The 72,089-nt window shown below is 45.4% G+C and overlaps 1 protein-coding gene across 1 annotated transcript; it reads right to left on the reverse strand.

The window, feature by feature from the left end:
- Positions 1-19,030: 19,030 nt before the first annotated feature.
- On the reverse strand, positions 19,031-21,641 carry JUND (JunD proto-oncogene, AP-1 transcription factor subunit). The gene has a single exon (XM_040327025.1). It carries the CDS (start codon positions 21,166-21,168, stop codon positions 20,284-20,286), a length of 885 nt encoding a protein of 294 aa, XP_040182959.1. The 5' UTR covers positions 21,169-21,641; the 3' UTR covers positions 19,031-20,283.
- Positions 21,642-72,089: the final 50,448 nt, after the last annotated feature.

The raw sequence follows: 72,089 nt of genomic DNA on the forward strand, positions 1-72,089 counted from the left end.
TGTGCCGGGATCCAAATCTCTTTCCCTAATATTGACTTGATCATACTACTTTCCAATTTAACCCACCTTTTCTCTTTATTTTTTTTTACCCAATCAACCACCTATCCCATATGAATAGCCTTGTAATATGTGTTATTGTTCGGTACCCCCAGACCTCCTTGTGCCTTATCTCTTGTTAATATTGCCATACTTATGCACGGTTTTTTATTCTGCCATATAAACCTACCTAATAGCTTTTTTAAGTTTTGAAGTATGCTTCCGGAAGTGATATCGGTAGCATTTGTATTTTATATAAAATCTTGGGGAGGGTTAGCATTTTAAAACTGTTTATTCTCCCTAGCATAGATCTCTGTCTAGATGTTTTAAGAGTTTTTAATAAATTAGGGAGAGTTATCGTTGGGTTCATTATGTAAAGCAGAATATCATCGGCGTACGCCACAAGTTTGTGTTCCTCTTCTTCTATCTGTATCCCCATGATGTCAGGATTATTTCTAATCCCCGCCAGCAATGGTTCTAGAGATAGGATAAACAGTAAGGGGGACAGGGGACACCCCTGTCGGGTCCCATTAAACATCTCAAATGGCCCTGATACTGTCCCGTTTATTTTAACTCTAGCGGTAGGGTGATTGTAAAGAGCATTTATCCACCCCAACATCTTAGGTCCCACCCTTATAAGCCTCTAATGTGTTATGAAGAAATCCCAAGTCTACTCTGTCTAATGCTTTTTCAGCGTCTATTGACAGAAGTAGACCTGGGGATTTACTTTATTTTATTTTCAGTAGGAGCGTTCTAATGCCATTATCCCTACTTTCCCTGCCTGGGATAAAACCCACTTGATCGGTATGCAACAGATCCTTCATAATTGACTTCATTCTGCCGGCTAATATTTTAGCGAACAGCTTCACGTCAGCGTTCAGTAGGGAGATGGGTCTATAACTGGAACACAGAGAGGGATCCTTGCCTTCCTCGCGGCGAATCTCCCAATTAGTGCCGATACCATTCATATAGGAACACATCTTGGGGACCAAAATATCGCTAAACTTCTTGTAGTATGCAGTCGTCAGCCCATCGGGGCCTGGACTTTTCCCTGTGGGGTACTCCTTTAAATTTTTCCGTAATTCTGCTTCCGTAATGGGGTCTTTTAGGGAACTAAATTTATCCCCAGGTATTTTTTTTAGACCCATTTCTGTTAGTAGTTTTTTAGTATTATCTGACCGCATTTTTACTTTATCTGGAGGGTCACTTTGGGTTATCGAGTACAGCTTCCCATAATATTCTTGGAATACTCTCGCGATTTCAGGGGTTGTGTATACCTTACCAACTTTACCCGTTTGTATACTGTCGATAAAGTTAGCCCTCGATTTTTTTTTTAACATTTTGGATAGGTATTTTCCCGACAAGTCACCCCATTGGTACCTCTCTTAAGTCTATAGAAGGCCGTTCTGTTTTCTTGTTCAATGAGATCTCTTAATTCCTCTCTTTTTAGAATGACAGTACGTTCAACTTCATGATCACCTGTTTGTTTATGACGCTGCTCAAGATCAAAGATTATTTTATGTAACTCATCACATTTCCTCCTGCTTTCCTTTTTTTTTCGCTGTTCCTATTGCAATCAGTGGGCCAGATCCACAAAGAGCCGGCGTAACGTAAACATTCCCATTTAAGTTACACTGCCTTAAAATTTCTACCTAAGTGCCCGATCTACAAAGCACTTACCTAGAAATTTTCGGCTGTGTAACTTAAATTCCGCCGGCGCAAGGCGTTCCTCTTCAAATGGGGGCGATTCCCATTTAAATTAGGCGCGCTCCCGCACCGGCCGTACTGCGCATGCTCGTGACGTCATTTTCCCGACGTGCATAGCGCAAAATTACGTTACGCCGAGCTTTGTGGATCCAAACCCCCAAAAAAACACGTCGCTGGACAGAAGGGTCTGCTTTTACAAGGTGTAAACAGTTTACACTTTGTAAAAGCAGCCCTAATTTTACACATGCAACTTAAAACTTACGGAGAAAAAACGAAGCTGAAAAGCTTTGTGGATCTCTGTAAGTGCTAATTTGCATACCCGAGGCGGCATTTCGACGCGAAATGCCCTCAGCGGCGGATGCGGTACTGCATCCTAAGATCCGGCAGTGTAAGTCTCTTCCAAAGATAGAAACAGGGATACGCCGGCGTATCCCTTTTGAGGATCTGGCCCAGTATTCCCCTAATATAGGCCTTGTGAGCCTCCCATACTAATGATTCTGACATATGTTCTGAGCTGTTTGTTTTAAAATACAGCTGTAGATCCTCTTTAATCCTGTCTGCGACCTCTACATCTTGTATTAGATCTTCATTAAGTCTCCAGATATTATTTCTCTTTTGCACTCCCTCTATTTTTAAGTTAATTGATACAAGGGCATGATCTGACAAGGTAACTTATCAGAACTTGTCACTGCATCCAGTGATCTATGATCCACCAAAAATATGTTGATTCTTGAGTATGTCCCATGTACAGCGGAGTGGAATGTATAGTCACGTATTTTCGGGTGTTGTATTCTCCAAACGTCCATCAATTGATGTTGGTGTCGTTTCTTTTTAAAGCGGAGTTCCACCCAAAATTGGAACTTCCGCTTAACTCACTCCTCGCCCCCTTACATGCCACATTTGGCATGTAATTTTTTTGGGGGGTTAGTGGGGGCTTCAGGAGGAGTGGGACTTTCTGTCCCACTTCTTCCTTCCGCCGAGGGGCAGGTAAGGCGAATAGCTTAATCGCCTACAGTGGCCCCTTTCTGTAGGCGATCGCCTGGGACACATGACAGGTCCCATGTGATCGCCTGTCCAATGAGAGAGCGCCCGGTCGTGAAGCCGAAAGCTGTCACGGCCGGGTGCCCACACTTAGGATGAAGACGCCGGCCGAGAAGGGGGGGAGAGAAGTGGAGCCCCAGCCGGCGCGTCGCTGGAACGTGGAGCAGGTGAGTGTGTGTTTATTAAAAGCCAGCAGCTACACTTTTTGTAGCTGCTGACTTTTAATAAACACAAAAAATGCCTGGAACACCCCTTTAAGTGATTTCCATTGTGCATTCCCAATCCGCTGCACACGTGACGTACAATCGACTTCTGGGTCCAAACAGAGATTTAAATCACCGGCCATAATTACCCCGCCTTTCTTAAAATCCATAAACTTCTCGATTACCCCCTTAAGGAATTTTATTGAGTTTTTGTTTGGTCCATAGATATTCACTATGGAATAGTCAACTTCGTTTATTTTGCCCCTGAGCAAAAGATAGCGCCCTTCTGGGTCTACTATTCTCTCCCCAGGGACAAATCTTACTTCCCTGGCGAAACCTATGGCGACTCCCTTCGCACGTTTAGTCGGAGAGTCCCCATAGTACCATAGCGTGTAGTCGTGTGAGCAGATCTTAAGATTTGAATCCATCACTATTCTTATATAAAATAGAAATCCAAATGAACTGGGCACAGTAAAACAGTAACTCACTGTTAGCCCGCTCTCCTCCTTACACTGGATCGGTGTGTGAGGAGGAGAGCCCAGCAACAGCCGTTACACTGCTGTTTGTATACATTTGTGACCGGCTGTGATTGGACACAGCCGGTCACGTGGTAAAGAGCAACTTCATTGGCTCTTTACCCTGATTGGGGCTGGGCTTTGTCCGAGGGAAAAGCCTCAACCACGATCGGCGCGTATGAGCGCCCTGCTCGCCGCTCTGCATAGTGACCGGCTGTGATTGGATACAGCCGTTCACGCTGCTTTCTAGACTCCGCCACCCAGCCATTACCCTCATCGGGAAACGGCTGTGTCGAGGGGCCCGCAGTAGCGGCGGGAAGCCGAGGACGTCATATGACGCCTGCCCAGGATGGGAGATCACATCTGCAGACGTCATATAACAATGGCTGGGTATTGAAGTGGTTAAAAAGCCACAGATGTGGGAAATTAAAATGTAATTGCTTTAATTCATCATTGCATTGGGAAGGTGGGGCACAGCACCATCTGGAAACAGAAGGACTGTGATGATCTCTTCCTGGAATTTAAAGCGGGAGTTAACCCAAAAAAAATGTTTTACCCTTAGATTGATGCTCATTTTGTCTAGGGGAATCGGCTAGTTGTTTTAAAATCAAAGCTGTACTTACCGTTGTACAGAGCGATCTTCTCCGCCGCTTCCGGGTATGGGTCTTCGGGACTGGGCGTTCCTTCTTGATTGACAGTCTTCCGACAGGCTTCCGACGGTCGCATCCATCACGTTACGAGTAGCCGAAAGAAGCCGATCGTCGGTGCGGCTCTATACTGCGCCTGCGCACCGATGGACGCGACCGTCGCAAGCCTGTCAATCAAAATAGGAACGCCCAGTCCCGCAGCCCATACCCGGAAGCGGCGGAGAAGATCGCTCTCTACAACGGTAAGTACAGCTTTGATTTTAAAACAACTAGCCGATTCCCCTAGACAAAATGAGCAGGAATCTAAGGGTAAAAAATGTTATTTCCGGGTGAACCTCCACTTTAAGGAAGAATCCGGTTCGTCCTGATGCTATGTATAGCACATAAGCGGTCAGCAGAGCCAATTGGAATACAGTATATACAGACACTGTTTTTATACCAACGTCTGGCCTTATGGGCAATTAAGTATGACGCCGACATCTGGTCGTTGACTTTCACCCCTCCCATGTTAAGATTGTATTTGTGGACACAGAGGGGCTTCACAACACCAGTCGCCGTTGGAATTTTGACTGTCATATATGTGTGAAGGGAGGGCAGAACGAAAACATTCCGTGTGTCCCTCCACTTCCCTGCAAGCAAATTATTGCATTTCAAGCAGGCTCTCTCCCCCCATCTAAGTCAGGATTCTACAAGCCATTGGGGGAAGCCCCTGCAATTAGATCCCACAGTGCCACATGCGCCAATTCCACAATCAAAAAAGTGACTAAAAAGTTGCAGGCTTGTGTAATAATTCTCCATGTACAAGTGGTACTCCTTTCCGAATAAGGGTGACACCAATTCCCAAACAATCTTGCCAGCGCTCCCTGTTTAGTCTAGGCAGTTGTGGGGCTCTACGTGACTGCCTCTTCCCTCGTAAACCGTAAAACTATATGTATAGCCTCTTGCCCTGTCACAGAGCTCATACAACTTGACCCCATATCTGGCATGCTTGCTGGGGAGATACTTTTTGAAAGACAAGCGGACAGAAAATGTAATCAGGGACTCATCAACGCAGACAACTCGATCGGGAATAAACAAGGCTGCAAACCGTTTAAGTGGTTTTTACGAGGGGTTGAATTTTGTGGAGCCGATCGTATCCAGGGTCACCAAGAGGACGACAGAGTTCATTATCATTGAAATGCATGAACCGCAAGATCTGCTCATATCGCTTCCTGGTCATGGAAGCAGAAAAACATGGGCATATGGTGTATTGGGTCAGTGAAACAATATGACCGCAATTTACACTTTTTAGTAATGCCCATGAGGTGGGGTAGGCCCAGAAAGGTCTTAAGTTCAGAAACTGTAATAGGTTTCCAATCTTTGGCAAGGGTCAACTGAGGATTAGCAGCGATGAATTGACCAGCATACAAATTGCTTTGGTCCACAATAGATCTATAGAGATCTTTTCCTGAGAAAAACAGTGAATAAAAATCAACTGTTTCCACCTGAATTCCGGGTTGGCCAATGAATGTGGGAAGTATGGGTGCTGCAGAAGTGGTGGGCTCCCAATTAGGATTGGCAAATGCAGTGGGAAGGGCACTATGGGCTCAATGGGCCTGTGTTTGTCTTCTTGGTGGATGCGGGGCACCAGGGCCGGTACTAGGCAGGGGCAGGGCTGGCAGCTGCTCTGGGCGGAATGATTTAGTGCAGGATGAGGGCGCAGTTTGCCGGGTACAATCATGTCCAGCACAAAACAGGCTGGCGAATGTAACACAGTTGACAGAGAGCGGCTTTCTCCCTGCATGTAGGCTAGATCGTAGCGCCCGCCCCCTGTCTGCACCGTGCACTGTACTAGTACCTGAGTGATAGAGTGGAGCAGGCACATCAGCTATCAGTGCTTTCTTAATTGATTCTTGATGCAAATAACTTTCCCTCTCCTGAACAGGTCTTTTCTCCCCCCTCTCCACCACTCTTGCTTTCACTTTCACAATGTCCTGAGGGACATCATCAGCTCTGCCCCCTAACCTCCTGATTTTATCTCTCTCTTGGAGCCTATTCCTTCTCTGTGTAGTGCCCCCTCCTCCTGTGTCATTTTCCTTGAACCCCCTCCTCTCTAGCTGATCGGCCAAGCTAAGTGATGTTCCCTCCTCTGTCTGTGCAGCTGGGCTACCACTATCTATTCAGCTAACAGGTAAAAAACATACTTTCATGCTTCATATCGCTGTTAGAGGGGTTGTAAACACTCATGTTTTTTCACCTTAATGCATCCTATGCATTAAGGTGAAAAACTTCTGTCACTGACCAGCCCCCCATTTTCTGACCTGAGCCCGTTTGTTCCCACGCTGGAGACAAGCAAACCCTCTCTGGCCGAGGTCTCGGCTCTTTATTGGATAGATTGATAGCAGCAGGAGCCAATGACGCCGGCGCCAGGGGTGGGGCCGAGTCTGGCACTCTGTGTTTATGCACCCAAATGCTGGACTCAGGAGCATGCACGCATGGTAACCCCCAGGGTTACTCTGTGCAAAACTAACTGCATAGGTGTTGTGTGTATCCCCATGCCAGTACCCCATTCTTATATACTGGGACATGAGGCTGCATGGACACAGCCTCTGTATCCTAACATGACATACAGATGCGGGTCCCAATAGAAGTGAATGGGACGCTGGCACAGGGATGCACACAATGGCCCGGATTCACAAAGCACTTGCGCCGACGTATCTCCAGATACGCCGCGTAAGTGCAAATATGCGCCGTCGTATCTGTGCGCCGTACCCACAAACTAAGATACGCCTAAAAACAGGCTTAATCCCACCAACGTAACTTGCCTACGCCGGCGTAGGGTGGGCGCACATTTACACTGGCCGCATGGTGGCGCTGCCATTGATTAGCAATTCAAATATGCAAATGAGGAAAATACGGCAATTTACGAACCTGCGCCCGCCCGACGCAGGCTACGAGAGGTGCGCGTAAGTTGTACGTCCGGTGTAAAGTTAAGCCCCATAAAGGAGGTGTAACTCAGCAGCAGACATGTAAAGGTCTGCATCAGGGAACAGAAGCCGGTGTTTTTTACGAAGTTTACGTTGGACGTGTGTCTGGATGGACATAGATTACATTCATGGCGTAGGCAGTGATCCGGCGTATCTTAGGTAGTTGTTCCGACGTGGTTATGAGCATGCGCACGGGGATGGGTCCACGACACAACGCATGTGCGGCAACGTACTTGTCTGGCTCTCAAACCATTGTTTACATGGGGTCACGCCTCATTTGCATGGCTCACGCCCACTTCCACCTACGCCGACTTACGCCTTCGAAACCCAGCGTGGTTTAGGCAGAATTTGTGCATTCCATGCTTGCCTCTCTGCGCTGCGTCGGCGTAGCATACAGGAGATACGCTACGGCGGCATAAATGTGCGCCGCTGTCTGTGAATTCGGGCCAATGCCTGTACATCCCTGTGCTGATAAAAGAGAGCTCTGCACAGGACACACATGTCTGCACCACATGTGAATGAGCCCTAAAGAACTCATATACATGGAGGCTTAGTGAGCTCCCGGCTTCCCAGCCATAAAAAAAACAGGAATTTTATGCAGGAACTAATAAAGCTGGCCATAGATGTAGTATGTAGTACAAAAGCCTGCCTGATTGGATACTAGTTAAATTAATTGTTTAGGTTTGTCCATATATTACAATATTTTGGTAAATCTAACGAAGATTGTGTAGAAATTGTACAATCAGATTGTATAGTGTATGCTCACCTACAGAATAGTGTTCTTGTGCATGAGACAATGACAAATGTTTTCCCTGTTATCTTTATTCTCATCTTTGCAGATTTGTTTGCCTAGGAGCTTTGTCTTTGAGTCCATTAAACACCTGGACACATTGTCTAAAGATGGGTACACACTGGGGTTGCGCCAATATCTGTTTTGTACTGGCAATTACGAGTACCAATACTTCTGCTCAAGTACTCACTGATACCAGTAACTGATACCTTTGTGGTGAGATATGAGCCCATACAAAATGAATGGGTTCATATCACACTGCAAAGAACAGGAATGCAGTGCGATTTCTGTCCAAAGCACATGCAATTTCCTGCACTACTCCTGTGTGAACCCAGGCTGAAGTCACTATGACAAGGCATGTGATTCGGGGCAGGCATTGCACCGTATTCCTGTTCATATCACATGCAATTCTTTGCAGTGGGATATGAGCCCATTCATTATGTATGAGCTCAAATCACACTGCAAAATATTGGTTTTAGGTATCGGAGAATTTGCATGCGTACAAGTACTTGTGCAAATGCTTAGTATCAGCAGCGATAGCAGTATCAGTACAACCCTAGTACACGCTATTTTTTCCAGCAGGCTGAACAGATTCCTGCCTTCACTCAAACAAGATGGATGGAGGAATCCCCCTTCTGTGCTTTTTTACTCTGACAGCAGGACTCCTCCACTGTCAGAATACAATGATCAGCGCTGCCCATACATCGAAAGAGGTTTTTGAGCAGGGCCAAGATCAGGTTTAGTTCGTCCAAGAGCATCATTTATAATCTTCAGCATTAAAGCAAAGAAAATCGGTGTACTTTGTGATCATTGTGATGACCAATCACAAATTTAAATAGGAATAATTGTGCACTCCGCAACCATCACATATATTTTTTATGCTGCAAATGCTGCTTCTAGCTCCACCCCCTGCTCTGCGAGGGGGGGGGCGCATTTTGGCATCCTCGCCCTGGGCACTGAAATACCTTGTCTCTCCACTGTGGGGCACTACTTGTGCTAGCCACCGCACCAGCTTAAAACTGCACTTATGGAACTCGCCACGTCACCACGTTACTGTAGTGCTGGTTTGACTACGACCAGGATGTACTAGGCTGCTGGTGCTTGCCAGTTCACCAGAAGAATGAGTGTCACTAGTACTGGATCTCTGCTCCATACGAGAGCCCTGCGGTTATGCCGCGTACACACAATCATTTTTAGGGGTGTAAAAAACGAAGTTTTTCAGGCTGTAAAAAAAAAATATGTTTTTTTCAACTTGATCATTATTACGGTCTTGCCTACACACGATCGTGAGAAAAAAAACAATGCTCTAGCAAAGCGCGGTGACGTACAACACGTACAACGGCACTATAAAGGGGAAGTTCCATGCAGATGACGTCACCCTTTGCGCTGCTTTTGCTGATTTTGTGTTAGTAAAAGACGATTCGAGCTTTTCTGTCTGTTACAGCGTGATGAATGTGCTTACTCCATTATAAACGGTAGTTTTACCAGAACGAGCGCTCCCGTCTCATAACTTGCTTCTGAGCATGCGCAGATTTTTCACGTCGTTAAAGCCCACACACGACCATTTTTTACAACCCGAAAAACTACAACGTTAAAAACGTCGTGAAAAAATAGAGCATGTTCAAAAAGAATTTGCCCAGTTTTTCAGAACCCGAAAAATGCTCTGAAGCCCACACACAATTGTTTTTAATGACATTAAAAAAAATATATATTTTTTAGAACTCGAAAACAGTCGCGTGTACGCGGCATTAGTGTTCGCAGGGATCAGGCCTGACTGCGAATGCTGCAGTTATGTGTGTTGTGCTTTGTAAGTGACAGTGATCGATTGATACTGCACTTGGGGGAAGGGGCTAAATGCAGGTGCTAGCAGGTGTCTGGACTGATCCCGCTAACGCTGTGTTTTTGGGAACCCTATACTACTGGGGACACTAGTATAGATCTGATCAGATCAAAGATATTGATCTGTTTCAACACTATACTAGTAACTTAGTAGAGATTAGCTCAGACATCCTCAAACTCTGGCTTTTATGTACTCCAATAAGCTGTGAGCTGTGTCATTCCCTGTCCCACCGCTTTGTGACAGTTCATTGGAGTACAAAAAAAAGAAGGGGTTTTGGATTTTAGATATGAGTTAGGACGATGCTCTAGCCACCAGTGATAACTAAGATAGGCCATAGACAGAGCGATTTTTCTTTCCAGCAACCCTTGATTCCCCCATTAACATTGAGTGTGTAAATTCTTCTTGTGGAGCCATTGTGCTTTCTGGCAGGGGAAGCCCTTACTGCTGGAAGAACACAGTGGATAATTGCATGTAAAATCCGCCAAGCTGGTTGTACCTAATCAACTTGAGTACATTCGGCCTGCCCATACATGGTTCCTGCTGAACGGGCCAGAATTCAAGCCAGCTATGGTTGGCTTAAGAGGGAGCTCCCATTGCTTTAAATCAAATTCCTTCTATTCCTTGTCTACATCAGTTTTTCTCAACTCCAGCCCTCAAGGCGTCCGAACAGGTCATGTTTTCAGGATTTCCCTCAGTTTAAACGGCTGTGGTAATTACTAAGACCCCATACACACTTGAGGCCTGGAGTTGAGAAACTCTGGTCTACATGATGGGAAATAAAGGGAAACCTCCCTAATATTACACAGATGGCAAAACAATTTGATAGGGGTTTTAATCAAAACTGGTTATTTTTAAAGTGTAACCTCTATGCACACTGTGGAAGTAATTAAAACCCAACTAGTATTTTACTATTTTTATTTCCTCTAGGTGTAGTGAAAGGGGATAAAAAGCAGTTTTTACCACAATACTTACCTTTTTGAAGTGGTTGTAAACCCTTACAACACACTTTTTGTTACAGGTAAACCTATAATAATCGCCTGTCCACTCTCTCACCTTTTTGTGCCAGCCTCATCTCCTCCTGGCCCAGTCTTTCTTCTATTTTCAGGCCATTCACGTTCACCTTTTCAACCAGTTTCAGAGAAGGTATGGCTTACAACAGCCTCTGGCTACTCTGCCGACCTAAAACAAATGGTCACATCCGAGTTTGTCCATTCCCCATACAATACATAGAGACCGCACTTCCACTGAATCCCTTTTTTTTTCCTATTTTGACATCAAACAGATTGTTGCTCGTACCGCATATTGGGCACTATTCATAACCATGTATTTTACATGCACTTCAGGTGTGATGCATTAAAATAAAAATCAAAAATTCACATTAGCCGGCGATTTGACATGCCAAATCGCACCATAGCTATACCACTGCTCCTACAGGCAAAACTCTTTATAGAAGGAGCTTTTTTTGGGCCCAGTGTGCATGGACCCTAAAATTGCATCATGTTTCTAATCAACACATCAATGCTTTGATTGCAAGAGACGGGGTGCCATTTAGAATAAATTTAAATTTGTTTTTAAAAGACAAATTTACAGGGCAGGTAAGGTAAACTTCTCGTAACAGTGTATTTAGCAGTTTCTCTGAAATTCCACTTTAACCACACTCCCACAATGCATTGACCTGGCACTTCATCACTCCGAAAATTTAACATGTGACACTCCTACAGTGCCTAGATAACCAATTGTCAAGCCAGGGACCTGCAAGAGTGTGTGTGTTTTGAGGGGAGGAAAGGGAAAAATACTTTAAAAAAGTTGCTTTCTGCGTGGATATTCAGATTGCTGAAGCAGTAATCAGAGTGCCATGGGAGTGCAATTAGCTACATGGACACTGTCACTGACAGCTCCAGGTCACAGCTTCCCAGTCTCCTGATCACGTGACCACTTTGAGAGCCAACCAATGGTCAGGTGATCAGAAATCCGCACCACATCCCTGCATTAAGGCACATTTAAATGTAAGTAATACTTTGACTAAATTAATTACAACATTCACATAAAAGGGTACCAGACACATCATGATTGGCATCAGGATAACATGAACCTATTTTTGCAAAGTGTCGTGAGAGAAAATGATGCTGCAGATCATATAAACGAAAGGAACGGTTATGCTATTGGCTGACATAATAAACGGTCAGGTTTTTTTCTGTCCCATGCAATTTAGAACTAGCTCCACCGTTTTCTCTGGTAGTTGAGAATATGTGGCCCCTCTCCAATACTAATTCTACAATGCACTGCTGAGTGCCTGAATTACCAACCAGCAGGCCTGGCCAGTGCCATATGGTGTTATGTATCTATGTATAGTATATGCAAAACTCAGCTTTTAAAGTCATTATTTTAACTTTGTCATTTCAGCAGTTAGCAATGAAAGTGCATATGACTGGTTAGGTTATTTACTCTGAGGGACATTTATCAAATTAGCAACAATATTAGACACATATTATTTAGCAAAGTGTTCGGCTGTAATCCTGAGGAACAGATAATGCACATAAATTCCTGGAGCCTGATTTGGGTGTATTTATTTTCCTGGAAGCCACAAGTGATGCATACAGTTGCCCATAAAAAATCAATGGATGTATGGGGGTAGGCACTGATACTTGTTTAAACCTGTTCATTCATTCAACCCTGGGCGTAGACTCTCATACTTACTACTTAGGCAAGCACCAGCAAATACCTGCGTAAAGACACTGATTTCTATAGGTGACTGTAAAAAGCACCTGTGGATCCCAAGTGGGGAAACACCCTCAACTTTTACATTGTAGGGCCCCAGGTGCCCATTTAATGAGGCCCAAAACAGTTTAGCTGAAGCCTTAAACATGTGTAGTATTGTAGATTATACACATTTTCATTTAAAACATATGCACCAACAAGTGGTAAGGGGCAGGTATGATTTTGTCAGTGCTACTTCCAAGTAGCAGAGGCAAAAATGTATGAATCAAGTAGCAATTTTATAGTTACACTACATCTCGCTATGTTCACACCTCTGCAAGTGGGGAACACTGGCAAAAAATCGCATGCATTCTTGACCCACTGAGAAATTTCTCTGTACTTTAGCACAGGGGTCTCCAAACTACGGCCCGCGGGCCACATCCGGCCCGCCAGGCCATTTCTTCCGGCCCGCAGCTTGAATCCTATCCACCTGTTAGCTGTGGAACCTGCGCTGCATATTCGCCCCAGGCAATAGGCAGCGCAGGTCCCGCAATCCCTTCCGGCGTCTCACTGTGTTGTTGGCTGCTGGGACCACGGCATCCCAGCAGCCAATGAGGTGTAGTGCAGACCCGTAGCCGCCTCCCTGCTCCCGCCTCCCGCCTCGCTGTTAACCAGTAACGAGTGTGTAATACAAGCGGGGCGGGAGTCGGGAGGTGCAGCAGGTCTGCAAAGCCAGTGATGGAGACGCGCTGGACACATGCAAGGAGGGGGGCTGATACACTTGTGTGGGGGTGGGTTAAATGGCTCTGATGGGGACACAAATGTGGGGGGGGGGGCTGAATCTTATGGGGACACAAATGTGGGGGGGGGGGGGGGTTGATAACTCTTATAGGGACACAAATATGTGGGGGCTGATGACTCTGATGGGGACACTCTGGGGGGGGGGGTTGTAGACTGATGGGGACACACATTTTGGGGGGCTGATGAGACTCTGATAGGGACACAAATGTGGGGGGGGGGCTGATGACTCTGATGGGGACATACATGTGGGGGGGGGGTGATGACTCTGATGGGGACACAAATATCTGTGGGGTCTGATGGGGACACAAATGTGGGGGTGCTGGTGGCTCTTATGGGGACACAAACATGTGAGGAGGGGGTCTGATGGCTCTAATGGTGACACAAATATGCGGAAGGGGAGGTGATGGCTCTGAAGGGGACACAAATATGCAGGTGGGGGTGGGCTGTGATGGGGACACAAATGTGCAGGGAGACTCGGATGAATGATGGGGGGGCTCTAATGGGGACACCAATTTGTGGGGATAGCCTGATGAGTGATGGGGACACAGATGTATGGGGAAACAGATGGATGGGGACACAGATGATGGGGACAAAGATGAATGGGAAGACTGATGGGGACACAGATGGATGGGGAAACAGACTGATGGGGACACAGATGGATGGGGACACAGATGGGGAGACTGATGGGGACACAGATGGATGGGGACACAGATGGGTGGGGACACAGATGTATGAGGACACAGATGGATGGGGACACAGATGAATGGGGACACAGATGAATGGGGACACAGATGAATGGGGAGACTGATGGGGACACAGATGGATGGGGACACAGATGATGGGGACACAGATGAATGGGGAGACTGATGGGGACATAGATGGGGACACTGATGGGGACACAGATGGATGGGGACACAGATGATGGGGACACAGATGAATTGGGAGACTGATGGGGACACAGATGATGGGGACACAGATGAATGGGGACACAGATGAATGGGGAGACTGATGGGGACACAGATGAATGGGGAGACTGATGGGGACACAGATGGATGGGGAGACTGATGGGGACACAGATGGATGGGGACACAGATGGGGAGACTGATGGGGACACAGATGAATGGGGAGACTGATGGGGACACAGATTAATGGGGAGACTGATGGGGACACAGATGGATGGGGACACAGATGGATGGGGACACAGATGATGGGGACACAGATGAATGGGGAGACTGATGGGGACACAGATGGGGACACAGATGGGGAGACTGATGGGGACACAGATGGATGGGGACACAGATGATGGGGACACAGATGAATGGGGAGACTGATGGGGACACAGATGATGGGGACACAGATGAATGGGGAGATGGATGGGGAGACTGATGGGGACACAGATGGATGGGGAGACTGATGGGGACACAGATGGGGAGGATGATGGGGACACAGATGAATGGGGAGACTGATGGGGACACAGATTAATGGGAACACAGATGATGGGGACACAGATGAATGGGGAGACTGATGGGGACACAGATGGATGGGGACACAGATGATGGTGACACAGATGAATGGGGAGATGGATGGGTGGGGACACAGATGGATGGGGACACAGATGGGTGGGGACACAGATGGATGGGGACACAGATGGGGAGACTGATGGGGACACAGATGGATGGGGACACAGATGGATGGGGACACAGATGAATGGGGAGACTGATGGGGACACAGATGGGTGGGGACACAGATGGGGAGACTGATGGGGACACAGATGGATGGGGACACAGATGATGGGGACACAGATGGATGGGGACACAGATGATGGGGACACAGATGAATGGGGAGACTGATGGGGACACAGATGGATGGGGACACAGATGGGGAGACTGATGGGGACACAGATGGATGGGGACACAGATGATGGGGACACAGATGAATGGGGAGACTGATGGGGACACAGATGGGTGGGGACACAGATGGGGAGACTGATGGGGACACAGATGGATGGGGACACAGATGATGGGGACACAGATGGATGGGGACACAGATGATGGGGACACAGATGAATGGGGAGACTGATGGGGACACAGATGGATGGGGACACAGATGATGGGGACACAGATGAATGGGGAGATGGATGGGGACACAGATGGGGAGACTGATGGGGACACAGATGGGTGGGGACACAGATGGGGAGACTGATGGGGACACAGATGGATGGGGACACAGATGATGGGGACACAGATGGATGGGGACACAGATGATGGGGACACAGATGAATGGGGAGACTGATGGGGACACAGATGGATGGGGACACAGATGAATGGGGATACAGATGAATGGGGAGATGGATGGGGACACAGATGGGGAGACTGATGGGGACACAGATGGATGGGGACACAGATGGGGAGACTGATGGGGACACAGATGATGGGGACACAGATGAATGGGGATACAGATGAATGGGGAGATGGATGGGGACACAGATGGGGAGACTGATGGGGACACAGATGGATGGGGACACAGATGGGGAGACTGATGGGGACACAGATGATGGGGACACAGATGGATGGGGACACAGATGGGTGGGGACACAGATGGGTGGGGACACAGATGTACTGATGGGGACACAGATGGATGGGGACACAGATGGGGAGACTGATGGGGACACAGATGATGGGGACACAGATGAATGGGGATACAGATGAATGGGGAGATGGATGGGGACACAGATGGGGAGACTGATGGGGACACAGATGGATGGGGACACAGATGGGGAGACTGATGGGGACACAGATGGATGGGGACACAGATGGGTGGGGACACAGATGGGTGGGGACACAGATGTATGGGGACACAGATGTATGGGGACACAGATGATGGGGACACAGATGAATGGGGAGACTGATGGGGACACAGATGGATGGGGACACAGATGGATGGGGACACAGATGAATGGGGAGACTGATGGGGACACAGATGGGTGGGGACACAGATGGGTGGGGACACAGATGTATGGGGACACAGATGTATGGGGACACAGATGATGGGGACACAGATGAATGGGGAGACTGATGGGGACACAGATGGATGGGGACACAGATGGATGGGGACACAGATGAATGGGGAGACTGATGGGGACACAGATGTATGGGGACACAGATGATGGGGACACAGATGAATGGGGAGACTGATGGGGACACAGATGTATGGGGACACAGATGTATGGGGACATGGGTGTAAAGCCTCATGCACGCTGGAAGTTTAGCCCTGCTGCATGATGCTCCAGCGTTTAGGTGCCAGCAAAGAATATAGGAGCACCATCCAGTCCTGCTGTCAGCAGTAAGTCAAATTCTATTCTATTCTTGTTCTACTGTGGATTTATTTATAAATAATTTTTCCGGCCCGCGAATATGTGTAAAATATAGAATGTGGCCCTCGAAGTAAAAAGTTTGGAGACCCCTGCTTTAGCAGATGCACTGGAGTGCCATTAATTCTTAATGGCACCCCCACATATTGGCAGGCGAACTGTGATTTTGTGCATGCTAAACTGCATGGTGTTGCATGTGATGCTGTATGGTGGATTTCACATCTAGTGATTTAGGATCATGGGAGGAATTGCTGCAATTCTGCCCACAATTCCAAATTGCACTGCAATGCTGGCAAAACACAGCACTCGTGTGCTATTTATTTTTAATGGCACCTCAAACGCGGTACTGTTTTGCCGCTATTTCCACGCAGCCAAGCGCATCATGCGAAGCTTGCCCCCCCCCCCCCCCACATTTTTGTCAAGTCTGTCACGTTATAAATTGCGTAGCAAGACCACCCCACATTTGGGTGCCATTAAAAATGAATGGTACACAAACATGCATGCTGTGTTGTGCCAGCATTGCAATTCGGACTTGCAGCGATTCCACCCACGATCACAAATCAGTATATGTGAACAGGGCCTCAATAGAGTCAGGGACTTATTTCCCTGCATTGAAATGAATGAGCTGCCGTACCTATGTTGTTCAAACAAAGCCTAAATCTCTCTCATTGCTCCAATTTAGCTTCTCACTGCTCTAAGAATCTTGTAAACAAAGGCAATATACAAGTAATTGCACTTGGCAGTATTAAACAGAATTTATAAATATCCTCCTCTGAAGTGCCCACAGGTGTAATTTACATTGAAGCTCGTGTCAATAAAGAGGGGGATGAAGCTGCAGAATGGCAGCTCTAGGAGCTGCTTATTTGTAAGGCAGGGCTCGACAAATCCCGGGCGCCAGGTCGCCATGGCGACTAGAAATAGGGCCCTGGCGACTTGGCTTGGAAGGGGGGGCAAAAAAAAAAAAAAAAAAAAAAATTTTTTTTTTTTTTTTGAGCTGGGGCCATCTGGTGGTGAGCCGTTGGTATTACAAGTTATTACCACCAGATGTGAGCTGGCGCCATCTGGTGGTGGCCGTTGGTATTACAAGTTAAGCATTACAAGTTAAACAGCAATTCTAATGTTGTTTTTCACTATTTTCACTGCCATCTTCTTCCCTCTAATTAGAACCCCCAAACATTATATATATTTTTTATCCTAACACCCTAGAGAATAAAATGGCAAACGTTGCAATACTTTCTGTCATGCCGTATTTGCGCAGCGGTCTTACAAGCGCACTTTTTTGGTGAAAAAATTACACTTTTTTTAATTAAAAAATAAGACAATAGTAAAGTTATCCCCATTTTTTTTTTTTATATTATGAAAGATAATGTTACGCCGAGTAAATTCATACCCAACATGTCACGCTTCAAAATTGCGTCCGCTCGTGGAATGCCGACAAACTTTTACCCTTTAAAATCTTCATAGGCGGCGTTTAAAAAAAATCTACAGGTTGCATGTTTTGAGTTACAGAGGAGGTCTAGGGCTAGAATTATTGCTCTCGCTCTACCAATCGCGGGGGATACCTCACATGTCTGGTTTGAACACCGTTTACATATGCGGGCGCTGCTCACGTATGTGTTCGCTTTCTGCGCGCAAGCTCGTCGGGACGGGGCGCGTTTTCTGGCTCCTAACTTTTTTACCTGGCTCCTAGTTTTCAAGCAAATTTGTCAACCCCTGTTGTAAGGAATTGTAGTGATCTGACCACCCTGCCTGATCTGATCATTTTACAGGAAATAAAAATGATCAGAGGTGTGTGTGTGACCGTATCAGATACGATATGCTGTAATGATCATCGCATTTACATTTTGGCAAAAATTAAGAAATATTTTTGTTGTATAATACAAATGAAATTAATTTCACAGTATCGATTTACTGAAACTGGAGAGTGCAAAATCTGTTACAGCACCGCATTAGAGCCAAATCAGCTTCTAACGTCAGCTTGTTCAATAAAGCTTTGACAAAAAAAAAAAAAAAAGTGATTGGTTTCTATGCAGAGCTACAGCAGATTTTGCACTCTCCAGGCAAACTGTTTTCTAGCATCTCAGAATATGACCAACAGATGTCCATCCACCAAAACACATAACGGGGTCAATTTATGTGCAAGTTCACGGACACTGAAAAGACCAAAACTGCAGCAAGCTACAAAGCTAACAACATTAAACAGTGCAAGTTGAATTGTTAATCTACTGGTGCTGGCAGGGAACAGGTTAAGCATTATTAAAACTCATCCATAGTGCATTATGTAGATAAAACATTTTCCCAAAATGTTCCTATAAATTTATATTTGATATAAACAAGAAAATATTTTACCCTTAGATTAAATATTTGCATACAAGCACATCAGGTATGCATTCAATACCTTGTGGCTACTTAAAAAATAATTTTCATAATATAGCTTTTACTACAAATACACACAAAACAAGTCTACATCATCAGGCACACTGGCACGTTTCATCATTCGGACAATATTTTATTGTGCATAAGGGCACTAAAATACTGGATATACTGGAATGTATTGTAAAAAAAAAGAAAAAAGAAAAATTAAAAAATATTGTTCCCAGTATAACATAAATATAGCAAACTGACCACTTCAAACAAAACGAGATCTGTAAAATATAACATTTACATTATTTTACAAATGACATCCAATGTGTGCAATTATAACACAGTCCTACTTACTACTCCAATACAGGAGTGATCAGCAATGTTACAAAGCCTTCAGTGATAAAAGGGATTACTACCGGACCCCCCCACCCCCTCCCCTTAGCTTCTCACTGCTCTAAAAACCTTGTAAACAATTAAGGCAGTATACAAGTAAATCAGCAGTAATTGCACTTGGCGTTATTAACTGACCAAGTTTGTCTTCTAACAGGTTTTTACACTTTAAATACAAACACTGCACATTAACAGTGAGGTACTGTAAACATTAGGTTGTCAAAAATATTCTGTTCCTTGGAGATGCTTTACACCAAAAAGAGTCGGTCTTCTCAAAAGAGACATTTTGCAGGTTTTTTGTAGAAGCTGGCGTGTTCTAAACCAGGGGTTCTAAAGGACTAAGCGAGATTGGAGTTCCCACATCTGCAGAACTGCTGCAGTCTCTCCTTTGTAATACATTTATTTTAAATAACTGAGAATGCAAAATAAGGAGTGGGAACGGAGACCGTCAGAGCCCCCAGAGATAAGGAGGCAGCAAATGACTCTCCACACCAGACTCCACCTACAACTAAAGTATCACTTTTGAGTGGAATGACCTTTTAAGTCCCAATTCCTTCTACCCTAGTGATGTCAGAAAGCAAAAGTACTTGCTGCATAATGTGACCCTTAACGCTAGAAAAGGGTTAACCGAAACACAAAGCTACAGTCTGTATAGTAAGAATCTGCTTCAAAATGTTAAGGCCCCAATAATCTTCACCTCTTGTCCTATATAACTGCAACTGTAGAGCCTGAAGAAGACGCAGTAGTGACGGAAGCAAATTGGTAGCTAAAAGGTCCAGTCCGGCAAAGTCTTTGGCTGGGTCTTTGATCCTGACAGGTATACAATGGTACGGTGCCAGGACAACCCACTATTTGGCAAGAGAGCCTTTCTTTTGGAATGAAGTTGCTCAACTGATGCAGATATAGAAACCAAAGTTTAGTAAGCTTGAACTTGTTGAGGAAGAAGTTGGCAGCCACTATTGACGTGACTCATGACCTTTTGCTTAAGCTGGGCCACCTGTTCTCTCAACAGGTTGGCAGTAGATGCCAACTCTGTGTTTTGATTTTTAAGGCTTTTTACCTTGTCTTCCAGCCTGGAGATTCTCTCTAGTTTCCTCTTCCTACATTTGGAAGCAGCTATTCTGTTTCTTAATCTTTTTCTTTCGGCCTTTATTCTCTCTTGCGTGTCCATATTTATTGGGGACATTGGGGGACTATCCCCAAAACTTGAAATCTCGGGCACAATCTGAGGCTCATCCTTGAGGCTCTGCATTCGAGGTGGAGGTGGGGCAGGCTGTTGTGCCAACCCAGATGGAGGAGGAGGATACGGTACCGTGTCAGTGCTGTAGTTAACAGTGGTGCCTATTGTCCCAGTAGAATAGCTGCTGAGGTTGGCATAGACGGGCGCATCGGACGGCAAGGGAGGCTGAAGACTTGCGCCGGAAGGCAGCGAACTTAAATCCACTCCTGTGGTCGGGACACCGAGTTGATTCTGCTTGTGAAGGTCCTCTAGCGCTTTTACAAATCCTTCGGCAAATTCCTGCTCGTCGCTAGCTACCTTTGGGTACAGGAACTGGCTGGTGGTAGGCGTAGTGGTAACCAGGCCATTCGATTGAATGATCAGTCTCTCTAGTTCTGGAGAAGCTAGCTTTAGCAGGCCAAGGTCGGGAGAAGTCAAAAGGCCGTCGGTGTCCCGTAGAGGTTTCAGGTTGGCCACTACCTGGTCGTTTAAGTTCAGGTTGAGGTTTTTCTTCATCATGGTATAGAAGTTGTAAGCCGGGCGCACATTTAACACATCATCATGGTAGAAAGGCGTTTCCATTATACCTCAAGACAGTTTAGATACAAAACTGAGGGAGAAGAGTCGAAGAAGCCCCATCTGTGTGCTGAGGTACGATATGAAACTTGGTCGTCTGTTGACGTATGAGCCCCCACTCCGGAAGATGCTTTCTTTGTTCTTGGAGGGGTGTATATCCCTTTAAGGGGCAGGCAGCCTTTGTTTGCAGTGTGTTGGTCACACTTTCCTGGCAGGTGGTGCCCCCCCTCCTCCTCTTTCTCCTCACACAGCTCTTCCTGGGAGCCCAGCAACAACTTTTACCGCCCAGTCTACCAATGGCTGTCTCTTCTTCGTGTACTACGAGGAGAAGTTCACAGGGTGTGGGACCACGTCTTTGTTTCCTTGCTGAGCCGAACAACGAGGCGGCCACTTCCTTATTCCGCCGACAGACGCACCCACCCCACACAGCACCGTCCCGCACCCGACTTCTCAAAGCGCCACTAACTCTGCCCGACACCCTACTTACTTATATAAGGTTTCCTGCGACATGATGTCACTTAACCGTTCTGTCATTGGTCAGAAATGACGTGCGAGCGTTCCCTGTTTTACATATCGGGCGGGACGAGCGCGCTGCGAGGCAGGCTGGGCTGATGTCATATGTTAACCGCCTCAACGCCGGGCGGAGGAGTTCGCCCAATGGCGAGCCGCCTGCAGTCACATGACCCGCTTTTTCTTTGTAAATGAGTTGGCCTGCGCCGACGGACGTCAGAGGTTATTTTTAGACACGTGGATGGGGAGTGGCGCGGTTGTCAGAGAGCTGAAACAACTGTGCTGGGGTAAACTCTTGTTTAGAGACATATATAGAGAGGTAATGAGGCAGCCCCATGAAAGGCAACTCACTGTGCGGGAAAGCTGTACACTTTCACTATTTTATGGATAAGGAATACTTAATTAGTGTGCTGCAGTCATACACAAATATTTATTAGGATTTTACATGTATTAACCACTTTAATGCCGGCCATTTTCACCCCCTTCCTGCCCAGGCCAGCTTTCAGCGCTGTCACACTTTGAATCTCGGTTTACTTTGAGTCGCCAGACGCGGAGGCCTCCCCATTCAGCACAGCTTGCAAATGACTTCTGTCATAGAAGTCAATGCAAGTCGCCCCCAAATGGTACAAGAACCTTTCTCTCTTGAGTCGCTCCGATTAGAGTGGTTCCACTGCACTGAATAGAACGCGACTTGTCAGGTGGCTAAGACGCATGACAGGTCGCCCCTGTGTGAACCGAGCCTGAAGGACCATTGCGCAGTCATGCAACACTGCGCCCATATGAAATTATCATTTTTTGAAAGCGAGCTTTCTTTTGGATAGGTTTAACCGCTTCAACACTGGGCACCTTTATCCCCTTCCTGCCCAGGCCAATTTTCAGCTTTCAGTGCTGTTGCGCTTTGAATGAAAATTGTACGGTCATGCAACGTTGTATCCAAAGAAACGTTTTATCATTTTTTTTGAGACAGAGATATATTTTGGTGGTATTCAATCGCCACTGTGTTTTTTTTTGTTTTGCTAGAAAAATAAAAAAAGTCAGACAGTTTTGAAGAAAAAAAAAATCTTAGTTTTCTGGTAGAAAATTTTGTAGATAAGTCATTTTTCTCCTTCACTGATGTGCATTGATGAAGAGGCACTAATATGCAGCAATGATGAGGAGGCACTAATATGCAGCACTGATGAGGAGGCACTAATATGCAGCACTGATGAGGAGGCACTAATATGCAGCACTGATGAGGAGGCACTAATATGCAGCAACAATGAAGAGGTACTAATATGCAGCACTGATGAGGAGGCACTAATATGCAGCAACAATGAAGAGGTACTAATATGCAGCACTGATGAGGAGGCACTAATATGCAGCAACAATGAAGAGGTACTAATATGCAGCACTGATGAGGAGGCACTAATATGCAGCAACAATGAAGAGGTACTAATATGCAGCACTGATGAGGAGGCACTAATATGCAGCAACAATGAAGAGGTACTAATATGCAGCACTGATGAGGAGGCACTAATATGCAGCACTGATGAAGAGACACTAATATGCAGCAACAATGAAGAGGTACTAATATGCAGCACTGATGAGGAGGCACTAATATGCAGCACTGATGAGGAGGCACTAATATGCAGCAACAATGAAGAGGTACTAATATGCAGCACTGATGAGGAGGCACTAATATGCAGCAACAATGAAGAGGTACTAATATGCAGCACTGATGAGGAGGTACTAATATGCAGCACTGATGAGGAGGTACTAATATGCAGCACTGATGAGGAGGTACTAATATGCAGCACTGATGAGGAGGCACTAATATGCAGCAACAATGAAGAGGCACTAAGGCCGTGTACACACGGGCAAACTTGTACGATGAAACTGGTCCGCCGGACCGTTTTCACCGTACATGTCTGCCCGGGGATTTCTGTACGATGGCTGTACTAACCATCGTACAGAAATCCGCGCGTAAACAATACGCGGGGCGTGTCCGTGGTGTCGCCGCGACGATGACGCGGCGACGTGGGCGGGCCTGCCAGTTAAATGCTTCCACGCATGCGTCAAAGTCATTCGACGCATGCGAGGGATTGCGGGCGCTCGGACATGTACGGTAGGTCTGTACTGACGACCGTACATGTCCGAGCGGGCAGGATTCCAGCGGACTGTTTTAAAACAAGTCCAGGAATATTTGTCCGCTGGGAAAAGGCCCGGCGGGCAAATGTTTGCTGGAATTCTGTCCGCTCGGTCCTACACACGACCGAACATGTCTGCTGAAACTGGTCTGCGGACCAGTTTCAGCAGACATGTTGGGTCGTGTGTACGGGGCCTAATATGCAGCACTGATGAGGAGGCACTAATATGCAGCAACAATGAAGAGGCACTAATATGCAGCAATGATGAAGAGGCACTAATATGCAGCAATGATGAAGAGGCACTAATATGCAGCAATGATGAGGCGGCACTAATATGCAGCAACAATGAAGAGGCACTAATATGCAGCACTGACGGGTAATGATGAGGAAGCACTAATATGCAGCACTGATGGGAACTGATGAGGTGGCATAGATTAGGAGGCACTAATATGCAGCACTGATGGGCAATGATAAGGAGGCACTAATATGCAGCAATGATGAAGAGGCACTAATATGCAGCAACAATGAAGAGGCACTAATATGCAGCACTGACGGGTAATGATGAGGAAGCACTAATATGCAGCACTGATGGGAACTGATGAGGTGGCATAGATTAGGAGGCACTAATATGCAGCACTGATGGGCAATGATAAGGAGGCACTAATATGCAGCAATGATGAAGAGGCACTAATATGCAGCACTGATGAGGAGGCACTAATATTCAGCACTGATGGGTAATGATGAGGAGGCACTAATATGCAGCAATGATGAGGAGGCACTAATATGCAGCACTGATGAGGTGGCAATGATGAGGAGGCACTAATATTTAGCACTGATGGGTAATGATGAGGAGGCACTAATATGCAGCAATGATGAGGAGGCACTAATATGCAGCAATGATGAGGAGGCACTAATATTCAGCACTTATGGGTAATGATGAGGAGGCACTAATATGCAGCACTGATGGGTATAATGATGAGGAGGCACTATTATGCAGCACTGATGAGGTGGCACTAATATGCAGAACTGATGAGGCACTAATATGCTGCCAACGATGGTCAATGATGAGGAGGCACTAATATGCCGCACTTATGGACAATGATGAGGAGGCACTAATATGCAGCACTGATGGAAACTAATGAGGTGGCAATGATGAGGAGGCACTAATATGCAGCACTGATGGAAACTAATGAGGTGGCAATGATGAGGAGGCACTAATATGCAGCACTGATGGAAACTAATGAGGTGGCAATGATGAGGAGGCACTAATATGCAGCACTGATGGGCAATGATGAGGAGGGACAAGTGGATACACATATAATGACATGGAAAGAAAAAGAAAAGAAAGATGTCCACTTACCTTCTAATACACACGATCGGAAATTCCGACAGCAAAAGTCTGATGTGAGCTTTTGAATGGAAATTCCGACCGTGTGTATATTCCATCGGACTTTTGCTGTCGGAATTTCTGCCAACAAAAGATTAAAATGGTTGTAAACCCACTATTTGGACTTTTACCTACAGGTAAGCCTATAACAAGGCTTACCTGAAGGTAAGGAGAATATCTCCTAAACCTGCACGGTTTAGGAGATATTCCCCCCGCAATGCGGGCGGCGCATGCGCAGGGGGGAATCCACGGCTGAAGGACCGGCATCCGCCGGACCCTGCCGATTTTAAATCTCCCGCGCGCACGCGCGGGAGTGACGTCATCGCCGCTCCAGCCAATCACAGCGCTGGAGCGGTGATACCCGGAAGACACGCCGGAGCAAGATGACATCCTGCTCGGCGTGGACCAGGTAAGTGGTACACACCTCGTTCCGAGGTAAGTATTTCATAATAGGCTAGTATGCGGTGCATACTAGCCTATTATGCCTTTTGCATTGCAGGTTTGGGGAAAAAAAAAAAAGTTTATGCGGTTTACAACCGCTTTAAGAGCTGGTTCTCAAAATTCCAACGCATGCTCAGAAACAATTTGACGCATGCTCGGAAGCATTGAACATTTTCTCGGCTCGTCGTAGTGTTGTACGTCACCGCGTTCTTGACGAACGAAAGTTCAGAGAACTTTTGTGTGACTGTGTGTATGCAAGCCAAGCTTTCATGGTTTTTCCGATGGTAAATCCGATTGTGTGTATGCGGCATGACAGTTGTCTGAAGCATCAGTTTGAATTAAGAGAAGGGTACATATTCATTCAGCCAAATCAGCTAATTCCTGTCTTCTCCTATACTGCCGAATCAAGTTGAAGACATATACTGTATCTAACAAAAGTGAGTACACCCCTCACATTTTTGTAAATATTTTATTATATCTTTTCATGTGACAACACTGAAGAAATTACACTTTGCTACAATGTAAAGTAGTGAGTGTACAGCTTGTATAACAGTGTAAATTTGCTGTCCCCTCAAAATAACTCAACGCCCAGCCATTGTCTAAACGTGAGTACACCCCTAAGTGAAAATGTCCAAATTGGGCCTAAAGTGTCAATATTTTGTGTGGCCACCATTATTTTCCATCACTGACTTAACCCTCTTGGGCATGGAATTCACCAGAGCTTTACAGGTTGCCACTGGAGTCCACCTACCGTTAGCAAGGTAGTGGTCTTCTTGGAGGTGTGTTTGGGGTCGTTATCATGTTGGAATACTGCCCTGCATCCCAGTCTCCGTAGAGAGGGGATTATGCTCTGCTTCAGTATGTCACAGTACATGTTGGAATTCATGGTTCCCTCAATGAACTGTAGCTCCCCCATTCCGGCAGCACTCATGCAGCTCCAGACCTTGACACTCCCACCACCATGCTTGACTGTAGGCAAGACACTTGTCTTTGTACTCCTCACTTGGTTGCCGCCACACACGCTTGACACCATCTGAACCAAATACGTTTATTTTGGTCTCATCTAGACCACAGGACATGAGTCCAGAGTAGCGCCCCCTTTACTTTCAGTAAGGGCACTACGCTAAAGTTAGTGGGAGAATGAGAGAAGTAAGTTGCTCTCATTCTTAATTGTGTTAAAATTGGCTGTCGCTAATTCTGGATTGTCCTGTGGGTCAGTCTGTATGTCCAGAGATATGGTCTTATCTCTGGACAGCAGATGGCGCCAGAGGGGATCCAGGCGGAGCTGCTTCTTCCCAGCAGCCAATGAGAGGAGTTGAGCCTCGTTGTGCATGCTGGGAGGGGGTATTTCTGTGGCGGAAGCCGTTGTTCTTGGTTCTTCGTGGGTTTCTGGTTCCAGGTGCGGCACCCACCTTTAGGGTGTGCGCACATCGCGGGCCCCACCACTATGGCCTGCCTGGCCTGGGGTCATGCGCAACGCAGAGTTTCAGACTCTGGGCCCTCCTGGCCCAGAGCAACTGATGCCACAAAGGGGCCCCAGTGACTGACTGGGTCCCCAGCTCTTATGAAGAGATCCTAATCTACGTGCTGTGCGGTAGGGGATCGGCTCAAGGAGAACCTGGAGGCAGGTTGTCTGAGAGACTTGAACGAACCATCGGGGATCTGGTGACCGGCACATTGACAGGTACACTTCCACTGTCAACCGGTGACCCTAGCGCACATTTATTGGGAGGATAAGCTCAACCATTTAGCTCATCCAAGTTCTAGGCCTGTGGCAGAGGCCCATCAGAGCCAGGTCTGTGGCAGAGACCTGCTCCTCCCAACATCCTTAAAGTGACACTCCGGCTGCCAGGCTCGTGGCAGGAGTCTGTCCGGGGGCACTTCACCCACTCTGGCTAGAATGGCGACGAGTTGTACTACTATCGCTGAAAGCAGTATTGCTTTCTCTTTCATCCAAGCCTGATACCGCAAAGTTCTTTACTTCATCAACCTTTCCTGTCCTACCTCATGTTGATGTTGGTCGTGTTGGGCCGTGAAATAAAGCATTCAGAAAACCCATTTTGCTGATTGGACATTCGTTTACTGCTCTACTCACTACTATCACCCCAGACAACGATTAGAGGTAACTCAATACGCCGATCCCAAATCAACCAGCGGCTCCTGAGGGGGTAGCGCTACACATGGGGGCTCGTCTGGTGTTTTAGCTGTTACCTCTGGCAACGAAATTTGTGAGTACAAGATTTATTAAAGAGCGAAGTGTCGTGTTTTGAACTGTCCGGCTACGAGGGAGTTAACCTCACACAGCTAAGCTTGGGCGTACGTGCAGCACAGCACGTGCCTGAACAAGTTCTTCAAGTGGGAGGAGCCACCCACCCCTGCGTGAGACGTATAACAGAGTCTTCGCGCCATTTCGGCAGAACACCGCCCACCTGCAAGAGAGGAGGAAAACCACGTGGTGATGTCTGCCTTCCTACAACCGGGTTTTGCCGTTCCGCGACTGAGGTCTCCCATTACCTCACCGGGGGTCCTCAGCATGTTTGCACCACTGGGAGTCCCTGTGACTGACACAGGTATTCGCCTGTCCACAGAGGGACAATTTGTGTTGCTGTCCAGCGGGGGAACAGAGATGCTGGGCCTGTCCTGCCCGCGATGCATGGAACTGTCCATTAAAATACAGCCTTTGGCCCGATGCCAGCGATGCCGGGCCTACTTATTCGTGGCCACGTCACCCACGCAAGCTCCAAGGGAGTACCGGGTGAATTTAGTCACCGCCACTATCACCGCGGAGGAGGAAGCCGTATGGCCGGAGCCATCCCCGTCGGTGGCCATTGTGGAACCAGAAGTCCAGGACCCTGAAATAATTTCAGTGTCGTCCACCTTGACCCAACTCTCGGCTGCCTCGCCACCTCGTTCATTGGAGGTAAGCCCTGTGAACAAACCGGACCAAGAAGATGACGCGTCCAGCGTGACCAGCCTAACGGACATGACGAGTACACAGGCCGAGACCACCTCGGAGACAATCACCTCCACAGCGGTCTCTGGCATGCCTCTGTTGGAGCAGGGCCTGCTCCAGCCTCTCGCAGCCGCGGTCGAGGCCTACCTAATCAGCGCTCCTTGTCGGATTGGCCAAGGGACCCTACAGCAGCCAAACCCTGCGGTTACCCGCCAGCGGAGGAGTTGCAGTCTTTAGACTTTGACCCCTTATCAGATGATTCCTTAACCGATGACGGCGATCTTCCTGACTACCTGTTCGAACCTAGGTTCCCTGAGTCGCAGGGCTTCGGAAGATCCCGTACCCTCTACGGTACTCGGAGGAGGAAGAAACGCTCCGGCCGGAAAGCGCATCGTGTGGGTCCCAGCAGCCGTGCATGGACGTTCCGCGTCTGACCTGGGGAGTCGGTGAGTCAAATGTTGTCCCTGTTACACTCACCACCCCTGTGCCCTTAGTTGCTCCCATGTTGAAAAGGGCACCGGACGCAATAGTGCTGCCGGGATGAGGAGACCCACGGGCATTGCCCAATTTGGCTCGCCTACAGCGTGTGGTGGTTCAGAGGGTTGCCACTGAGTACGGGTACGAATACCCTTATGTGCCACCCCCTCTCCTTTACCAGATTGATCAGGAGAGAGAGGGATGGTGCCGAAACGCTGTATGGGAGCGTTTAAATGTCCTAAAGTCAGAACGTGAGACCCCTTATGCCTTTGTCTGTGTGGGAAAGCGTTTTGAGGATTGTCTCAGGGACTGGAGCTGGGGCAGACACATTTGTCGAGACCGGGTCGTGTTAAAGTGCCCTGGGAAGAAAGATCAGATCTTCTCGGTGACATCAACGTCCGCAAGAGGGGATACTGTTTTGTTACCTGACCCCCGATTCTATAAGTAGGTCAAATGACTGCTTTGCCTGACCTACTAACTTTTCAGAAGTTCTGGACAAGGGTTTGCCCTGTTCAAGTTGTGTTTTTCTCCCTGTTTCCCCTTTCCCCCTGGCCTCTCCGGATCCACATCAAGGCTTATGTGAAGAACTCGGGGAGGTTGGGTTCAGTCAGTTAGAGGGGGTCCTTGCCAACTTCTCCACAGCAGTAGTTCTAGGCCTGTGGCAGAGGCCCATCAGAGCCAGGTCTGTGGCAGAGACCTGCTCCTCCCAACATCCTTAAAGTGACACTCCGGCTGCCAGGCTCGTGGCAGGAGTCTGTCCGGGGGCACTTCACCCACTCTGGCTAGAATGGCGACGAGTTGTACTACTATCGCTGAAAGCAGGATTGCTTTCTCTTTCATCCAAGCCTGATACCGCAAAGTTCTTTACTTCATCAACCTTTCCTGTCCTACCTCATGTTGATGTTGGTCGTGTTGGGCCGTGAAATAAAGCATTCAGAAAACCCATTTTGCTGATTGGACATTCGTTTACTGCTCTACTCACTACTATCACCCCAGACAACGATTAGAGGTAACTCAATACGCCGATCCCAAATCAACCAGCGGCTCCTGAGGGGGTAGCGCTACACCAGTAATCCATTTTCCTTAGTCTGCTTGTCTTCAGCAAACTGTTTGCAGGCATTCTCATGCATCATCTTTAGAAGAGGCTTCCTTTTGGGACGACAGCCACGCAGACCAATTTGATGCAGTGTGCGACAGGCTGACCCCCCTTCAACCTCTGCAGCAATGCTGGCAGCACTCATACGTCTATTTCCCAGAAACAACCTCTGGATATGACGCTGAGCTTGTGCACTCAACTTCTTTGGTTGACCATGGTGAGGCCTGTTCTGAGTGGAACCTGTCCTCTTAAACCGCTGTGTGGTCTTGGCCACTGTGCTGCAGCTCAGTTTCAGGGTCTTGGCAATCTTGGTAATGACTAAGCACTGATATTTGCGCGAAACGCGACTACCTCTTTGTCCCCTGCTCCATCTGTCAACCACTTGTCATATCTCATATGAAGCTTCAATGAAAGGATTTTTGGAAGTGCAGCCGTCCGGAATTATTTCTTCACATTACACAGCATGCGAGCTGGGCTAGCACCTGACTAGTGTGTGTGGGGATTAACCAGAGACTCACTCACCTGGAGCAGCTTTTCTTGTCTTGGCAATCTTCTTATAGCCTAGGGCATCTTTATGTAGAGCAACAATTCTTTTTTTTCAGATCCTCAGAGAGTTCTTTGCCATGAGGTGCCATGTTGAACTTCCAGTGACTAGTATGAGAGTGAGAGCGATAACACCAAATTTAACACACCTGCTTCCCATTCACACCTGAGACCTTGTCACACTAATGAGTCACATGACACCGTGGAGGGAAAATGGCTAATTGGGCCCAATTTGAACATTTTCACTTAGGGGTGTACTCACTTTTGCTGCCAGCAGTTTAGACATGGCTGTGTGAGTTATTTTGAGGGGACAGCAAATTTACACCGTTATACAAGCTGTACACTCACTACTTCACATTGTAGTAACGTGTAATTTCTTCACATGAAAAGATATAATAACATTATTAATGTGAGGGGTGTACTCACTTTTGTGAGATACTGTATATGGAAGCTCTATTTGACTTTGGTGCTCAAGTGACTCTGTGGACTTGAGGATTCTACAAAAAGCACATCTACAGGAGCTCGAAAAGTGCATATACAGGAACTCAGATCTGTGTAGTGGTCAGTGTACAAGCTTCTGGTTAAAGAGAAAAATGCTTCAATCAAGAAAATAGTGTACAGTGCCATGAAAAAAGTATTCATACCCCTTGACATTTTTCCACATTTTGTCATGTTACAAACACAAATGTAAATGTATTGAATTTTTTAAATTTTTTTATCAATAACAGTTTTATTTAGAAATTTTCAATACATGTATACATGCAGGGCCATCCTCGTAAGCAACATCTAGTGGAGTGGTCATTAACATATTTGACAATTTCCAGAGCTCTGTCTGACCAACTATGTGTCCTCTCACGAGGGAGCGAATAGTTCGTACTGAGCATTAGCTACATAAACCGGTTAAGTGCATGGAAAGAGATAGACATTTCAGTGCAACATTGTACTAATGAACAATCGCGAGTCACTAGTGGGCTCACAGGAAGAGATAAGAATAAGAAGAGAAAGGAAACAGCAAAAAGAAAAAGGGGGAGGGGGAAAGAAAAGAAAGGCAGGGAAGAAGGGGGAAAGGGAATGGGATGGGAAGTCACCAGTGCGGCTCAACTACCTGGTCAGGATGCCTCCTCCCGGCGGTGCCAAAGCTCCCAGACCTTGTCGTGGGCCTCAAGTCTGTCTTGCATTCTGGCTGTCATCTTCTCCATTAATTCCACATCCTTTATCCTGGCATATAGGGTCTCAGGGGGGGGAGGGGTGGAGCGCTTCCAGTGTAAAGCCACCAGACAGCGCGCTGCTGTGAGGATATGTCGGGTCAATTTCTTGTAGGGTGCTGGGATGTTCAGTGGGGATAATCCTAGTAAGTAAAAATTCGGAGTCAGGGGGAGCGTCCTGTCTAGAAGCCAGTTCAATAACTGCTGGACCGAGTTCCAAAAAGGGACGATCAGTGGGCAGCTCCAGTAAATATGGATAAGAGTTCCCCTGTCCCGCTGACAGCGCCAGCAGCGGTCTGAGGTAGTCAGGTATATGGTGTGGAGAACGTCAAGTGTCATGTACCAGAAGTAAAGGATTTTATATGTGTTCTCCTTATATAAAGTGCAGATCAAACTTTTTGCTGCTTGAGACCAGATCACCTGCCAGTGTTCCATGGAGATCTCCTCGCCTAGGGCCTTTTCCCACTTAATCATATACGCGCGTTTGCCCACATTATCTACAGGCCGAGAGTTCAATATTTTATATATGTTAGAGATTAAGCCCCTCTGTGCCGCGCCCGCCAATATCAGCCTTTCAAAAGGCGTTGGGGGGGAAAATTGCAGGTTTGGAGCGATTGTCAGAGCATAGTGGCGTATCTGGAGATATCCATAGAACTCTTGGCGCGGTAAATCGTATTTGGCCTGTAGGTTCGCAAATGTGCGCATTTTGCGAGTCAGGGGATCCACTAGGTTCCCAAAGTGGAAAAGGTTCCTCGTTGTCCATGGAGTGGACATTCTGTGGGTGAGGCTATCCGGGACTTTGGGGTTGCCAGCAAAAGAGGTCAGGAGGGAGCTATCGGAGGATAACTTATGCTGACGTATCAGTTTGCGCCACATACGTCTGAGCTGGGTCATAGGGCCCAACATGCGGCCGGGATCTACCTCCACATCCGCACTCCATAGTAAGTTGTTTGGATGTACTGGGGGCCAGCCACAGTTTTTCTATTTGTGTCCATTTATTGTATGAACGTAACGTGAACCAGGAGGCTACAGCCTTCAGCTTGGTCGCTTGGTAGTACTTAACTAGATCAGGGTAGGCCAGACCCCCCTCTTATCATGCCGCCAGCAATACCGAACAGGGGATTCTATGACATTTGTAGTTCCATGTGTACTGGAGCAGGTCAGTCTGAAGTTTTCTCAGATGGGCGTAGGGCACTGGAATGGGCAGGGTTTGAAACAGGTAGAGTATTTTTGGGAGAATCGCCATCTTTACTGCTGCCCAATAGGGAGATGTGGTGCTTCCTCCATTGCAGTAGAAGGGCCCTAATGGTGCGGAAGAGGGGGAGGGGGAAGTTCTGCTGATAAAGGGTGGCAAAGGTGGGGGTGATGTGGATCCCCAGATACTTCAGGGAGGAGGTTTTCCAGCTATAAGGGAAATTGGATCGCAGGTGGGCCACCTCCCCGATGGGAATATTATTCGGGAGCGCTTCTGATTTGGACGCATTTATTTTGTAGCCTGAGAGAGCTCCAAAGCGATCAAGCTCCGCATGCAGGTTTGGGAGGGAGATCCTAGGCTGGGTGAGTGTGAGGATGATATCATCTGCAAATAATGAGATTTTGAACTCTTGGTCTCTAACTAAGATCCCTCTAATATCCGGGTTCTGACGAATGGTTGCGGCCAGGGGTTCTACGCAAAGCGCAAACAGCAGGGGAGATAGAGGACACCCCTGCCTGGTGCCGTTAGTTACCGGAAACGCGGGGGAGAGGGCAAAGGGGGTCTTGACTTGGGAGGATGGTTCAGAGTACAGGTGTTGGAAGGCCCGCAGGAATAGCCCCCTAAATCCCACATGGCGCAGCGTAGCGAACCGAAAGGGCCACCCCAAGCGTCAAAGGCCTTATCGGCGTCCAAGCCTAGTAGCATGGACCTCTGACCCTCCCTGTTCGCCACCTCCACCAGGTCAATTATTTTCCTAGTGTTGTCCCCCGCTTGTATTGAAATTGTATGTGATGGACCAACACAAAGTGGCACATAATTGTAAAGTGAAAGGAAAATGATAAATGTTTTTTCTTTACAGATAAATATCTATAAAGTGTGGCAGGCATTTGTATTCAGCCCTCCTGAGTCAAAACTTTGTAGAACCATCTTTTACTGCAATTACAGCTGCAAGTCTTTTTGAATATGTCTACCAGCTTTGCACATCTAGAGAGTGACATTTTTGCCCATTTTTCGTTGTAAAATAGCTCAAGCTCTGTCAGATTGGATGGAGAGTGTCTGTGAACAGCAATTTTTTTAAGTCTTGCCACAGATTCTGAATTGGATTTAGGTCTGGACTTTGACTGGGCCATTCTAACACATGAATATGCTTTAATCTAAATAATTCCATTGTAGCTCTGGCTGTATGTTTAGGGTTGTTGTCCTGTTGGAAGGCGAACCTCTGCCCCAGTCTCAAGCTTTTTGCAGACTCTAAAAGGTTTTCTTCTAATGCCGCGTACACACCATCTCTTTATGTGATGAAAAAAAAACAAATTTTTTTGTGAAGTAAAAAAAATGCTCTAGCAAAGCGAGGTTACATTCACCACTCTTTTCCATTGAAGCTCGCTTTATAACTAGCTTCTGAGCATGGGCGGGTATAAAAACGTTGTTTTAAACGTCGTTTTAGCTACACACGGTCAATTTTTGTGACACAAAAAATGACGTTTTGAAAAACAACACAAAAAATTTAAGCATGCTTCAATTTTTTTTTGTCGTTTTTCACAAGACATAAAACGACATTTTCCCCACACACGGTCATTTTAATTGACGTTTTTAAAAACGTCGTTTTTTTTTAATAACATAAAGTGATGGTGTGTACGCGGCATAAGATTGCCCAGTATTTGGCTCCATCCATCTTCCCATCTGACCAGCTTCCCTGTCCATGCTGAAGAAAAGCATCCCCACAATATGACGCTGCCACCACCATGTTTCCGTGTGTTCAGGGTGATGTGCAGTGTTAGTTTTCAGCCACACATAGCATTTTGCTTTTAGCCCAGTAAATTCAGTTTTGGTCTCATCTGACCAGAGCATCTTCTTCCACGTGTTTGCTGTGTCCCCCACATGGCTTCTCGCAAACTGAAAACAGGACTTATCGCTTCCTTTCACAATGGCTTTCTTCTTGCCACTCTTCCATAAAGGCCAGATTTATGGAGTGCACAACTAATTGTTGTCCTGTGGACTAGTTCTTCCACCTGAGCTGCCACCACTACAACCTCTTGACTGCTTCTCTGATTAATGCTCTCTTTGTCCGTTTAGGTGGACGGCCATGTCTTGGTAGGTTTGCATTTGTGCCATACTCTTTCCATTGGTTGATGGATTGAACAGTGCTATGTGAGGTGTTCAAGGCTTGGGATATTTTTTATAACCTAACCCTGCTTTAAACTTCTCCAAAACTATCCCTGACCTATCTGGTGTGTTCTTTGGCCTTCATGATGCTGTTTGTTCACTAAGGTTTTCTAACAAACATCTGAGGCCTTCACAGAACAGCTGTATTTATACTGAGATTAAATTACACACAGGTGGACTATTTACTGTAGCACCCTGCTCCTGTTGATCAGGCACTGCTTTAAATTTAGTGGGGTCTGAGCTGTTATTTGGCTCAGACAAGAGTGATTAAGGGCCTCTGTTCCAGCCATGACTGTGCTGGGAGTATCCACCATTGTTCGCCTGGGGGTGGCAGCAGCAAGCTCAAGGTGTATTGGGCATCCCCCCTCGGCATCCCCCCTCGGCAGCGAATCAGTGGGAGTGGTTGCTCGCTGTGCATGCTGGGGAGGGGTACTTAAGGGGCAGACGCCATTAGTGCGGGGTCTGTCATCCCACGCACCTCGTGGCCGTGTGGCCTGAGGTGCGTGTCCTGAATCCTGTTTCCGGGACCACGATGGCCCGGGGGTGTGACTTAGTTTGTGGGCCCAGTAGTCTGACTGAGGCCTGCCTTGCAAGGGTGATCCTGTGCTGTCCGTCCAACGGGAGGAAGCCACTTGATGAAGGAAGCTAGGGGAGTACCTATCCTGGAGAGGGCCAGGCCTTGGGAGAAGGCCTGGAAACTTCATCGAAGGATGCACCGTGCACTGAGAGACTTGACAGTGTCGCCTGTCGGGTCTAAAAGTTCTACCAAAGCTAAGCTAAAGAGATCTGGGTGCTGAATCCTGTGGCAGAGGATTCCGGACCAAAGTGTCTCCTCATAAAGGAAGGTCTGTGGCAGAGACTGTACTTTACTTTATGCGCCATCCCAGCTGCTAGGCCAGTGAGAGGGACCTATCCGGGTGAGCAATACCCACTCTGGCTAGAGTGGCGACGAGAACTGTTTGCTGGAAATGTTTCCCTATTTGTGACTAAGCACCTGAACCTATCTACCCTTTCCACCCCTTATCCTTCTTTTCTACTGAAGTTATGCAAAATAAACCCAAGAAAAATAAGTGCATTGTGTGGACATTAAAATTCCTAGGGCTCTTTTTTCACCCTGGACAGCAGGAATATAGAGGTAACATGCCACCCAAAAATAACCAGCAGCTCCTCCGGGATAGTGCTACATTACTAATTAAAGCGGATGTGCCACTAAAAACATGTATTAAAAGCCAGCAGCTACAAATACTGCAGCTGCTGACTTTTAATATAAGGACACTTACCTGTCCTGGAGTCCAGCGGTGATCGCAGCAGATGACGAGCGATCGCTCGTCACCCTGCTGCTCCCCCCTCCATCCACGGTGAGGGAACCAGGAAGTGAAGCGCTCCGGCTTCACTGCCCGGTTCCCTACGGCGCATGCGCGAGTCGCGCTGCGCCCGCCGATTGGCTCCCGCTGTGTGCTGGGAGCCGAGTGTTCCCAGCATACAACGGGGGACGGACGGAAGGTAAGGAAAAAACCCGTCCTTTGCCCGTATCGTAGGGCCGGAAGTGGGTGCAGATACCTGTCTGTAGACAGGTATCTGCACCCCCCTCCCCCCTGAAAGGTGTCAAATGTGACACCGGAGGGGGGGAGGGTTCCGATCAGCGGGACTCCACTTTAGAGTGGAGATCCGCTTTAAGTGACTTCTGAAAGCAATTGGTTGCACTAGATTTTGGTTAGGGGTATCAGACTAAAGGGGGCTGAATACAAATGCGAACTACACACTTTTCAGATATTTATATGTAAACATTTTTGAAAAACATTTATCATTTTCCCTTCACTTCACAGTTATGTGCCACTTTGTGTTGGTCTATCACATAAAATCCCAATAGTACATTTACATTTTTGGTTGGACAAAATGTGGAGAATTTCAAGTGGTATGATTATTTTTTCAATGCACTGTATATCAGCCAGAAGAGGTTCCCTTGCGAACCTGAGGGAAAGATGAAGATTCAAAGTCTGGAAGACACATTGGGCCAGATTCAGGTAGATCAGCGAATCTTTAAATCTGCGTAATCTATCTGATTTAAGATACCCTGCCGCAAGTTTGAGAGGCAAGTGGGTAATTCACAAACCACTTACCTCCAAACTTGCGGTGGCGTATCGCAAATCCCCCGGCGGAATTCAAATTCCGCGGCTAGGGGGAGTGTACTATTTAAATCAGGCGCGTCCCCGCGCCGATTTAAATGAGCATGCGCAGGCCGTGAATTTTCCCGGCGTGCATTGCTCCCACTGACGTCACTAGGACGTCAGTGGTTTCGACGCTTACGTAAACGTCGTCCATCTGTATTACAGAACGATTTACGCAAACGACGTAAAAAAATTCAAAAGCGACGCGGGAACGACGGCTATACTTAACATTGGCTGTGCCTCATAGAAGCAGGGGTAAGTATACGCCGGGAAAGCCGCTACGGAAACGTCCTAACAACACTGCGTCGGGTCCGCGTACGTTCGTGAATTCGCGTATCTCGCTGATTTACATATTATTCAACGTAAATCAGCGGGAACGCCCCCCACGCCATTTTTAAATTACAAATAAGATCCGACGGTTTAACACAGTTACACCTGTCGGATCTTAGCCATATCTATGCGTAACTGATTCTATGAATCAGGCGCATAGATAAGACCAGTGTAAGTCAGAGATACGACGGCGTATCAGGAGATACACCGTTGTATCTCTTTGTGAATCTGGCCCACTCTCTTCACAGCCTTCTGAAGCTGCAGTGGAACCATCTGTCAGAGAAACACATGACCTTGAAGAACAAAGGTTTAGATGACAGATCTGGACTACAGGCGGTCCCCTGATTACAAACACCCAACTTACAAACGACTCCTACTTACAAACGGAGGGACATAACAGGAAGTAAGAGGAAATCTACCCCTAGGAAGGCAAATTGACTCCTGTGATGCCTCGTACACACGACCGCTTTTCACAACGAGAAAACTGCCATTTTTTATTTTGGTCGAGAAGACCGGTCATGTGTATGCACCCTAGCAGTTTTCTCGACAAAAAAACTGTCTGCAAAATTTTTTCTCTCTTTTTTCTCGTCGAGTTTTACGTCAGTCTTTTTCTCGTCGCGAAAAACGGTTGTGTGTATGCTTTTCCGAGGGGAAAAAAACGTGCATGCTCAGAATCAAGTATGCAGCCCAAAGGGTGGCGCAATTTGAAAGGAACTTCCCCTTTATAGTCCTGTCGTATGTGTTGTACGTCACCGCGCTTTGGTCAGACGGTTTTTTGCATGAATGTGTGTATGCAGGTCAGGCTGGAGAGGAACGATGTGAAAAACGATGGGTTTTTGAGCGTCATGAAAAACGATGGTGTGTACGCGGCATCAGAGTTATTATGGGGAAAAAGGTCTCTCCACTGATGCTTTATCACCAATCCAACATTTTCAAAATCCAATTGTCACAGGGACAGAAAGTGAGGTGAAATTTTCTGAACAGGGCACAGAGGCAATTTTTTTTACAGGAGTGTTAACCATTCCCTATACTATCCAAAAAGCTTAAAAATTGATTTTTTGCCTGGAGCCACACTTAAAAAATGTACCTGTTTCTACTTACAAACAGATTCAACTTAAGAACAAACCTACAGACCCTGGGGTAGATTCATAAAGAAGTTACGCTGGCGTATCTATCGATACGCCGCGTAACTTCTAGGTTGCTCCGGCGTATCTTTTTTCTGTATTCAGAAAACAAGATACGCCGGAATTTGGCTAAGATCCGACTGGCGTAAGTCTCTTACGCCGTCGTATCTTAGTTGCATATTTACGCTGGCCGCTAGGTGGCGCTTCCGTCGATTTACGCAATGAATATGCAAATTAGGTAGATACGCCGATTCAGAAACGTACGTCCGCCCGGCGCATTTTTTTACGTCATTTACGTTAGGCTTTTTCCGGCGTAAAGTTACGCCTGCTATAAGATATATATATATATGTTAAGTATGGACGTTGTTCCCGCGTCGAATTTTGAAAATTTTACGTCGTTTGCGCAAGTCGTTCGTGAATGGGGCTGGACGTACTTTACATTCACGTCGAAACCAATACGTCCTTGCGGCGTACTTTGGAGCAATGCACACTGGGATATGTCCACAGACGGCGCATGCGCCGTTCGTGAAAAACGTCAATGACGTCGGGTCACGATTCATTAACATAAAACACGCCCCCCTGTTCCTCATTTGAATTAGGCGCGCTTGCGCCGGCCCATTTACGCTACGCCGACGTAACTTAGGAGGCAAGTGCTTTGTGAATACAGTACTTGCCTCACTATCTTACGTCGGTGTAGTGCAAATAGGATGCGCTACTCCGGCAAAAAGATACGCCGCCGTACGTGAATCGGCCTATAGCCCTATGTCTCGTTTGTAACATGGGGACTGCCTGTATTGTGGAATTTGCAGGTGATTCAAGAGGGAACTGTTCTAACAAAGTCGTAATTGAAGTTCCCAAACCCTTTGTACAAGTGAGGGGCAGCCCCTGTTGTCCAACTCACACACCATAACATGGAGGGTCTATCTAAAAGATAAGGCATCCTTGCATATAGTAGGTTGTGCCATTAAAGCCAAGTTATTTGTACGATTATTAGTGCGCTTACTTTCACACAGCTGTATTGTATTGGGAACTGTCTTTACTTCTTATTTTGCCTGAGCCTTTCCACTCACACCAGCCTATTGTGTGCTTAGTACTGGTTTTATCACAGGCGGCTGTGGGGAATGATCGGCGACACCCTGTATTGTGTAACAACATATGTGCATTGCTCTGATATTGGAAACTGTTTAACCTTTCTTTCCCTACAGGCCTTTGCCTTAAAGCGGGAGTCCACCCAAATTTTTTTTTCTAACATTAGATTGAGGCTCATTTTGTCAAGGGGAATCGGGTGTTTTTTTTTAAATCGAAGCAGTACTTACCGTTTTAGAGATAGATCTTATCCGCCGCTTCCGGGTATGGTCTTCAGGACTGGGCGTTCCTATTTGATTGACAGGCTTCCGACAGGCTTCTGACGGTCGCATACATCGCGTCACAAGTAGCCGAAAGAAGCCGAACGGAAAATCGTGACGCGATGTATGCGACCGTCGGAAGCCTGTCGGAAGCCTGTCAATCAAATAGGAACGCCCAGTCCCGCAGCCCATACCCGGAAGCGGCGGAGAAGATCTCTCTCTAAAACAGTAAGTACTGCTTCGATTTAAAAAAAAAAAAAACGATTCCCCTTGACAAAACGAGCCTCAATCTAATGTTAAAAATTAACTTTTTGGGTGAACCTCCACTTTAAATAAAGCCTATTAAAAACTGTGTGTGTTCTCTGGTCTTAGTAAGTGTGGATCATCACAGGTGCAGGGCAGAGGGACCCAAAACAATTCAGCAGCTCCATCGGGGATGGACTCTACAAGAAGATGCAAGATTTAGATAAGTTTAACTTTTTGATCATGTTAGAGGTTACGCCCATATTTAGGGTGTAACTTGTAATATGTTCAACATCCACCACAGCTTGCAGCTTCACAGCCAGGTGCGCACTGCCCAATGCGCGAGTCACGCAGAACCTCCATAATATCCAGGCATTCTTCTGGGACTTGTGACATGTCCCCGAAGATTGCAGGGAGAGGAGTTGCATAGGCAGAAGTGGGAGCTGGGTACCTGTCAAAACTAGGTACCCACTCCCCCCAAAAAAAATTACATGCCAAATGTGGCATGCAAGGAGGTGTGTAGCCCTTGAAGCGGAGTTCCACCCTAAAAATTAACTTTCTTGCCTTTAATGTAAAAAAAAATTATATTTTTTTTACTCGCTTCTATCTGGCTGTTACCAGGCAGATTTCGTAATCTGCTAGTTCCTGGTCCTAGGTGGTTCAACTTCCTGTCCTAAGTAGGGTGACCACATTTCCAAACTGCCATTCAGGGACACCCCCCCCCCCCCCACACAAAAAGATGATTTTTGACATATTTTTTGCCGATTTTTGGGGCAGGGGCGTATGAAATCAGCGGGCCCGTGTGCAAGATTTTGGTGGGACCTTTCTGAGATACAAATGAAATCCTGTGTATCCGGACTAAGGGTCTGTTTATACCAGAATGCTGTGAGGGAATCCTGCGTTTTGTGTCCCATAGTGATCTGTTGTGGGTGTCAACTTAACCTCTTTACCTCCTGGCACACACGATTCAAAAACTCCTGATCGATTGCAGCGATCGCAAGCTTTCACTTAGACGCCAGTAACTGTGAAGGGGGTGCTCAGGGAGTGCGCTCTCGGCACAGCACTACTGATCGCAATTCATTTAAATATGTGACCTCTCTGTGCCAAGGCCCAGGCACAGAGAAGCCGCATATTTGTGTGTGGCTGGTACTAAGGGGTTAATGACTACCCAAATGCAGGTAGCAAATGTAGTGTTTGTATGATCAGCAGTACCATGCCATCCAGTTGCTGTGCGTTTTGTAAAGTAGCGCATGCACAGCTCTTGGTGCAGACCAAAGGGGTTTCAGCCCATTCAAATGAAAGGGCTGAAATCACACAGCACCTGGAAGGCATGTGAATCGCAAAGGAACGCAGAGCGTGTTCCTATGTGATTTGTGGTGTGAACCAGTCCTGAGTCTTGGAGCCCATTGCTGAAAAAAGGTCAGGCACTTGGCTTCACTAACTTGCCTGACAGGGGGGCATTGGCACCTGGAGAAATTGCCCTGAATGTCTAGCAAAGTTTCCCCCCTCAATAGCAGACAGCTTGTCTTTGAAGATGGGGAAGGGGGGCAAGTTGTCAAAGAAGAATACTGGCAGTGATTTTGGGGATAAGAGCATGTTGTATTGGGGGGGCACACTTTGGGAGGGGAGAGAAATTGTTCTGGAAGGGGGGGGGGGTGAATAAAAAACAATTTCTCTCCCCTCCTAAAGTGCCCCCCTATCACATACAGCATGCTCTTATCCCCCCAAATCACTGCAAGTATTATTTTTTGACAACTTGCCCCCTGTCTCTGTGTCTCCTTCTCCTGCTAGTGCCAAGCATTAAGATTTTGTGTACTAACCTCAGATCAGCATGTCCCGTCCTCCTGAGTGCTGTGTCCATTCTCCTCCCCCTCCTTCCCTCCTGACATCCGAGCCAAGGAGAAGGGGGGCTTCAATCTGTGTGTTAGTGTGAGGTGGGCAGGGCAGGAGGGGGGAGGAAGTGAGAGGGAGAGATGCCTCACAGCTGTGGGAACAGAAACACCTCACAGAAGCAGCAAGCCAGTCACTGGAGCAGAGGTGACAGAACCAGCGTGACTCCCCAGCAGCACTAGCGCAGAGGAGGAGGAAGAAGTGAAATCCTCCTCTGCTTTCAACGTGGGCAGTGACGTCACTGGTTGCCAGACGCCAAGCGGCTATAGCAACCAGTGATCAGGTGGAAGCAGAGCCAGAGCCAGAACTATGGCGGCTCGGTCCTCCCCTGTTCCCAGACTGTCAGTTTCTATTGCGGGACACTGTATTGTCCCGCAATGAAGGTGTCCGGGACCAGGGACAAATATGTACATTACGGGACGATCCCGGGTAGACCGGGACACGTGGTCACTCTAGTCCTAAGACCCCATTGCCTCCTGGGAAATAATGACACTCATTTCCCAGGAGTCTCTGGGCATTACTGTGCCTAAAAATCGCCCAGCATGCACCTCTCCCTGAAAACCAGGAAAAGAAAAGAAACTGGGCTTCACATGCCCACACATATGATGGATACGGCCACAACATGAGCTGGAGGATATAAGGCAAGTGTTTGCAATGATTTCTGGAACGATTGGGGAGCTATTAATATGTTTTAGGGACTATTTATTGTGATTAATTTTAGTTTGCAAAAAAAAATAAAAAATGATGCCCGGAACTCCGCTTTAAAGCGGAATTTCCACCTTTGGGTAGAACGCTGCTTTAAACAATACATTTAAATTGAATCCACTCAGACAGACCCTTTGCACTACATAGTTGGAGTTGGTGGTGGAGTCAAAAGAAAATTGTACAATTAGACTGTATACTGTGTAGTCAGCTTTAAACTCCAAACTGTTTGGACATTTCATATGTGCTAATTCAAAAACTTGTAAAGGCTGCCCTATTGTTAACGTGGTGTAAAATGTACGAGCACTTAAAGCGGAGTTCCACCCAAAAGTGGAACTTCTGCTCATTTGTCAACCCCCCCCCCCCCCCCCCGTGCCACATTTGGCACCTTTCGGGGGAGCGGATGCCTGTCTTTGACAGGTACCCTGTCCCCACTTCCGGGAAACTGGACCGTGGTGAATTATGTCAGCAGCTTGGTTCCCTCCTCCTTTCCCCATTAGGAGGGCGCATGTGCAGTAGGGGCCCGGTGTGAAGCCATAGTGCTACACTGCCAGCTTCATTTACCATTGTTGTATCGAATATTGCCTGCCATCGAAAGTGTCCACGCATTCGCAATACAGAAGGACACTCCAGCTGATTTCTCCATCAGCTGGTGTGACGTCACCATGGCGCATGCACACATCGTAGGAGGCATTTTTCAACAGGAGATACCATTGGATGGCCACAATTGAAAGCTATACCTAAAATGGAGGTAGGCCGTAGTTGTCATATTGTGCCTCGCTGTTGCAGGGCGGGTTGTGGCTGTGTTGAAGCATGGGTTTTGTCTGTTGCAACCCACCATTAGACACAGGCAAAACCCGCTGTTGAACACACCATAGCCGCCCTGCAATACAGACAAAACCCCACCTTAAGCACACTGTAAACCCGCCCCGCAGCGGGGCACAATCTGAGAACTACGGTGTCCCTCCTCTGTTTGTCAAATAGTATCTCCCGTCAAAAAATGTCTCCTATGATGTCTCCTATGATGTGCACATGCGCTATGGTGACGTCACGCCAGCTGATGAGGAAATCAGCTGGTGTGCCCTTCTGTTTTGCGCATGCGTGGGCACTTTTCGACGGCAGGCATTCTTCGATAGATCACCAGCAATGGCGGTGGCAGCACCCGACAGCTGATGGAAACATCAGCTGCGGTGACGACATCGTTGGACTCCAGGACAGGTAAGTGTCCTATTATTATCGCCTTTTGCCTTGCAGGTGTAAAAAAAAAATAATAATAATTATTGCGGGTATACAACCGCTTTAATGTGTCCTAAGGGTGTGTGTTCATTATAATTGGGGGGCACTGTACTTCATATAATGGGGGACGGCTATAATTGTGAGTAGCAGGCATACTGATCACTCCCCTCCTTGTTCTCTCACTCCCCTTCCTCTCTCTCTCATCCCCCTTTCTTTCCCCCACCTCTCTCTCACCCATCTCTCTCTCACATCCATCTTCCTATCACTCATATCTCTATTTCCCCCATCGCTCTCTCTCACCCCCCTCTCTCTTTCCCCCATCTTTCTCACCCATTTCTCTCTCTCACCCATCTCCCTCTTTCTCCATCTCTCTCTCTCTTTCCCAAATCTTTCTCTCTCACCCCTCTTTCACCACCTTTCTCTCTCTCACCCTCCTCTCTCTCTTTCCCCATCTCTCTCTCACCCCCCTCTCTCACTCCCTCTCCCCTCTCTCGCTCCCCCCTCTCTCTTTCCCCAATCTCTCTCACCACCTTTCTCTCACTCACCCTTCTCTCTTTCATTCCCCCACCGATCTCTCTCTCACCCCTTCTCTCACTCCCTCTCTCTCCCTTTCCCCATCTCTCTCTTTCCCCATCTCTCTCTCTCTCTCTCTCTCACCCATCTCTCTCCATCACCAATCTCTCTCTCACTCCCTCTCTCTCACCCATCTCTCCCTCTCTTATCCATCTCTTTCTCTCACCCCCTCTCTCTCTTTCCCCCATCTCTCTCTTACCCCTCTCTCTCTCACTCCTTCTCTCTTTCCCCCAGCTCTCTTTTCCCCCCACCTCTCTCATCCCCCATCTCTCTCTCTCTCTTCCCCATCTCTCTCCCTCTCTCTCTCTTCCCCCAACTCGCTCTTTCACCCATCTCTCCCTATCCCTCCATCCTCTCTTAGTTTTCTAATAGGAGTTTCTGGTATACTTCAAGTTCTTAGTAAAAAATGTGTTCTGCCAGTAGATTTTCCATGTCTTAGTGCAAAAAAAAAAAAAAAAAAAGTGTGGGGGCAACCCTGTCAGGAAGGAGCTGAGTGGGAGCAGAATGGCCACACAAGGCAGTTAACCTTCAATCATTGGGCATCTTTACTGTACTATGTAACCAAAGGGCACTAGCTACAGCCACTGAAAACCACACCCAATGTTTGCCGCACTTCTGTATTCTCGCATTAGGGCACAAATTATGATCTTGCACACAGCTCCACTGCTTTCATAAAACGCCCCTGGTTGTGTCATAAAGATGGCTGCTGCTCAGTGGCCATCTTTAAACCTGGAAGTGCCCAACTTCTAGAAGCCAGGAACTTCCATACAGGCTATGCTCCAACCTGTGGCAGACATTTATATGCCCCCTCTATGCAGCTGATCTCAACCGATTTCTCCTTTACATTAGTCCACAGTGTTCCCCTTTATATCAGGGGGAATTCTGTGTTGGGTAATTGTAACCTGGCCTTCATGTAAATGGAGAAATATGTTTTTTGACTCTGTTATACCGTAAACACATTGCTAATGGTACTATCTACAGGTTTGTAGCTTGATTATTGATATTTGCTACTGAAAACTGTAATTTTATGTAGTTTATTTGAAGTGTCCAACAAAGTTGGCTGTGTCAGTAAATTTCATGTACGGTGTCAGTAAAACGAAATGGTGTTATCAGTAAAGTTTGGGTGTCCTGTCAGTAAATTTGGGTGGCATACAAAGGAATAACCCCTTCAAGAAGAATTCCAGACACCTGTGAAAAAAATAAGTCAGCAAATACAACAACTGTAGATGCTGACAGTCACTCGCCTATCGCACAATCCAGCGGTGTGCTCACCCTAGTCGGTCTTACTCGCTCACTTCGGTCCCTGGTGCCGGCATGTTCACTATGAGCACCGGGCTGTGACAGCTTGTGGCTTCACAGCCGGGTGCCCACTGCGCATGCGTGAGTCGCGCTGCGCATCGTGAATGGTGGATTCAGTCTTCTGGGACCTCTCAGTGTCCTAGAAGACTGCAGGGGAAGGGAGAAGAATTTAGGTTTCCGAGTCCCTTTTACGGAATCACCGTGATTCATGTATTATTGTGCTTTGCATACCGTGCAGATGTAAAAGTTCCATAATTCCTCTCACCTAACAAATTATGTATTCTTGCTGGGAGCAGCTAAGAATTTGATCTGGAAGCAAATTTAAATGCATATATTTTCATACTATAGGTTTTGCTTAGGAAGAAAAAGGGAAAAATAGAAAATGCTATATTTTCAGGTGATGTTTATTAAAAGAGAAGTTTGGGAAAATAAAAAAATTGTACTCACCTAGGTGGATGCAGCATCGATCCAATGCTGCATCTGTACCACGCCAGCTCTGCAGTAAGAACTGAGCGATTTAAACACAGATGATCCTGCTCTCCCCCTCCACTCTGAGCAAAGGCTGTAACTGTAAAGTCTCGTACACGCGACCGGTTTTCCCGTCGGGAAAACTGCCATGAGAGCTTTTGGCCAGGAAAAACGGCCGTGTGTATGCTCCATCGCAGTTTTCTCGACAGGAAAACTGCCGGAAAAAAAAGAGAACAGCCTCGTACACACGAATGTTCCCAGCGGTAAAAAGTCAGCCGGGAATCCCGAGGGGAAAACCAAGAACCTGCTCGGTAAATTTTTACCCCTACACACAAGAGGTTTTCCCGACATGAAAACTGCGATGGAGCTTTGGTCAGGAATCCCGGCCGTGTGTATGCTGCATCACAGTTTTTCACATAGGAAAACTGCTGGGAAAAAGACTGCTGGGAATCCCAGCAGGAAAAAAGAGAGCTGGTTTGCTCCCTGTGTACTTCTGAGCAGTAGATCACGTGACTTATCTGTTACCATTGCAGCGATCTGTTTCTGCTCAGAAAGGCAGGGCAGATTTCCCAGAGTTAATAAGAAACCCCAGCAATGTTAGATGCTGACGTCACATGGATTTCCAATTTAACCACAAATGGAGAAGCATTGTGGTAATACAGATAGCTATTATGAAGTTATTTGTTGCAGGACTAAAAGCCCATAAATATTGCTGTAGCACCTAGCACACCCACTCCTTGGACCTCCTGCAGCTTGTGCTGTTTTATTACAGTTCTAAGGCTAACAGCTTTTGCCTTTCTTTTTTTTTTTAAATAAACAGAATGTGTGGTTAAGTTGAACTAGTTTTGACTGGATTTAAAGTATATATATCAGCTAAACGTTTTTTGTTTGTTTTCAATAAATTAGGGGTAGTGTTTCCCCTCGGAGAGAATTCTCTTAACTTTCTCTCTCATAGACGCAACGGGGTTTATTTACTAAAGGGTGCAAAATTAGTCACAGATCTGCAGAGAAACCAATCAGCTTCTAACCTCAGCTTGTCTAATTAAAGTGGTTGTAAAGGATCGTTTTTTTTTTTTTTAAAGAACATACATGTCATACTTACCTCCACTGTGTAGCTAATTTTTCATAGAGTGACCCCAAATATACTCTTCTGAGGGCCCTCGGCAGCTCTCGCAGCTCCTCCCCGAATCAGGTAGCCCCCTTGCGGGCGCGCTCCCGAGTCCAGTATTTGCGTCCACAGATACGAATGCCGGACTTGACCCAGAGCCTGTCGCCTGCGCCATTGGATTTGATTGACAGCAGCAGGAACCAATGGCTGCACTGCTATCAATCTATCCAACCAAGAGCCGGGAACCCCTGGAGAGAGGGACGGCGGGGACACGCCGACGGAAATTTAAGGCTCAGGTAAGTAAAATGAGGGGCTAGGGGGCCGGTTACTGCAAGGTGTTTTTACACTTTAATGCATAGGATCAGGGCCGTCTTTACCACAGGGAAAACAAATGTTTTCTATGTGGCCCATTTACATCACAATGCTGGTGTAATGTGCGGTGCAGTGGATGGCACCATACTGTATATCACTGCATTGCAGCACAACACGCTGCCCTGTTGTGTGAAGGCCTGGAAAAGATTAAAAAAGAGGAAAGGTAAGCAGTGTGATGCACTGAAATCCAATCACACCGCTCCCTGCCAGAGCTCACACCAACAGCTATCTGCACAATAAAATGCTGTGTTTCACCCAGTAGGCTAGTGCTAACCAGGAATAAAAATTAAAAAAATCTGTCAGCAGCACTCTTTGACATTTTTCTTGTCCTATTCCAGGCCCTTCTCTTACTGTATATTCTACTCTATATGTAATGCCCCACCCAACCATCCATCTTCTCATTCTCCTGTTGATAGGACAAGTTAGAACAGGAAAGGGAGAAGCTGATGAATTGTTAGGAGACAAACAAAACCAATTTCTTAAGCTGGTCATAGATGGGCCAGTTGTTTTCATTCAGTCATTGAGTGTGTGGATGGGTGAAATGCTCCCCGCTGAGTTATTGTATTCTGACAGCAGAGAGACTTTCTCGCTAACAGTGTACACTGATCAAAATTGCAGGCTATAGCATGCAGCACTGATCAAGCAGTCAAAATCTGCCAGGGCGGTTGTACAGAAGTTGATCGGTAAATCGATATCTGTAGAACCTCCCTGCCCATACATGAATCAAATCGATGTATTAGATGCTTTAGATACTTATAAATCTTCCATTAGGACTCATTCAGATTATGCATTGAATTAAGGCGTGCTGTGTTGGCAGTTACTTTTTAACACACAAAAAATGCACTTGATCCTCTTCTGCACATATCACTTCCCAAAATAAACAATCTTGCTAACCACAACAAGGTTTGGACTTGGGCCGTTGGCCATCTTAAATTGAAAAAGAGGCTAGGTTATCTTTTGGCCTTTCGGCCATCTTAGGTCCAGAAAGAGGCTTGGCCATCTTTCGGCTATTCGGCCATTTTAGATTCAGAAAGAGGCTTGGCACACAATGTCGACCATGTTTGGGGACAAACCGAGATTTGTTTCATTGGCAATTGGGGTGTCATTTCCCCTACTGAAACGGTATTTTTTTGGCATGACGACATGCCAAGCCTCTTTCTGAATCTAAAATGGCCGAATACCCAGATGATGTAAATTAAGGCGAAACACGCTGGACCGAGCTAATGCATTATCTGCATTTGTTTATTACTATGTTATGTATACACAGCGGCACTGTTTTTATAGTCTTTATGTGAGTAGCCTTGCACTTTAATAAATGTATTTTATGGATTCACACTATGTGGGCATATCTGCTTTAATTCTATGAGGAATCTTGTGCCATCATTATGGCCATACGGTATCTTACAAAAGTGAGTACTGCTCTCACTCTCTCATACTGATCACTGGAAGTTCACCATGGCATCTCATGGCAAAGAACTCTCTGAGGGTCTTCAAAAAAGAATTGTTCCTCTACATAAACATGGCCTAGGCTATAAGAAGATTGCCAATACCCAAAAACTGAGCTGCAGCACAGTGGCCGAGACCATACAGCAGTTTAACAGGACAGGTTCCACTCAGAACAGGCCTTGTCTTGGTCGGCCAAAGGTATATTGAGTGCACATCCTAAGCGTCATATCCAGAGGCTGTCTTTGGGAAATAGACGCATGAGTGCTGCCAGCATTGCTGCAGAGGTTGAAGGGGTGTGGGGGGGGGGGGGGGTCAGCATGTCAGTGCTCAGACCATACGCCACACTGCATCAAATTGGTCTGCATGGCTGTCCTCCCAGAAGGAAGCCTCTTCTAAAGATGATGCACAAGAATATCCGCAAACAGTTTACTGAAGACAAGCAGACTAAGGACATGGTTTACTGGAACCATGTTCTGTGGTCTGATGAGACCAAGATAAACTTATTTGGTTCAGATGGTGTCAAGTGTGTGTGGTGGCAACAAGGTGAGGCGTACAAAGACAAGTGTGTCTTGCCTACAGTCAAGCATGGTGGTGGGAGTGTCATGGTCTGGGACTGCATGAGTGCAGCCAGCACTGGAAAGCTACAGTTCATTGAGGGAACCATGAATGCCAACATGTACTGTGACATACTGAAGCAGAGCATGATCCCCTCCCTTCGGAAACTGGGCCACAGGGCAGTATTCCAACATGATAATGACCCCAAACACACCTCCAAGACGACCACTGCCTTGCTAAAGAAGCTGAGGATAAAGGTGATGGACTAGCCAAGCATGTCTCCAGACCTAAACTCTATTGAGCATCTGTGGGGCATCCTCAAATAGAAGGTGGAGGAGCTCAAGGTCTCTAACAACCACCAACTCCGTAATATAGTCATGGAGGAGTGGAAGACCTGTGAAGCTCTGGTGTACTTCGTGCCAAAGAGGCTTATGGCAGTGCTGGAAAACACAAAATGCTGGAAAACACAAAATATTGACACTTTGGGTCCAATTTGGACGATTTCATAATGGCTGTGTGTTGAGTTATTTTGAGGGGACAGCAAATATACACTGTTATACAAGCTGTACACTTACTACTTTACATTGTAGCAGTGTCATTACTTCAGCGTTGTCACATGAAAAGATATGATAAAATATTTACAAAAATGTGAGGAGTGTACTCACTTTTGTGAGGTACTGTAAACATCCATTATAATCCTGAGGATATGGAAGTATCATGTGAAGTAGATGTAACCATCTGTGTCTCAGCACAGAGTATTAGGATATTCTGTTAAGAGTTCATCTAACTACTGGTGATGGCCAACGTAGTAAATATAGAAGCTTTCTGACACTCCTTCATCACACAGCAGTTTACTTTTTGATTGGGACTGTGGTTTAATTTATGCACATTTTAAATGGAATTATTATTTATATATTTTTTTCACATACGTTTTTCAGTTTATTAATGTGATTTGTATTATTAGCGGGCAGAATTTTGTTTATTTTCCAGCAGGCTTTTCTGTATATGCCAGAAAGTTTTCCATGTATTTGATTATTCATCACTGTCCTTCTGCATTTCTCCCAGGCTTGTATGTTACCACAAATGTGAATGTGAGTAGGGAAATGATCCACCAGGTCATCCTCTCTGTCCATAACAATGGGGCATGGTTAGAAATTAATAAAAACGTCTGACACATGAGGATGTATTGCAGGGAGTCTTGGGCCCCCTTTTTTAACATTCCCATTCCACTTTTGGCTCAGGTATACCTGGGTTATTCTTTGCCATCTATTACATGGGATAGCATGTACCTAAACTCACTTCAGAAGCATCCTTCTCTTCCACATTTGCAGGAAAAAACATGCAACACCATGACTAGGTCCTGGTACAACGCATACTTAAACTCAATAAAGGCTTTTGTGTTCACTGCGCCAGGACTAACTTCCCACCTATGATCAATACAACAAGTAACCAAGGTAGGGACAATACCAACCTTTTGTTGGTAGAGACAGTTGTTTGTATCCAAACTATGTCTAGGAATGCTTAAACCTGTTTGTATGGAAAAAGGTGGCGCCAACTCTGGATGTAACTAGGTTTAAAGTCACATATTAATTTCCATATTTTATTTCTAGCCTACTCCTATTAATCTGAATGACCTGGAAGTTTTTAAACATACTTTGTGAAGATCTCCACACATTTACTTCCTTGAATTCCATGACAAGTTAGCAGGGGCCTACCCACAGGGCATAATGCAATGTCACAGAATTTAAAGAGCCTGCCTTCTGAACTACAGAGGTGCTGAAAGGAGCAGATGGTACAGGAATCACTGCTTGCGCCAGCGAGGTACCATGGGATATGTAGTTCTTAGAAATTGAAAGTAAACAGCAGAGGGAGATACTGTAAAGCATTCAGGGATCCAGGAGGTTGTGGAAAGAGACGGTCAGCAGAGAGGCAGATCTCACAATATGAAAGGAGATTTTTCAAGTATATATTAAGTAACTGGATGGACTATTGTCTTTATTCAAACTTACCTACTAGGTAACTATGTTAGTACGCTTATATTGGGTTGTCAAAAATAATAATGTTTGTATTGCTATTACAATGCTGTTGTTTAAAAGAAAAGTCTATGCTGTGACCATAGATTTTTTTTAACTGAGGGTTTATTAGGGGTTAAATAGAAGGTTTGTTGTAATTGACATTGTGTGCAGATCGAATGACTATGGTCTTTGCATAAATACTAACAAATTTATGCTAACAATAATTATATACCTGTGCTTGATACAAATGGAATACCTAAGAGCTACTGTATCAGGCACCCTCTGGTGTCAATAACTCATATACAGTTGCAATAAAAAGTATGTGAACCCTTTTGGAATGGTATGGATTTATGCACAAATTGATCATAAAATGTGATCTGATCTTCATCTAAGTCACAACAATAGACAATCACAGTCTGCTTAAACTAGAAACACACAAAGAATTAAATGTTAAAATGTTTATATTGAACACACAATGAAAACATTCACAGTGCAGGTGGGAAAAGTATGTGAACCCCTAGACTAATGACATCTCCAAGAGCTAATTGGAGTGAGGTGTCAGCCAACCGGAGTCCAATCAATGAGATGAGATTGGAGGTGTTGGTTACAGCTGCCCTGCCCTATAAAAAACACACACCAGTTCTGGTTTTGCTTTTTACAAGAAGCATTGCCTGATGTGACTGATGCCTTGCACAAAAGAGCTCTCAAAAGACCTACAATTAAGAATTGTTGACTTGCATAAAGCTGGAAAGGGTTATAAAAGTATCTCCAAAAGCCCTGCTGTTCATCAGTCCACAGTAAGATAAATTGTCTATAAATGGAGAAAGTTCAGTACTGCGGCTACTCTCCCTAGGAGTGGCCGTCCTGTAAAGATGACTGCAAGAGCACAGCGCAGACTGCTCAATGAGGTGAAGAAGAATCCTAGAGTGTCAGCTAAAGACTTACAAAAGTCTCTGGTATATGCTAATATCCCTGTTAGCGAATCTATGATACGTAAAACACTAAAGAAGAATGAATTTCATGGGAAGATACCACAGAAGAAGCCACTGCTGTCCAAAAAAACATTGCTGCATGTTTACAGTTTGCACAAGAGCACCTGGATGTTCCACAGCAGTACTGGCAAAATATTCTGTGGACAGATGAAACCAAAGTTGAGTTGTTTGGAAGAAACACACAATACTATGTGTGGAGAAAAAGAGTCATGGCACAACAACATCAAAACCTCTTTCCAACTGTGAAGTATGGTGGCGGGGTATCATGGTTTGGGGCTGCTTTGCTGCCTCAGGGCCTGGACGTATTGCTATCATAGGAAAAATGTATTCCCAAGTTTATCAAGACATTTTGCAGGAAACTTAAGGCCATCTGTCCACCAGCTGAAGCTCAACAGAAGATGGGTGTTGCAACAGGACAACGACCCAAAGCATAGAAGTAAATCAACAACAGAATGGCTTAAACAGAAGAAAATACGCCTTCTGGAGTGGCCCAGTCAGAGTCCTAACCTCAACCCGATTGAGATGCTGTGGCATGACCTCAAGAAAGCGATTCACACTAGACATCCTAAGAATATTGCTGAACTGAAACAGTTCTGTAAAGAGGAATGGTCAATAAATACTCCTGACCGTTGTGCACGTCTGATCTGCAACTACAGGAAACATTTGGTTGAAGTTATTGCTGCCAAAGGAGGTTCAACCAGTTATTAAATCCAATGGTTCACATACTTTTTCCACCTGCACTGTGAATGTTTACATGGTGTGTTCAATAAAAACATGGTAACATTTAATTCTCTGTGTGTTATTAGTTTAAGCAGACTGTGATTGTCTAATATTGTGACTTAGATGAAGATCAGATCACATTTTATGACCAATTTGTGCAGAAATCCATATCATTCCAAAAGGGTTCACATACTTTTTATTGCAACTGTATATATATATATATATATATATATATATATATATATATATATATATATATATACACAGTACTAATAAAAACTATTATGATATAAATGTGTCATATACATATTCCATACTCCCTTTCACATCACATAATCCCTATCAAGTGCTACACTTTTACTTAACCGTATTTAAACTGTCAAGTGTTTCACAAATGGTAATAAAATGAATAAAGTGTCTAGTGATTCAAAAAGTGTTTCGTGCTACAATCTATCCAATCGTTCGATAATCAGTATTAAAGCAATCCTCTTCACACAGTTCTCTTGCCGATGTCAATGTTGTTCACTGTGCTCCACATCTCTCAGTGCTTCTCTTTACTTCTCTTGATGTCCATAACTGCCATAACCATTCACACAACTCCACATCTGTGAGAACTCACCAGATAGATGACCCCTTCTTACTGGATGTGGGAAAAATTGTGCCCCAAAAGGATTAATCCATATGCCGCTTTCACAAAATCGTTTTGATGTACCTCATAACATATAAGTCATATGGAAAAACAAAATGGCTACCATAATGTAAACTCCTTTTTTTATTAATGTGTCATTAAACCCACAGCTAGTGCACATCCTCAATTTTTAGTGAGTTTCTATGCTGAGCATTTGCTTCCTTTCACATCTAAACAGCAGATCATGTGGCTATACAGTATGTAGGCGTATACAATCTGGTAAATGACAGCCAACTCTGTTCCTCCTCCTCCATTCCCACTAACCAGCTAAACACAATGGGGTGGAATATTACATGTAGATTGATGGAGACTTCATATCCCTGTTATTCTAAGACACAGGCTGGAGGGGCGAGACACAGCCTCTGACGGGCAGAGATACTTCCACACTATGGGCCTAATCCTCAAAAACCCGGCGCAACGTAACTTTTTCCATTTAACCTGCCTGGCGGTATTCCCGAGTCTGACTCAGGGTTAGATTTTCCTGCTGCGAGCGGTAACCCCGAGTCAGACTCGGGCTTGCCTCGCTAGATCCACAGGCATGGTTTACTTACCTTGTCCCTGGATCCAGCGATGCCACCTCGCTGTGTGAGCGAGTGGGACCTCGCTCGATTCACACAGTGCCTCTGTGTGCCGCCGATCTCCGTTCCCTGCGACGTTACGACGCACGGGGACGGAGAACGGCGCCAAATTCAAAAAAGTAAACAAACACATTACATACAGTATACTGTAATCTTATAGATTACAGTACTGTATGTAGAAAAAACACACCCCCCCCTTGTCCCTAGTGGTCTGTCCTGTGTCATGCATGTCATTTTATATAATAAAAACGTTTCTTTCTCCCTGCAAACTGTATATTGTCCATAGCAACCAAAAGTGTCCCTTTATGTCAAAAATAGTTTTAGATCAGCTAAAAAACAGCGATAATAAATTATAATCACTTGCAGAATTGTGCGATAGCGATTTGTGGGGAAATTCATCATAAAAAAAAAAAAATAATGACAGCAACAATTCTGCAACTGAGCAAATTTCAGTGATTTTGATTTGATTACATTATTGAATAATTTTTATTGTAATTATATTATTATTTGTTATAATTATTTATAATTATTTATTATATTATAATTTATAATTTTGTTTTTAAAAAAATGTCATACCCGGGATGCCTATTAGAATCTTGTTTGGTCAGATTTAAGTGAGTTATTTCTAAAAATTACAGACCTACAATATAAAACGCCAAATTTCCTTGCAAATAATGGTACCGCTTTCAGCATGTTTTTTCTGAAAGAATCATACCGCCAGGGAGGTTAAGTTACACCGCCGCAAAATCTCTAACTAAGTGCCCGATCCACAAAGCACTTACCTAGAAATTTTGAGCGGTGTAACTTAAATCCGGCCAGCGCAAGGCGTTCCTCTTCTCCAGGGGGCGATTCCCATTTAAATTAGGCGCCCTCCCGCGCCGGCCGTACTGCGCATGCTCGTGACGTCATTTTCCCGACGTGCATAGCGCGAAATTACGTTACGTCGGGCTTTGTGGATTGCGACGGGACAATAAAGTTGTGTCGGGTAAAAAAAAAGATACGGCGCCAAAAAAAAATTCAAAATTTAAAAAAAATCGCGTCGCTGGATAGAAAGGTCTGTTTTTACAAGGTGTAAACAGTTTACACTTTGTAAAAGCAGCCCTAATTTTGCGTTTGCAAACTAAAACTTACGGAGAAAAAACGAAGCTGAAAAGCTTTGTGGATCTCCGTAAGTCCTAATTTGCATACCACATGCCGGATCTTCTGCCTAACTATGGAAAACTGATTCTGTGGATCAGTTCCATAGTTAGGGACAGGGATACGACGGCGTAACAGCAGTTACGCCATCGTATCTCTTTTGTGGATCAGGCCCTATGTTATTGCCAAAAAATAATAAAGATTTGATTTCAAATTTATATTTGCATGACAACTTTTTATACCGTTTATTGATATTAAAGCGGGATAAGGACGCTTACCTGTCCTAGGTGCCCATGATGTCACCCCCCCTGAGGCCAATCCCTCGATCGTTGCAGCTCCCGGCGCCGCCATGCTGACTAAGGGCACCAGGCAGTGGAGCCTTGCGGCTTCACTGCCCGTATCCTACTGCGCATGCGCGAGTCTCGCGGCGCTGTATGAATGGGCGATTGCTCTCTGGGATACACACAGTTCCCATAAGGCAGCGCGCACCATTCCCCAGAAGACAACGCGAGGATGAAGACCAGCCGCGGACTAGGAAGAGGCAGATTAGGAAGTTCCGCATAGCAACCGCAATTTCTGGTAAGTAAAAATTTTATTTTTAAATTTTTGTCGAATAATTTTGGTGAATTTATTTTTTTAGGGTGGACCTCCATTTTAATTATTTTTCCTCTGTATTTCAAAGGTTTTTTTATTATTATTATTATTATTATGGAAATGTGAGCAGCAGCAGAGGACTAGAAGCTCATCTTGCCACTGTTTGCCCTTCAGACAGTCTGGGAAAGAGCTGGGTCATGTGACAGCTGTGTATTTATTACGAAAAAAAAGGCACTTAGATTTTTTTTGTTTTATTAACCACTTAAGGACCGCCTCCTGCACATTTACGTCGGCAGAATGGCACGGCTGGGCACATGCACGTATAGGTACATCCTGTGCTAGTACCCAGCCGTGGGTCGCGGGCGCGCGCCTGCGACCCGGTCCGAAGCTCCGTGACCGGGACTCGTGGACCCGATCGCCGCTGGAGTCCCGCGATCGGTCCCCGGAGATGAAGAACGGGAAGAGCTGTGTGTAAACACAGCTTCCCCGTTCTTCACTGTGGCGGCGTCATCGATCGTGTGATCCCTTTTATAGGGATACACAATGGATGACGTCACACCTACAGCCACACCCCCCTACAGTTGTAAACACACATGAGGTCACACATAACCCCATCAGCGCCCCCTTGTGGTTAACGCCCAAACTGCAATTGTCATTTTCACAGTAAACAATGCATTTTAAATGCATTTTTTGCTGTGAAAATGACAATGGTCCCAAAAATTTGTCAAAATTGTCCGAAGTGTCCGCCATAATGTCGCAGTCACACAAAAAAACGCTGATCGCCGCTTATTGCGTTTTTTTTTACCAAAAATAGGTAGAAGAATACGTATCGGCCTAAACTGAGGAAAACATTTTTTTTATATATATTTTTGAGGGATATTTATTATAGCAAAAAGTAAAAAATATTGCATTCTTTTCAAAATTGACGCTTATTTGTGGGGGAAAAAAGGCGCCAATTTTGTTTGGAAGCCACGTCGCACGACTGCGCAATTGTCTGTTAAAGCGACGCAGTGCCAAATCGCAAAACCAGGCCAGGTCCTTTAGCTGCCTAAAGGTCCAGGTCTTAAGTGGTTAAAATAATTACAGCCACCATCCACATATAGAGAGATGGGATAAGGTAAAATACACAGTGTGCATTTAGTATCACTTGCATGCAAATGCATAACAGCATATATAAAACGCACTCACATATATAAAATGCACTCACATATTGCTGTGTTTGCCCCCGATACTTGAATATATATTGCTTATTTCTGTGTGGCTGCCAGCTCCACCAGCTCTCTCATTGTGAGTGTGACCCTGTGCGGGATAATGTCCGTATTTGTAGCACCGCTTTGGCGCATTTCATCACAAGACGTCCTCGGGAAGCAATTGCTGAATGATTTAATGGATCATAGCATGAAAAACGTTTTGAAGCACTGGACACATTGTTAACCGCTTAAGACCCGGACCATTTTGGTGGTTTAAAGTTGGATTGAGGGATGGTGGCGCTGCTTATGCTGGTTGTTAAATGTCCAAAAGATATCCTATGTGTCGCAAAATATTTGTAGGGGAGCTTCAGTTACTAGGAGAGACCAATGGGAATGGGTCTCCTAGGCCCGCACGTTATTGTGTCCAAACGTCCAGGTGCTACCCCCGATTAATGCTTTTAATCAACACTGGTGACCCAATGGTCTATTGGTTCTTCCAGTGAGAATAATGTATATATATCCAGAGGGTGAGAGGGCAGCCTTTAAATTAAAAATTTTTTCTGATAATATCCTAGGTATTTTATCTGGTTCAAATAATTACATCAAATTATTTTTGGAGAATATCGCAGGTTATTCTAATGTGTAACCTCAAAGTAGTGATGTGTCCTATAAGTGCACAAATCCAAATAATGGATGCAGGAAAGTTGTAAAAATCCACAATTGATATATAAAAATAAAAAATATAAAAAAATATATATATATGTAAGAAAACAATGTAGTATTTCCCAGAACACTGTGTAGTAATTCAGGGACTAGCCCTTATATTGACTAAATAAATAAGTTTTATAAATAAATAAATTAGTAGTGCATAATCCAGGACACTGTGCAGGCCAGAAGGATACCGTGCGCTAGGACCTATAGTGTAGATCAGCTCTGACAAGGAGCGTGTTTAAAAAAACTGTGTTAAGAAAAAATGAATAAAAAGTAACAGAAATAATTGTGACCAGCTAACACCGTCGTTAGGTTATGAACCAAAAATGTGTGCAGGGCAACAATGGGTTAATATATATATATGTGCCGTCCCTCAGTAGGGCTCTGTGAAAGAAGTATATTTAAAAAATATATGTGCTATTATGTGGTGAAGATCCAAAAGATGAAATGAAAAAAGACAGCATCAATAACCAAATGATCAGAATAAAAACTGGATTATAACGTCCAAGCTAAACCATAAAATTAGTATAGATAGACTGCAATCCCTCACTGGGTAGTTGCTACAAGTTCTCTTGATTAGCCAGGGTCCCAAGGACCAATCAAAGGTTCGATATAGAAACAATGTATCACTAATGACAGAGTGCATATAGAAGGAAAAAGCAAATTGGTGACTTCATGTGGTTTTCTTCTTGATGGATTTTAGCGTGACTTTTGTGCTCCCCCTGCTGGGTCCCCACTCACCAGATGTTGGTACCCCTAAGGGCAAAAGGCAATGGTGGTGGTACCTCGTTGTTTTTTGTTGTGCTGGTTAGTATTTCTCAGATGCAGGAAATTTCCTTATCACCTCTCCAGAGGGGGGGAGGAAGAAAATCCAGTCAGCTTCCAGGTGTCCCGAGGGTAACAATCAGAAAAGAGAAAAAAAGAGAGTCCACATAGTGTGACACTGTGTTTTGCAAGAAAAAAGACCACCGTCTTTATTTAAAAATGTATATCCATATGTCTAACTGCTGTTTAGGGGTTGTTTGACAATCCAACCACCTATCCCAACCACTCAAGGGATGGATATAAGTATCAGCAGGATATAGGTTTAAAAAAACGTATCCATAAAACAAATAAAATTAAAATTAAACTGAAAAAAATAATAATAAAAAAACAGGACCGTTCAGAGGAACAAAGTTACAAAAATGGAGATGAGCCACAAAGGCACAATTAGCCCTGCTATTGCTTATGCTCACGAGCTGGTATGCGAGGCCTGTGTCTCACGATGACCGCCGTGCAAACAGCGTTCGTGGCTTTTCGTTCAGGCAGATCGCGGCTCGGAGGATAATGCTGCAGTCAGCTGAGAGGGCGTGCGTACGTGTGTGCTTGCGTCTGGGTCACCTGACGCGTTTCGTCGTATGACGTTATCAAAGGCGATTCAAGCAACAGACGTACGCTATTGATTTTTATACACGGCGTTCGATGTGTCCCGCCTGCAATGAGGATATTTGATTCTGGCTATACGATTACTTCCAGCCCGTAAGCCTCCCACCCATTAACCCTTGGTTGGATCCAATTGCAATGAGGGGATTGACACAGCTGGCGCCAAAGATAAAAATTGCTCTCCCTATTTACATTTATATTGGTATAACATACCACACTATCTTAACAGCTTAATAGATTGATACTGACACAATGTAACAGATATGTATCCTTAGTGGCAAACTTCATTCAGATGCAAACTTAAATATGCATATACACAGAAGTTGGTTAAAGTAGAGAGATAAATGGAAGTGTTGGAAATGTATTTTCCTAACCTTAGGAGTTCCAAAAAAATATGTGTTTCATAAAAAAGTAGTGAAAGACTATGTCCAAATTCAGGACATGTAGGGGGTGATTACAATTAGATTGTGTAATACAAATCAGAGTGAAAAAATAATAATAATGATATCCCCAGTTACATGAATATCAAATACTTTAAATAATCATATGAATAGGAGACACACTAGGTTTGTGATGTGTTACCCTATGGGCATAGTGAACCCGTCTTGTAAGGAAAAAACCGTGCTTTTCCCACGGGGGGGGGGGGGGGGGGGGAGGAGTGCCTCCATTCAATAATGTGTTAATGTGACTGGGCAATCCACTGTGTGGGGGTGATCTATAAGTCTGCCCATCTACATTAGTTATGCAATAGGGGATAACCCCAATGGAGCCAGTGGGGGAGGTTGTATAAGCCTCCCTGAAGTCTGCCCTCATTTTGGTGGTTTAAGACCGGGCCACTTTTTGCGATTCGGCACTGCGTTGCTTTAACTGACAATTGCGCGGCCGTGCGACGTAGCTCCCAAACAAAATTGACGTCCTTTTTTCCCACACAAATAGAGCTTTCTTTTGGTGGTATTTGATCACCTCAATTTGGAAAAAAAATCAATATTTTTTACGTTTTGCTATAATAAATATCCCCCAAAAATATATAAAAAACATTTTTTTCCACAGTTTAGGCCGATACGTATTCTTCGAGGGTCCTAACAATTTCCCACATTAAACAAAACTAAAGAAACAACATTGGCTTTGTACACTTTAATTATCCATTTTCTATTTAAAATTATTTCAAGCAATTTACCTTTAGGGAAGATAAGAGTAAAACCTTTTTTTTAAATCAGCTATAAATCTATGCATGACAGCATAGCTTTCATAACATATTGAGCAATTTAGAGGTTTATTTATTTTAAAAACATCCAGCTGGTCAGTAATTATTTAAAAGAAAGAAAATTTAACATGTAGCTGTGTTCTTTTTTTTTTTTTTTTAAAGCTTGGTTTGGTTCAAAGAAACCAGTTCTAGACAATGTTGCATTGATGATACTCAATGTTCCTTCCTGCTCTGTATTGGGTGGAGAACCAAATGTAACTACTGCTTTATTAGTGTCTTTGAAGTAGTCCCACCCATCTTCTGCCCATAAAACAGATTTAAATTCTTAACACAAAAAAAGGTCACTTGGAAAAAACAAAAAGTACATTCACAGGAATTGTAAGGAAGATTTAAGCCTGTAATTTCAAGTGATTTCTGTATGTGCCGACATTATCAAGTCCTGGTTACACATGCATTCATTCTAAATCCTGATGTCATTCAAAGTCGTACATTTGAAATGCTTTTTAAATATGTAGCAATTTTGTATCTGGGTGTACAGTAAAACCTTGGTTTGCAAGCATAATTCGTTCCAGAAACATGCTTGTAATCCAAAGCGCTTGTATATCAAAGCATTTTTTTTACAGGGTATAAAAGAGAAGAGAGGCACCTCTAAGTGTAGCAATAAGTTGCTAAATGTTGTACCTTCATTACATGTAACCATCTTGCTACACTTGGAGGCTTCTCTCTTCTTTTTTATCCTCAGTTGTGACATGACGCTACTCTTATATCAAGACATCGCTTGTATATCAGGGCAAAATTTATTAAAACAGTTTGCTTGTCTTACAAAACGCTCTCAAACCAAGTTACTCTCAAACCAAGGTTTTACTGTATACACATAAGGACCAAATGCAAAGTGCCTGTGTAGTACTGCAGGCCATGTTCACTTTAATGTTCAATGACACACTCTTGCGTATTGTGACAACCTGAAATGGTGAAACTAGGGGCATAACTGCAAATTACAAGGCCCCATAGCAAAATTTTGATGCCCCGCACCCTCTTTGGAGTTGGCCTTCATCACTTTGACAGCTTGGTGCCCAGCCGCCTAAACTGCATGCGCAATACAATCTTCCCTCTAGATAACCTTTCATTGGAACAGTGGCAGCTGGTGTTTTTTCTTTTTTGGTGAGTGCGGCAAACAACACCCCCCCCCCACCCGCACCCCATGCCCCCATGTTCGGTCATTCAGCCCCGCACTTGCCCCAGCCTGTCCTTTCAGCCAATGGGGTGATGCACTTCCTGCCTGGAGGAGGATCGGTGTGACAATATTAATTCGCTATTGTCACACAACTGGGTGGGCTCGTAGGAAAGTGCTCTGTGCCCCGAGCCCACCCTTTTTTTTAAACCTAATGGAGCCTCTGGCTCTTATTACGTGCTTCAACCCCCCCCCCCCCATTGAAATCCATGCGTCCAGCGCCCTGCATGTAGATTAGGAGGCCAGACGCATGGATGGGGGGGCGGTGCCCATGCGCCCCTAATGGATGGACTGCATTGGAATTAGCATTCTTGGCTTTATTCTGAAATCACCATCTTTTACTTGACTTTCAGTTAAATTCCATTATACATTAGCAGTCAGTGTGACTGCTTATTTTTTTTATTAGTGTTTAGCAAAATCATTCACTTTATTTCTCTGGGGAAGAACGCTGAGATGCAATATCACATTGCATTGCAATGCCTGCTTTTTTTACTTTTAATCAAATTAGGTTAATTTAGGGCTCTTTCACACGGAGCGTACCGTTTCCGGGTCCGCTCCGTGTGTCTCCGTCGGCTCAGCGGGGATCCCCGCTCAGCTGTCGGCGGATAGGGCGGTCCCCGCACACAGTGCAGGGACCGCCCTGTCTCTGCTATCCCCTATGGGGAACCTGATGCAGACGGACCGTCTGTCCGTCTGCATCAGTTCCGCTCCGCCGAACGGAAGAAAAATAGTGTTTCTTCCGTTCGGAAAAGCGGATCCCGACTGACGCGGACGCTAGCGGATGCTCCATCCGCTAACGGACGCGTTCCCATAGGGATTGATTACAAGTCCGTTAACGGACTTGTAATGAGCGGACGAACGGTCCGCTAGTGTGAAAGGGCCCTAACACTGACAGGCCACTTCATTAGGTACACCTGATCAATTGCTTGGTAACACAAATTGCTAATCAGTCAATTACCTGGCAGCAAGTCAGTTCATTTAGGCATCTGGATGTGGTGAAGATGACTTGCTGAAGCTCAAACCGAGCATCAGAATGGGGAAGAAAAGGAATTTAATTGACTTTGAACGTGGCAAGGCTGTTGGTGCCAGACAGGCTGGTCTGAGTATTTAAAAAACTACAGATCTACTGGGATTTTCACACACAACCATCTCTAGGGTTTACAGAGAATTGTCCAAAAAAGAGAAATGTTGTTGTTGTTAATGTCAAAGGAGAATGGGCAGACTGGTTTGAGATGATAGGCAACAGTAACTCAAATATCCACTCGTTACAATCAAAGTATGAAGAATACCATCTCTGAATGCACAACACATTGAACCTTGAAGCAGATGTGCTACAGCAGCAGAAGACCACACCGGGTGCTACTCTTGTCAGCTAAGGACAGGAAACTGAGGATACAATTTGCACAGGTTCATCAAATTTGGACAAAAGAAGATTGGAAAAGTGTTGCCTGGTCTGATGAGTCTCGATTTCAGCTGATAAGGTAAAATTGCATGGATCCATCCTACCTTGTATCAACAGTTCAGGCTGTTGGTCGTGTAAAGGTGTGGGGGATATTTTCATGGCACACTTTGGGCCCCTTAGTACCAATTGAGCATTGTTTAAACACCACGGCCTTCTTGAGTAATGTTGCTGACCATGTCCATGATCCATCCCTTTATGACTACAGTATACCCATCTTCTGATGGCCACTTCCAGCAGGATAATGCACCATGTCACAAAGCTCAAATCATCTTGAACTGGTTTCTTGAGCACGACCCTGAGTTCACTGTACTCCAATGGCCTCCACAGTCACCACATCCTAATGCAATAGAGCAACTTTGGGATGTGGTGCCACCGGAGAATCGCATCATGGATGTGCAGCCGACAAACCTGCAGCATGCTAGCTTGTCAATATGGACCCAAATCTCTGAGGAATGTTTCCAAAACCTTGTTTAATCTATGCCACTAAGAATGATGGCAACTGAAGGAAAAATTGGTCCAACTCAGTACTAGCAATGTGTACCTAATAAAGTGGCCAGTGAGTGTAATTCTATTCTCAGTGGTGCATTGGCCCACATTTTAATGTGCTACATTGGAATAAAATGTATGTCAGCACCATTTTTGGTAATACACAGCAATGCAGTGTATTGGTAAGACCATGCTCTATAAAAAGCAAGTTTTTTTTGCATTGTCTTTGCCTTGGCACTACATTGAGTACTGCTGAATCCAAGAACTATAAAGAGACAGAGATTGCTGCTCCAGGCAGGTCTTGTTGGGTGCAAATCTTCTTCTCAGGAACTGAGGGTGCTAGCAATGCACATGGCAAATAAGAACAAAAAAAGATCAGGACAGCCGCACACCAATCCAATGTAAAAAACTGGAAACAGGCACTACAAGTCACAGCAACGGAACCTAGGACAGCTGACGCGTTTCACACTAACTTCAGTGTTTACTCATGAGTGACTTGTAGTGCCTGTTTCCATTTTTTTACATTAAAGTTACGTTGGATTGGAGTGCGGCTGTCCTGATCATCTTTTGTTCTTATTGAGCACTGCTGCCCAGCCCAGCAGAGCTGGTGTGAAAGAGCCCTGATAGTTGACAGGCCTGCAGGAGATTAAAGGGGTTAGTTTTTTTTATCTTCTAAATAGGTTCCTTTAAGCTAGTGCATTGTTGGTTCACTTACCTTTTCCTTCCATTTCCTTCCAAATGTTTTTTTCCCTTTGTTTTCTTTGTCTCAATTTCTCACTTCCTGTTCCTCCTCAGTAAGCTGTTGTGACTGACTAAATTCCAGCCAGAACGTCTCGGACAATGGTGGAAAGCTTACTGATGAGAAACAGGAAGTGAGAAATTCAGACAAAGAAAAAAAAACATTTAGAAGGGAAAAGGTAAGTTGCACTAGCACTAGCTTAAAGGAACCTATTTCGAAAATAAACAACGATCCTTTACAACCCCTTTAACCCCCCTGGCGGTATTCCCGAGTCTCACTCGGGGTGAGATTTTTGGGCTACGATCGGTAACCCAGAGTCAGACTCGGGCTCGCCTCGCTGAATCCACAGGCTTGGTTTACTTACCTTGTCCCTGGATCCAGCGATGCCGCCGCGCTGTGTGAGCGAGCGGGACCTCGCTCGATTTACACAGTGCCTCTGTGTGCCGCCGATCTCCGTTCCCTGCGACGTTACGACGCACCGGGGCGGAGAACGGCGACCAAATTCAAAAAGGTAAACAAACACAATACATACAGTATACTGTAATCTTATAGATTACAGTACTGTATGTAAAAAATACACCCCCCCCCCCTTGTCCCTAGTGGTCTGCCCAGTGTCCTACATGTACTTTTATATTATAAAAACTGTTCTTTCTGCCTGCAAACTGTAGATTGTCCATAGCAACCAAAAGTGTCCCTTTATGTCAAAAATGGTTTTAGAGCAGCTAGAAAACAGCGATAATAAATTATAATCACTTGCAGAATTGCGCGATATCGATTTGTGGGGAAATTCGTCATAAAAAAATAAAAGTAATGACAGCGACAATTCTGCAACTGAGCACATTTCAGTGATTTTGAGTTGATTACAGTATTGAATAATTTTTATTATAATTATATTATTATTTGTTATAATTATTTATAATTATTTATTATATTATAATTTATAATTTTGTTTTTAAAAAAAAATCATACCCGGGATGCCTACTAGACTTTTGTTTGGTCAGATTTAAGTGAGTTATTCCTAAAAATTACAGGCCTACAATGTAAAACACCAAATTTCCTTGCAAATAATGGTACCGCTTTCAGCACCTTTTTTCTGAAATAATCATACCGCCAGGGAGGTTAAAGTGGTTCTAAAGTCAAAAGTTTTTTTACCTTAATGCATTCTCTGCATTTAAAGAGAAGTTCGGGAAGATCCAAAAAAAACATACTCACCTAGAACTGAGTGATCAAACACTGATGATCGTTCAGTTCTTAGTTCCCAGCCTGCAGAGAGCTGTCATTCAGCGGCTCTCTGCCCTTCCCTCCATCGCTCACTGGAGCGCAGGCTGTGGAGGGGGCGGGAGCAGCTGGCTCAGGCCTTCAGTGGCTCACTAAGAAGCTGAGCCAGCTGTCAGTACAGGCTTTTGGAGATCTTTTCAGAGCCTGGACCTGCTCTGTGACAGCCAAAAGCAACTTTCTCAGGAGTGCAGATCTAACTGAACTCCTGTGACCCACAGGAGAAGTATGGGCAAAAAAGCTTTGGCCATACTTCTCCTTTATGGTAAAAAAAACTTCCACTACCTGTTCATTTACACCTATCTCTAAACACTTACCAGTTTCCTATCTCGATCAAGGGCTGCGTAGATCCCCTGATCAAATGTAACCCAGCTTTACATACCCTAGATGCATACTTACCCGAATCTCAAAAGCTGTGGCCTCCTGTGGTCCTCACATCCCTTGGTGAAAGTTCCCATTTATGCCTGCAAAGTAAACCCACATTCATTCATCACTCATGGGGTTCTTTCCTGGGTGTTAGTAGGCAGCATCACATATGTTAATGAGGAATTACACAGCTTCAGGCATGGGCTCCCTGGAGCAGAGAACCGGAGTGGTGCCGCGAATTGAGAGGGGGGGAGTGCCGCGAATTGAGAACCTGGGGGGGGGGGTGTCGCGAATTGAGAACCGGGGGCGCAAATTAAAAAGGGGGGGAGTACCGCGAATTGAGAACGGGGGGGGGGTGTGTCGCGAATTGAGAACCGGAGGGTTTCGGCCGGGCCCCTGAGGAACATCGGGCTCCTTACAGGTGTACTGCCTGTACCCCCCTGATGGCGGCCCTGGGTGCTTGCAACAAAGAAGATTGCAGCAAGGTGCTGCAGAATATTGAGATTGTGCAGGCCATGGACATGATATTCGGGTAATAATTATGTATCAGGGTTGGGGAAGGTTGAAATACATTCCAATGAGGGGTTGGGGAGTTTAGGCAGTTAGAGTAACTGTACTTGATAAAAAAAAGTGTATTTATCCTTTAATAACCATTAATGACCATAAGGTTTCACTAAAATATGAGCCTGCTGCTTATGCCGGTGATACTCCAGTTATATACTGTACATCTGCAAGTAGTATGAGTAAGCTGGGCAGTTCATACTTAATAACCTGAAGCTAAGCCATTTGTTTAATAAGCAGGGATGGGTCTTTCCAGAAGAAATCTACATAGCAAGTTAAAGCATGTATTTGTTGAGGTTAGCTGCTTTAAGCTCTTATGTTGAAGAGGGTCTGTCAGATGTAGTATTGACTTAAACCTTGAGAAATATTTAAACTCAGTTTTCTACATTGCATTGTTCCTTGTAATTGTACAAAACAGTTTTTCGTCACACAGAGCAAGAGCATTCCCTCACTACATAGTTTATATTCACAAATGCTTATCACATGCTTAACATTTCCAAAATGTGAATTTGTTGTATTATTTAATATTGAAACATATTTTGCAACATGCACCTCTGGACAAAAGTTTAACAGGAACCAGTATCCCAGAGCAGGTATTGTGACCTGATACACTGTCAGGCCTTGTACACACGATAGGTTAAACAGAGGACAACGGTCTGATGGACCGTTTTCATTGGTCAAAACCGATCGTGTGTGGGCCCCATAGGTTATTTAACCATTGGTTAAACAAAAGCCAACTTGCTTTAAAATTAACCGATGGATTCCTAACCGATGGGAAAAAAATTATCGTTAGTAGGCACAACCATCGGTTAAAAATCCACGCATGCTCAGAATCAAGTCGACGCATTCTTGGAAGCATTGAACTTCGTTTTTTTCAGCACGTCGTTGTGTTTTATGTCACCGCCTTCTGACACAATTGTTTTTTTAACCGACGGTGTGTAAGCGCGACGGACCATCAGTCAGCTTCATCGGTTAACCGATGAAAACGGTCCATCGGTCCGTTCTCATTGGATGGACTGATCGTGTGTACGCGGCATCAGCCTCACCATGCACAGAGATTTTCCAGCTCGCAAGACAATAATCTATTCCCAGATAGAGTGAAAATCACTGGGGCAGGTTAACTCCACAGTTACATTTTTACACATACAGTCAATAGCCACCACCATTTGTTGTAATGGAAACACACACGTGTCACTACATCTTATGTTGCTATTCCAACCATTGAAGAGTAAGGCCTGTATAACTCCCTGCCATGCCCAGACAGGAATGTAACAGTTTACAATATGGTAGCTTTTCTTAAAGAGTCAAAAAGCTCTTTTAATTTTCTGAATATAGCATTTAGAGCAGCCTTTCTCAACCTTTTTTAACACAGAGGAAGGGAAACCCTCGAAACAACTTTCCGGTCTCAGGGAACCCCTGCTAAAAATTACTATGGCCCAGATTCAGCATAGCTTGCGCTATATTTGCGCGGGCACAGGGCAACGATTTTGCCCTGCGCCCACGCAAATATTTTGCGCTGACCTCGATTCACGGAGCAGTAGCTCTGTAATTTGCGAGGGCGCGCTGGCAAACTTGCCCGGCGTAAGCGCGCGCAATTTAAATGATCCCGCCGGGGGCGGGAATCATTTAAATTAGGCGCGCTCCCGCGCCGAGCGTAGAGCGCATGCTCCGTCGGGAAACTTTCCCAACGTGCATTGCGGCAAATGACGTCGCAAGGACGTCATTTGCTTCTAAGTGAACGTGAATGGCGTCCAGCGCCATTCACGTTTCACTTACGCAAACGCCGTGAAATTCAAATTTCACGGCGCGGGAAGGCCGGCTATACTTTAGCATTGGCTGCCCCTACTATTAGAAGGGGCAGCCTTGCGCTAAAGTAGCCGTACGGAAACTCCGTACCTGGTTGCGCGGGGCCCGCGCAAGCTTGTGAATCAGTGGTAGTATGCAGTTTGCATACTACACGCTGATACACAATGGGAGCGCCCCCTAGCGGCCCCCGCAAGAATGCAGCCTAAAATCTGCGAGTCATAAGAGCCTTATGCCGCGCAGATTTTAGCCTGCAGCCGGTGTAACGAGGTTCCTGAATCAGGAGCACTCGTTACACCGGAGCAAGTCAGCAATTGCACCGTGTAACCTATGGTTACACGGGCGCAATTGCTTTCTGAATCTGGGCCTATATCTACAACTCATGATACTCTGCGCGATGGTCAGAGGGAAGAATGCTCCTTACACTAGTGGTCATTCGGAAGAATTATCCCCTTACAGATAGCTAAAATGTGAGTGGGAACTTCTCTTATGCCCTGTACACACGATCAGTTCATCCGATGAAAACGGTCTGATGGATTTTTTCATCAGATATCCGATGAAGCTGACTGATGATCAGTCGTGCCTACACACCATCGGTTAAAAAACCGATCGTGTCAGAACTCGGTGACGTAAAACACAACGACGTGCTGAGAAAAATGAAGTTCAATGCTTCCGAGCATGCGTCGACTTGATTCTGAGCATGCATGGATTTTTAACCGATGGACGTACCCACAGATGATCGTTTTTTTCTATAGGTTTTTTAACCAACAGATTTTAAAACAAGTTCCTAGTTTTTTGACTGATGGATAAAAAAACGATGGGGCCCACACACAATCGGTTCGTCTGATGAAAACGGACCATTAGAACGTTTTCATCAGACGAACTGATCTTGTGTACGCGGCATTAGAGGCAGAAATTGCTCATTCCTCAAGGAACCCCTAGCAACCTCTACAGGAACCGGGTTCCATGGAACCTTGGTTGAGAAACCCTGATTTAGAGATTCAACCTAAATATTTTGTTGTTTAAATAAAAAAATGGCGCAAGAAAATATTTACAGAAAAATTTGAATATTATAAAATGGAAAATATACAGCAGTAGAAAAATATAGGATTAAGGCCCGGTTCACACTGGTACAGGGCTGGACTGAGACCGAAATTTGGCCCTGGACTTCATCCAGACCAGCCCACTTTAAGTTTGTAAACAAGCACAAAAACAGTACCGCATTTTCCGGCGTATAATGCCGCGTACACACGGTCGTTTTTTGTGATGAAATAAAACAACGTTTTTTATCATGAAACAAAACAACGTTTTTCAAACTTCATTTAAAAAAACGACGTTGCCTACACACCATCGTTTTTTCAAAATGCTCTAGAAAAGCGCGGTTACGTTCAGCACGTATGACGGCACTCTGTTCCATTTAAGCTCGCAATATAACTTGCTTATGAGCATGCGCGGGTTTAAAAACGTTGTTTTAAACGTCGTGTACCCACACACTATCATTTTAAATGACACAAAAAACAACATAAAAAATTTGAAGCATGTTCGAATTTTTTTTTTGTCGTTTTTCGGAAGACATAAAACAACGTTTTCCCCACACACGGTCATTTTAAATGACGTTTTTAAAAATGTAGTTTTTTTTCATCACAAAAAACGCCCGTGTGTACGCGGCATATGACGGCTTTTTGCATGTAAAATCATGCCCCAAAAGTTGGGGGTCGTCTTATACGTCGGGTACCTGTGTCAGACGTCGGCCATCCATTATTAAAAAAGCGCGCCTCCTCCTCTGACTGTTCCGTGATAGGCGGAACAGTAATTTTCCCAGCAGAGCCTCTGTTTTGTGTTCAGCCTGTCACGGATGCCTTCTCATCCTTAGCCTCGGCCTCGGACGAGAGGACAATTGTGATAGGCGGAACACTGAACAGAGGCTCTGCTGGGAAAATTACTGTTCCGCCTATCACGGAACAGCCTGAGGAGGAGGCGCGGCTTTTGAATAATGGATGGCCGCCGTCTGACATCTCTGCAAACAGGAGAAGGTAGGGAGATCGTCGAGGCATGTTACAGATGACACAGTGAGGCATGTTACAGATGGCACAGTGAGGCATGTTACAGATGGCACAGTGAGGCATGTTACAGATGGCACAGTGAGGCATGTTACAGATGGCACAGTGAGGCATGTTACAAATGGCACAGTGAGGCATGTTACAGATGGCACAGTGAGGCACGTATAGATGGCACAGTGAGGCATGTTACAGATGGCACAGTGAGGCATGTATAGATGGCACAGTGAGGCATGTATAGATGGCACAGTGAGGCATGTATAGATGGCACAGTGAGGCATGTATAGATGGCACAGTGAGGCATGTATAGATGGCACAGTGAGGCATGTATGATGGCACAGTGAAGGGTCTTCTTATACATTGAGTATTTCCCAAAACCAACATTTTAGCTGGAAAATTAGGGGGTCGTCTTATACGCCCAGTCGTCTTATACGGTATATAAACTATATGCAATTGTGCAAAAAAACATAAGTAGCATAACATAAGGAGTCCTCACTGACCTCTTTTATTATTTCACTAATTCTCCTCTGTATTTTTCTCATCCTTATCACATCACTGCATGAAGTGGAGGGCGAGCTGTGCAGCCATTACTTTGACAGGTTGTCACTGAAACCAGCCCACAGAGCCATCGGCCCACCGGGAAACTCCCTGTAGTCCCTATGGCCAGTACATGCCTGCACTGGTGCGACATACACTCCGACTTTGGGAGCACATGTCGCATGATGTGTATAAATTAATGG

This window comes from Rana temporaria, chromosome 1 (assembly GCF_905171775.1).
Source record: "Rana temporaria chromosome 1, aRanTem1.1, whole genome shotgun sequence".
In the NCBI taxonomy this organism is placed as follows: Eukaryota; Metazoa; Chordata; class Amphibia; order Anura; family Ranidae; genus Rana; species Rana temporaria.

Coding starts and splice junctions, on each gene's coding strand:
- JUND (XM_040327025.1), bottom strand. CDS start 21,168: ATGGAAACGCCTTTCTACCATGATGATGTGTTAAATGTGCGCCCGGCT.